The following is a 52,872-nucleotide window of genomic DNA, read 5'->3' on the forward strand; positions in this document are numbered from 1 at the left end:
CTTCATGAATGCTAACATACTCCCATATTACTAGATTTAAAAAAAAAACCTAGAATACCAAAAGTTTGAAATTTTAACAGATGGGCAAGTGCCTTAGAAAAATAGAACTATTTCAGAATTTTAGAACAGCAGAGGGATCCTACTGATAATCTAGTTAAAGTCCTTCCCCAGTTTTCTATCTAATGAGGCATCTGAGGCCTTCACTCACAGACTAAATGACTCACAAGGACAAAACTTTCCTCAAGCCTCTTTGTATATATCACATATTTGGGCTGAGCTCCTGAAAGAACTCATTTGTTTTAGCTAGAAAAAGACTCTGCATATCTATTATCTACACTAATCTTTTAAAAGTATGTAATACAAAATCAATTATGTTAATCCTTGATTTAAAATGTCATACCAACAAACTTATGATATATTGCAACCATTTTATTAATATGAAGCAACGAGATAAATCCTTTAACAGGAATACTGATTGACTACCATGACTGTAGATTGATACTTTGATGCAGTATCAGACTTGCTTGAAATTATGTGTGAATTACTTTCACTTCCACATGTATAAAACATATATATTTCACTGTTTGAAAGAACAGCACACAGCCATGCACCTCCTCTTTCTGGTTTAAAATGCATGTGAATACCTTCATGTACGTTGGAATTTTCATGGCTCAAGGACTTCATAATACATGAACAACTTTTCAGTACACTATTTCTGCTCCGTCATTTCTTCATTTCTTTTTTTTTTAACTGAACGGGGTGGGGAAAGCGATACTGTGGTAGAAAAGACCTTTTTACAAGGTCTCTTCTGGAAAAATGTTTGAGAATACAGTTTTAGTCCTATAATGACTGTAATCAAGATCATCCTACAAGGACATGAAGGTAGATTCACTCTCCTGGAGAGTTTCTGATCTTATTAAGAATATCACAAGGGGAAAAAATAGTATAAACACATCCTGGCAGCAGACTCTCCTAGAGAGATATTTTGAACATATTTCAATCCTAGAATGACTGTAATGAAGATGACATGACAACTGAAATCATTTTGCTAAAGAAGCTTGTGTCTGAAGACACAATGTAATTAAATGCTGTTATAATTTTTTATGTTTTGTGAAAATATTAGAGGCCATGAAAGCAGAAAAATGTAGTACTATAACAAAGAATAAGGAAACACTTATAAAGAATAAACACTTAACACGTAAAAATTTTAAATGGTATCTAATAAATTTTCATGTCAAATCTTTTAACTAAACATATAAAAATTTTAAATGGCAATGAATAAATCTTCATGTCAGATCATTTAACAAAATCCACAAATAGATTATAAAAATTGAACAATCATAAATGTCTTATGTATAAAGTTTTAAGGGAAAGTTTAAATTTCTACATTATTTTGTTTAATCAAATATTTGAGGAATTTTAAGTACTGCTGAGAAGCAGTTGATATATTTCTAAAATAATTCAGTTATGAAAATATCACAATTAAAGTTTGGCATATTAGCATTCTGCAATCCTCAATCATCCACAAATGTTAACCGTCCAGGCCCTTCATTCTTCATCCATCTCCTGTATCTCTTCCATCTGGGATCATTTGCCAATTTTTTCTTTAGTTCTTCCTCTTGTTCCTGTTTATAAACCTGTAAGTATAAATCACATTAAATGACTTTGCCACCCAAAAGGAAATATTTGTTATTACCTTTATGGCATATTTACATTTTTCAAATATAACTTTAGTAAAAGTTTCCTATGAATGTAGTGGTTTGTCCTCTGAAGACCATACATCTAAGGATACTAAGCAGTTAAGCACTTTAACACTTGGTGTTAAATTAAAAAAACAAAAACCAAAAAATCATGTACAAGAATTTAGTTAATTTTTGTCACTGATTTCTATACTTGGGAATACATTCTTTTCCTCACTGAAATCATATATCAGCTGAGTTTCAAGGGTTTTAACATTCTCTCTCTACAACTAATGTCCAATCTTAAAGAATCACACTTCATTTCTTTAATATGGTACTCTGAAAATTTAACTGATGACTTGCAGTATTTGTTGATCCTAACCAAGGAACAAAATGACCCTATATATAATATGTCTCCAAATTCAAAGATAATTATCAGTTTTTCAAAATATTTCATCAAGGTTCCTGAAGAGAGTTAAACAATGTAGGTTAAGGACAAAGAAAATTCTCTCTGTAACATCTTAAAATTTCAGGTGAAGCTAAATTGACAAGTTTTCATAACCAGTTTCATCAAATTTTAGGCAGAAATGACCTTACTTCCAAATTTTAGGAAGTAACGACAAAGATCACCTCATATAATAACAGACAATTCAGTCCAGGTTAGCCCATGAAAGATACAGTTTTGTGAGCTGGGCTGCTTACCCTACTTAAAAAAGAAAACTTTTCAAGTAATTTAGAAGCAAAATAGTATGTTACCTTAAATGTTTATGTTATTTACAAGCAGGCTAACTATATCTACTTGTAAAAATATTCTTGCAATTCATAGTAAGTTACTTAAATATAATTCAGACTGGAACTCTACTTTCAGTAAAATCTATTTAGGTATCCTAAATATATAAACCTATATATACCACCATATATAAAAAGGAATGTCTATGAAACTAAAAAAATAAATATATTAAGATTCCTTAAGATTTTACTGTGCTATATTCTTTTTGTTTTGTTTCTTTAAAATAAACTCTACCCTGATGTGGGGCTCAAACTCATGACCCCCGAGATCAAGAGTCATATGCTCTACCGACTGAGCCAGCCAGATACCCCATCACTGTATTTTATTCTTATATTTAATATATTCGCCTATTAATTTTACCTCAAACCTGAAATAATACTATTATGATGAGATTAATGGTTCCTTTAAGTTAGCTAAGCAGCTGATCACCTCAAGGTAACTAGTGTAGCTGACAATTACAGAATATAACATTTATTAAACTGCCCAAAATTTAGAGACATTAAAAAACAAAGTAACTTTTCATACATATGTTATTATACAGAAGATTCTATCCTCATATATTTTGAAATGAAGTTATTTCAACAAAATTTCCATGTCTTATTCCCTCCCTGTTTTGTTTTTTTAATCTCTGTAGCTAAGTTTACATGACTGAAAGAAAATTCGGAGAACAAATCTTACTTAAAGCAATTAACAGAAAGTTGTTGACACCCCTGCAAACATATATACTATCCCACTGCAGTTTAACACAACAAATTAGACCAATCTTAAGATTTTCAACATGAGTCAACGTATTTGAAGTTTATCTTTTAAGAGAAATTACAGGTTAAAAACCCACTGTCCCACTACCAAATACAGTCACACTTTCAGTAAAAATAGTATCTTTACTCATTACTTAAATCTTGGATTTCAGAAACTGGAGTGCACTTCTGTGATCTGATCCCTTCTCATACACCAAATTTTAACTTCATAGGTAAGATGACACAAAAATCCCAGTAATTACTCACCTCATAATTCTCCTTTATCCAGAGCTCTCGTTTAAGAAAAGTTTCTTTTTGATGGTCTTCTAGACTATCAAACTGAGACTTCGACATCTTCATGGATTTACGTATGATATATAGTCTTTCTTCTTCCCCATATTCTTTGCCTTTGATGTTAAAATTATAAATCCACCGGCAATACCAGACTATATATGAGCACAGGTGAAAAGGTGCTAAGAGAATTTGAAATAGGAGAAGATCACATATCTGGGGTTTCTGATAGCCTCCTTTTATATCTATTTTACTTTTTATAATGTTTTTTATGATGTTCTCCTCCTCGTCACGAATTTCCTCTTTGGACTTTTTGTTTCTGCCCTTCTCTTTGGCTTTTCTGAGTAACCCCTGCTGCTTGGCAATCTCCATGGCTTGGATGCGGTATTTGGGCACTGTGGCTAGGTAGCTGATTGCCTTGTCATAGCTGTTCCACCAGCTGAAAAACTGAAATATTTAACAAAGAAAAATAGATCATTTTCACTATCAAAATGCGTCTTGATGAACAGCATCCCCCCACCGCACCCAAAATCATTCTGATTAAAAATAGGGACCTCAGGGGTACCTGGCTGACTCAGTCAGTAGAGCATGCAACTCTTGATCTTGGGGTCATGAATTTAAGTGCCATATTCAGCACAGAGCTTACTTTAAAAAAATAAATAAAATAGGTATCTTAATCATTCTCTGTAAGTAAAAGATAAAGTTAAACAATACCCACATGTACATGGGACCTAAGGCTGGATGGATAAATCAGGTAAGCCCTGAGCTGCTCCAGAAAGCCATTAATTCAGACAGGAGATACCCAAGATTAAGGGATAAATGGAATCATACCATACCTGTGAATTCACAGCTACCATTTGGCTTTCCCTAGATCACTATTAAGAAATCTCTTCCTCTTTTTTTTTTTTTTTTTAAGACTGTGAGACTGTGATCTACATTCTGGGGGAAGAGCTAAATGGCAAAACTAGCCAGTGAGAAACTTGTTTAAAAAAAGAAAAATCTGGGGATCCCTGGGTGGCTCAGCAGTTTAGTGCCTGCCTTCAGCCCAGGCATGATCTTGGAGTCCCAGGATCGGATCCCACAAAGGGCTCCCTGCATGGGGCCTGCTTCTCCCTCTGCCTGTGTCTCTGCCTCTCTCTCTGCCTGTGTCTCTGCCTCTCTCTCTGTGTCTCTCCTAAATAAATAAATAAAATCTTAAAAAAAAAGAAAAAAGAAAAATCGGGCAGCCTGGGTGGCTCAGCCGTTTAGCGCTGCCTTTGGCCCAGGGCCTGATCCTGGAGACCCGGGATTGAGTCCCATATCAGGCTCCCTGTATGGGGCCTCCTTCTCCCTCTGCACAGGCTCTCTCTGTCTTTCATGAATAAATAAATAAAATCTTAAAAAAAAAAAAAAAAATTACAGGATACAGACTCAGGCAATTATATTCATTCCATCTCTTTCTTAAACAGTCTCAATATATCACAGTAATGCTCAATCATCTTCTGAAGTAAAAGATTCCAATATATTTGACTCTTATTTGACTAGAAAACACATAACTTATTTCACAAATATACAGTTTTGCTAATTGTCAGAAAAAAGTCCTATTCCTTACATTTCCACACATTTCATTTGCTATTTTACTGAATGAATATTGCAGTTACACAATAATATTATGAAATATTATAGTAGCAATCTATTACAACTAGGGGAGAGAATGTTACCAGGGTATTACATTATCTAAAACAGAAAGGTAAAATTATCCTTGCTTTCCCCTTTGAAAGGAAAATACTTCTGCAAAAGCAAATTCCTTTAAAGTCCACAACCTTAGTTTTCAATAATAATTTTTTTGGCCTTATAAAGTAAATGTCATTTCTGGGAATTAAACTGAAGAAGCACTTTTCATTCTAGCAAATTGCTTCATTCTAGTCACTTGACATGTTCTTTTCCTCTAAAAAAAAAGACATGAGGGCGGCCCCGTCAGCGGTTTAGCGCTGCCGTCAGCCCAGGGTGGGATCCTAGAGACCCGGGATCGAGTCCCACGTCGGGTTCCCTGCATGGAACCTGCTTCTCCCTTGCCTCTGTCTCTGCCACGCTCTCTCTCTCTCTCTGTGTCTCTGCCATGCTCTGTGTGTGTGTGTGTGTGTGTGTGTGTGTGTCTCATTAATGAATAAATAAAATCTTAAAAAAAAAAAAAAAAAGTTCAGGTTTTCCCCAAATTTAATGGGAAATCATTGAAAAGTCCTGCAAAAGTAATGATAATATCTGGTTAGAAGAGAAATACTCTAATAGGAGCAATGAGAAAAATATCTGTTGTTGGGTTTTCTTATTATATAATGACATTTATCATCAATTTCTTGGATTTCCCACTAAGATTCCAATGTTAATGAAGTTGGTTGAATATTTTTCTACTCTAAAAAAATTAGTCTCAACTACAGGTAAAATTTTATAAAAAGGTACTTCTAATTCAGTTTTAGTGACCAGCACTAGGCAATGTGCACTTAAGCACACACATGTAGACAGACACACACCTCCATCAATACACACCTGAAACACTGAAATAGCACATACACTGACCAAAATCACAATTCTAACATCCACTTTAGGGGCTAAGCGCCTGCTGTAGTAATGGTAGTAATGGCTATAGTACTCTTCTGGGTGATCCAGCATGTAGTCATAATCTTTTCGTGTTTCTTCATCCTGTAAAATAAGATACCCAATTTCATAGGATAGTTCATAAAATGGCCTTAGTTTATAACTTAAGTCAAACAATTTTATAACCATGTAAGATTAATGTGAATAAAAGAAATGAAACTATCAAAATAAAAAAATTCCCCACCACTCTTCAAAAGCACACATAAATTTGTTTCTAGAACTTTAATATAAGGTATAAGCATAATAAAAGTAATCTCCCCAAATTCTTAAGTGTGTTAGTCCTCCTGGAAAAAGAAAAACATTTTAATAACAACCAGGCCATTTTAGCCAGTGTTATGGTGCTAATGAGGATACTGTGTTCTTGTAACTTCAGAACATGTTATACCTTCTCTTGATAATTGTTGAAAGAACAAATGTTTATCTCTATTACAGATATTCACAATCATTTTCCAGCCTTGTGCAGAAAGTTTTCTGTTGAAAGCAATGATTAAGACAATAAAAAGCAGACGAAGCCAGTCTGTGTCTATAAAACTGAATTATGCTTATCTCAAAAAACTACTGATGCAGTATAACAAAGAAAGTTTACTCTGTGACTTCAAGTGATATTTTTAGCCTCTCTGAGCCTCATTCTTCCTCTTTTGTAAAACGAGATAATATCTGCTCTAATTTTACAGTGTTTTGACTATCAAATGACATTATACAAAAACATATTACAAATATATAATACATATTATAAAACTATTATAACATACTGTTACAGCCCAGTTCATAAATAATGTAACATACACATCTTTCTTAATCATACAAACATGTTGAAGAAAAATCTCGGCATTTTGAAAAACTGCTCTGAGCCTAAAGTTGCAAATTCTTAACTAAAGGCATTTCAAAATCTACAGCTAGTGCTTTCCTACTGCACAAGGAGACTCTGGGGCCTATTCAGGACCCCCGGAGTCCTCCAATATGCAGTTTCTTAGATTTAAAATAGGTTTGTTAATGATAAAATTTCCTCTGTACCCATTAAATCATATATTTTCTATTAAGAAATCTGAATTTGTGGGGTGGCGCAGTCGGTTAAGCACCTGACTCGGTTTCGGCTCAAGTCATGATCTCAGGGACCTAATATGGAGCTCTACGTCAGGCTCCGCACTCAGCATGGAGTCTGCTTGTTCCTCTCTTTCTGTTCCTTCCCCTGCGTGCTTACTCTCTCATAAATAAATAATCTTAAAAAAAAATAATTCTGAATCTGAGCACACTCTCAGTGACAAATTCTCTTAGATTTAGTACATTCAAAATATTTTTAAACTCTAACTAGAATTTGAAACTAGATAAACTAGTATCTAGTAGAATTAGATGTAAATATATTTAAAGTCTATTCCATAGCACTATATGGAGGGCCACTATGAGAACTGTTATAAAGGAGGGCCGAGTTCAGGCTCTCATCATTTTCAAATTTACTCCCTGAATGTCTTTTTCTGTCAAAAAAAATTTTCTTGGGGCAATTGCCAAACACCTCAATTGCCAATCCATTATTCTTTCTATAAGCCATTATCATATTTTAGAGCTCTAACCTAAAGATGGTAAAACTTTATAGGTCATATAGAGTTCTGAAGACTTGAAGACTAAAGCTCCATCTTTTGCTGTATCTCATTTTGGGTACTTCAAGACATCTTTTAAGATTTTTTTCTATTCCCCCTCCAGTTTTTGCCTTTTGGACTAATTTTATTTTATTTTTTTAAAGATTTTATTTATTTATTCATGAGAGACACAGAGAGAGAGGGAGGCAGAGACACAGGCAGAGGGAGAAGCAGGCTCCATGCAGGGATGCAGGGAGCCTGACGTGGGACTCGATCCTGGGTCTCCAGGATCACGGCCTGGACCCACGGCAGCGCTACACCACTGAACCACCAGGCTGCCCTGGACTAATTTTATAGAAATGTTCTGCCTTTGGCCTGAAATCTCTGACTTTTAATTTGGCCTCCCAATCTTGCAGATGCCCTTTGAAATGTATTTCTTCAAATATGATTCTTCTCCTTGCTCCAACTAGATTACAGGTAATTTTGAAGCTAACTGCCATACTGAGATCAGATTCCTAAAACCTCCAGCATCATTATGTATACAGAGCCCTGTGCCAGCCTGACTGTACTCCTGGTTAAAGTATACAGCAAAATCTTTGAGTGTCATTGAAATCTGCTATGTGAATGTCATGGATCCAATAGCTATTATCCTTCCTTCTTTTTCTCTTCTCTAAGTGAAGGTCACAGTCCATAGAATCCAGATATCCCTATTCAAACATTTCACCCAGATCTTCCACCAGGGTCACCATCTTCTCACTGGTCCCTACAGGTGTGACTTACTTCATTGAGTCTTAAGCTCCTCTAACAGGATGGTCAACTATGTTGACCATAGTGGCAGATGTTCCAGCAACCAGCCACTCCAAAATCTGTACCTTGTGTCTGGCCTCTCTACTGCAACCAGGGTCCTCTAAGGAGTCCTCAAATTAAATAATTCTCACAGAAGGTTTCAGGATCAAGTCTGACTTCTCTTAGGGTGGTTTTCTTTTCCTTGGGGTCACAATAAATTTAAGTTCCTGTCATGATTAAAGACAAGAAAGTATGGCCACCTCCTGTTATAGCATTTAATCTTTACTCAGGTATACAGCTTTCTCTACAGAATGAAGAAAATTATTTTAAGTTGAGGCATGCATAATACTCTTTGGAAGGTGTTCAGGGTTGGTACAAATTGGAGAGTTAGTTCTCAACAGTCTAAATCAAAATCATACTCTCTGGTAACATACAAAATTAAGAATTAACCTAGTAAGAACACAAGGATACCAGGAATATTAGCAAAAAAGAAAAGACCAGAGAACTGGACCCAATTGAGAGCTACAGGTATATACTTATTTGAAAACCATTATACTTATTTTTTCTTCTACCCATCTTGAACTCAGGTACTCCCACAATTTTTTCTTCATCTTCAATGCTTCCCCATGGCTAATACAGGAAGTTAAAATTTCTTTGGCATGAAACAAGACCTTCATAACTAGTCCACTCTTAACTAGCAACATCTCATTACTTTCCCCTCTTTTGCCCCATAGCAAACATCAGATAGTAATTTTTGCAATTTGGTGTGTTCTTCTGGTACAGCACACTCTTTCATACCTATGTCTGAACATATAATTAATTCTCTCTACCTCAAATACCCATCCCTTTCTTCCAAACCCACAATTCATCCTTTAGGACACAAATATTACTGCTCCAGAGTTAGACCACTCTTACTACACATGTACCTATTTATTATAGCACTTATCACATTGTAATCATGTTTTTTCATTTCCTTGAATGAGAACTTCTGGAAGTAGGTAGGGTAACTGACACATTAATCTCTGTATATCCAAGGCCTACCACAGTGCCTGGCATTCAGTAAATGTCATTTTAAAAATGAGTAAAATTTTGTAAAGGTTCTCCCTTGCTATAAACATCCCTTGTGCCCTACGGGTCTCTAATCTCATCAGGAAGGCTGGATGGGTGATTAGTTTACAAAACCTTCGGTTTAGCAGAAATGACTATTTGATTTCATGGCTTATGAAAACATGCTACTGTGGCTAAAACGGCTTAAACCTTAAAACAGTTTAATGTCTTACCTTTCAATAAGGTAGTACTTTTTCTTTCAGCAATTTTGTGGATCTTAAGGTCCCAGGGTCAGGAGATTCCAACTTCTTTCCAAAACCAAAACCTTTATACTTGTTTCTTCCTCCTCTCTGTCCTGAGCCTTGACAAGCAGGGCAATAAGCTCCTTGTTTCTAATCTCTACAGGAAAAAATGGTGCTTCTGCTGGTGTCCATTCCATTCCCAATCCTCTTGGGCACATGCAGGAGGACTGGAACATAACCACCAATATCTAGATCAAAAGTGAACAAGAGGAAACCCACAAGCAAAGAAAGCACTGAATCCTTCCTTCTCTTATGAAAATGATCATTCTCCCCCCTCCCCAGAGGCAAAAATATATTCTGTTCTTGCCCTTGAAAGAAATAATGAATTGTTTGATCTCAATATACATAAGTTGCAATAATTTGATATTGCAGCCACTTTTACATTAAAAATTTTTAGTTACACAGATAGTAGAAACCAACGGTTTTAGGATGTTAAAAGCCAGGAATCAATAATATATGAAAACGTAATAATATTTTGTTCATTTTCTTTTTTAAATTCTTTATTTAAATTCAATTTAGTTAGCATATACTGTATTATTAGTTTCAGGGGTAGAATTTAGTGATTCATCAGTTGCATATAACACCCAGTGCTCATTATATCTAGTGCCTTCCTTAATGCCCATCATCCAATTACCTCATCCCCCCCCCCCCACCTCTCCTTTAGCAACCCTAGAGGGTTTGTTTCCTATACTTAAGAGTCTCTTATGGTTTGCCTCCCTCTCTGTTTTTATATTATTTTATTTTTCCTTCCCTTCCCCTATGTTCCTCTGTTTTGTTTTTTTAATTCTACATACAAGTGAAATCACATGGTATTTGTCTTTCTCGGACTTATTCCGCTTAGCACAATACCCTCTAGTTCCATCACTGCGAATGGCAAGATTTCATTCTTTTTGATGGTTAAGTAATATTCCATTGTGTGTGTATGTGTGTTTGTATGTGTGTGTACACACACGTTTTCTTTATCCATTCATTTGTTGATGAACATCTGGGCTTTTTCCATATTTTGGCTATTGTGGACAATTGATACTATAAACATTGAGGTGCAGGTGCCCCTTCAAATCACTATATCCTTTGGATAAATACCTAGTAGTGCAATGGCTGGGCTGTAACGTAGCTCTATATTGAACTTTTTGAAGAACCTATGTACTGTTTTCCAAAGTGGTTATACCAGTTTGCATTCTCACCAATAGCATGAGGGTTGTACCCCTTTGCATCCTCACCAACATCTGTTGTTTCCTAAGTTGTTAATTTTAGCCATGCTGACTGGTATGAGTGGTATCTCATTGTGGTTTTGATTTGTATTTCTCAGATGCTGAGTGATGTTGAGCATGTTTTTCATGTGTCTATTGTCCATTTGTATGTTTCCTTTGGAAAAATGTCTGCTCATTTCTTCTGCCCATTTCTTGACTGGATTTTTTTGTTTTTTGGGGTATTGAGTTTGACAAGTTCTTTATAGATTTTGGATACTAGCCCTTTATCGGGTAAGACATTTGCAAGTATCTTCTCCCATTCCAAAGGATGCCTTTTAGTTTTGTTGACAAATTCCTTTGCTGTACAAAAGCTTTTTATCTTGATAAAGTCTCAATAGTTCATTTTCCTTTTGTTTCTCTTGCCTTTGGAGATGTGTCTAGTAATAAGCTGCTGTGGCCAAGGTCAAAGAGGTCACTGCCTGCATTCTCCTCTAGGATTCTAATGGATTCCTATCTCATATTTAGGTCTTTCATCCATTTTGAGTCTATTTTTGTGTAAGAAAATGGCCCATTTGTCCCAAAACCATTTGTTAAACTTTTTTCCATTGGATATTTTTTTCCTGCTTTGTCAAAGATTAGTTGACCATAGAGCTGAGGGTTCTCTATTCTATTGATCTATGTATCTGTTTTTATGCCAGTACCATACTGTCTTGATGATTACAGCTTTGTAATACACCTTGAAGTCCAGAATGTGATGCCTCCTGCTTTGCTTTTCTTTCTCAGCATTACTTTGGCTATTTGGGGTCTTTTCTGGTTCCCTAAATATTTTAGGATTGTTTGTTCCAGTTCTGTGAAAAATGTTGATGGTGTTTTGATGGGGATTGCACTGAATGTATAGACTGTTCTGGATAGCACAGACATTTTAACAATATTTGTCTTTCCAATCCATGAGTGTGGAAAGGTTTTCCATTTCTCTGTGTTCTCTTCAATTTCTTTCATGAGTATTTTTTTTTAAAGACTTTATCCATTTATTCATGAGAGACACACACACACAGAGAGGCAGAGACACAGGCAGAGGGAGAAGAAGCAGGCTCCAGGCAGGGAGCCCGATATGGGACTCGATCCCGGGACTCCAGGATCACGGCCTTGGGCTGAAGGCAGGCACTAAACTACTAAGCCACCCAGGGATCCCTCTTTCACGAGTATTCTATAGTTTTCTGAGTATAGATCCTTTGCCTCTTTGGTTAGGCTAATCCCTAGGTATCTTACGGGTTTTGGTACAATTGTAAATGGGACTGATCCCTTGATTTCTCTTTTTTTCTGCCTCAGTGTATAGAAATGCAACTGATTTCTGTACATTGATTTTTATATCCTGCAATTTTGATGAATTCCTGTATGAGTTCTAATAATTTTTGGGTGGAGTCTTGGGTTTTCCACATAGAATACCATGTCATCTATGAAGAGTGACTGTTTGACTTCCTCTTTGCTGATTTGGATGCCTTTTATTTATTTTTGTTTTCTGTACAAAAAAACAGATTTCCAGTACAATGTTGAACACCAGTGGCAAGACCGGACATCCTTGTCATGTTCCTGTGACCTTATGGGAGAAGCTCTCAGTTTTTCTCTGTTAAGGATGATATTTCGTGTTAGTTTTTTGTATATGGCTTTTATGATACTGAGATATGTTCCCTCTATCCCACTACACAGTGGAGAGTTTTTAACAAGAAAGGAAGCTGTATTTTGTCAAATGCTTCTTCTCCATCTATTGAGAGAATCATACAGTTCTTGTTCTTTATTTTATTGATGTGGTGTTATCACACTGATTGATTTGTGAACGTTGAACCACCATTGAACTTCAGGAATAAATCTCACCTGGTCATATTGAATAATCCTTTTTTTTTCTTAAAGATTTTATTTATTTATTCATAAGAGAGACTTAGAGAGAAGCAGTGAGATAGGCAGAGGGAGAAACAGGCTGCCTGGGAGAAGCCTGATATGGGACTCAATCCCAGGACCCTGGGATCATGACCTGAGCTGCAGGTAGACACTCAACCACTGAGCCACCCAGGCATCCCAAATAATCCTTTTAATGTACTGTTGGAAAAAATAATAATAATAATATACTGTTGGACCCTATTAGCTGATACCAGGGTGAGAATTTTTGCATCCATGTTCACCAGGGATATTGGTCTGTTATTCTCCTTTTCAGTGGGGTCCTTGTCTTGTTTTGGGATTAAAATAATGCTGGCCTCAACAGAATGAGTTTGGAGGTTTTCGTTCCATTTCTATTTTTTGAAAGTTTCAGAAGAACAGCTATTAAATTTTTCTTTAAATGTTTGACAGAATTCTGCTGGGAGACCATCCAGCCCTGGACTCTTACTTGTTGGGAGATTTCTGATTACTACTTCAATTTCTTTGCTGGTTATGGGTATGTTCAGATTTTCTATTTCTTCCTGATTCAGTTTTGGTAGTTTTTATGTTTCTTAGGAATGCATCCATTTTTTCCAGATTGCCTACTTTGTTAGCATACTATATGCCAACTTGCTCATAATATTCTCTGATAATTGTATTTCTTAGGTGTTGGTTATGATCTCTCCTCTTTCATTTATGATTTTATTTATTTGGGTCCTTTTTCTTTTCTTTTTGGTAAGTCTGGCTAGCGGTTTATCAATCTTATTCTTTCAGGGAACCAGGTCCTAGTTTTGTTGATCTGTTCTACTGTTCTTTTGGTTTCTATTTCTATTGATTTCTGCTCTAATCTTTATTATTTCTCTTCTGTTGGATTTAGGCTTTATTTGCTGTTCTTTTTTCTTTAAGGTTTTTTATTTTAGACAGAAAGAGAACAACCATGTGAGCAGGGGGAGGGGCACAGAAAGAAGGGGGAGAGTAGCAGACTCATCCCTGAGTGGTAAGCCTGATGTTTGACCCCAGGACCCAGATCATGACCTAAGCTGAGATCAAGAATCAGCTGCTTAGCTGATTGAGCCACCCAGTGCCTTATTTACTGTTCTTTCTTCAGCTCCTTTTTCAGGTGGTGTATTTGAGACTTTTCTTGTTTCTTAAGAAAGGCCTTTACTGTTATATATCTCCTTCTTGGACCACTTTTGCTGCATCTCAAAGGTTCTAAACTGTTTTCTCAAAGTGTTTTCACTTTAATTTGCTTCCATGTATTTTTTAAATTCTTTAATTTCCTGGTTAACCCATTCATCTTTAAGTAGGATGCTCCTTAACCTCCATGTATTTGTAGTCCTTCCAAATTTTTCTTGTGGATGACTTCTAGTTTTAAAGCATTGTGGTCTGAAAATATGCATGGTATAATCTCGATCTTTTTGTACTAGTTGAGACCTTATGTATGGCCCAGTATGTGATCTATTCTGGAGAATGTTCCATATGTACTTAAAAGGAATGTGTATTCTGTTGCTTTAGGATGGGATATTCTGAATATATCTGGTCCAGTGTGTCATATATCTGGTCCAGTGTGTCATTCAAAACCCTTGTTATTATCAACAAGTTTCTTTAATTTTGTTATTAACTGGTTTATATATTTGGCTGCTCCCAAGTTAGGGGCATACATATGTACAACTGTTAATCTTCTTGCCTGGTAGACCCCTTTATTTTAATACAGTGCCCTTCTTCATCTCTCATTAGTCTTTGGTTTAAAATCTAGTTTGTCTGAGATAATGATGATTACTCCAGCTTTCTTTTGATGTCCACTGGCATGATAAATGGTTCTTCACTTCTTCACTTTTTTTTTTTCCACTTCTTCACTTTCAATCTGGAGGTGTCTTTAGGGTATGAAATGTGTCTCTTGTAAACAGCTTATCAATGGGTCTTGTTTTTTAATCCCTTCTGATACCCTATGTCTTTTGATTGGAGCATTTAGTCTATTTACCTTCAAAATAAATATTGAAAGATATGAATTTAGTGCCATTGTATTCCCCGTAAAGTTGATGTTCCTGTAGACTGTCTCCATTCCTTTCTGGTCTTTGTTACTTTCGGGGTCTCTCTTCACTTAAAAGATCCCCTTTAATATTTCTTGTGGGGCTGGTTTAGTGTTCACAAATTCCTTTAAGTTTTTGTCTTGGAAACTCTTTATCTCTCCTTCTATTCTGAATGACAGCCTTGCTGGATAAAGTATTCTTGGCTGCACATTTTTCCCATTTAGCCTGTTGAACAGATCATGCCAGTCCTTTCTGGCCTGCCATGTCTCTGTGGACAGGTCTGCTGCCTGCCTTATGTTTCTATCCTTGCAGGGTAACAACCTCTTGTCCTGAGGTACTTTCAGAATTTTCTCTTTATCTTTGAAATTTGCAAACTTACTATTTTATGTTGAGGTGTTGACCTATTTTTATTGACTTGGTGGGGGGGGGTTCTCTGTGCCTCCTGGACTTAAGTGTGTTTCCTTACCAAGATTATGGAAGTTCTCTGCTATAATTTATTCAAATAAACCTTTGCCCTTCTCTTCCACTCTTCAAATTCTGAGATCCTATTATCCGGATATTGTTTTGCTTTACAGAATTGGTGAGTTCTCTTAAGTCTCCCTTCATGATCCAGTAGTTGTCTTTCTTTTTAGCTTCCTTATTTTCCATCATTTTACCTTCTATATCACTCACTTTCTCTTCTGCCTCATTCATCCTTTTTATAGCCTCCATTTGGGACTGCATCTCAGTAATAGCATTTTTCATTGCAGCCTGACTAGACTTTAGTTCTTTTATTTCTATAGTAAGGGATTCTCTAGTGTCTTCTATGCTTTTTCCAAGCCCACTAGTATCTTTATAATCGTTGTTTTAAATTCTAGTTCAGACATCTTACTTATATCCATATTGATTAAATCCCTAGCAGTAAGTACTACCTCCTGTCCTTTCTTTTGGGGTGAATTTCTCCATTTTATCATTTTTGTCCAGAAAAGAAAAGAAGAAAGAGAAAAAATAACAACAGAAAAAATAAATAAATAAACCAGAAAAAAACAAAAACAAAACAAGAAACAAAACACTAGATCCTAGGTGTGTTTTGGTCTGCTTGTGAAAAGAAACTAGATCCCAATATAAGAAAGAAAACATATATGTACACACACACATATATATACAAAAAAACAATGAAAAGAAATATATATATAATACATATAAAAAATGAATTAAAAAAGAAAAAATTAGAAAATAACTGAAAAAAATAATACTGGAAAAGACTAAAGAATAAAAAATAAAAAACATGAATGCTATATACTGTTTTCTCCAAGAGCTGAAGCTTTGTAGCCCTCTATGATCAGTAAACTGGGTGCAAGCCACTTGTTCCTGCTAGTCTTCTGGGGGACAGGCCTGTTGCACTGATTCTCAAGTACTCTTCCATAGTGGAAATGCATCTGTTGCCGGGGGCAGGGCTCAGTGTAAGCCACTCTGCGTCCCACTATGTGGTGGTGTTTTGCTCCCTGAAGGATTTCAGCACCAATCAGTGGAAAAAAACTGGCAATGCCCTCTCTCTAGCCCTGGAGTTTAAAGTTCGCACCAGTGAACTCTCACAGAAAAGCAGTCTAATCACTCTTTTCTCCCTTGTTTCTGTCTAAACTCTGTGTTCACCCAGGCTGTGACCAAGCGTTTTTATCTCAGGCACACCACTGAGTTTCAGAACTCAAATTTTACAGACTCCTGCTGAATAGGCCTGTGCTTTCCTCCCACCACGCTTCTGCCTTTTGCTAGACCCCTGCCAGAGGAGTGGTCACGTGACTCTGCAGCAGTTCCTAGTTTATGGCAACCCAGAGCACAAAGCTGGTGCCTAGACTCACTGTTTTCAGCCAGCTTCTCCACTCTTGTGTCTGGGAAGTCTGCCATACTTGGGCACCCCTGTTCCTTTTATGATCCCAGGGATCCCGATACCAAGCTGTCCCATCTGGGATTCCAGCCCACTTCGCCACCTGTGCACCTTTAAGCCAGAGATGTACCCCACTGTAGCAGACTTCTAGAAGTTCTGATTTTGTGCTCTGCTGCTTATAATACTTTGTGGTGGCCTCCTTAAGCAGGCTCCCTCCCCTACGCTGTATCCCGTGATATATCCCAGATTCAAGTATCTTCACCTCCTACCTTCCAAAAAGTGGTGGCTTTTCTATTTGCAGAATTGCAGCATTTCTTTTCTCAGATCTCCCAACTGATTTTGCAGATGTTCAGGATGATTTGATATCTAGCTATATTTGAGGGAGTAGACAAACTTGGGGTCCCCTAATCCTCTGCTCTCTTAATTCTATTTTGTTCATTCTTAAAAATATGTATTAATCCATTGGGGCACCTGGGTGGCACAGCCAGTTGAGTGGTTTTGGCTCAGGTCATGATCTCAGGATTGTGGGATCAGGCCCCATGTCGGGCTCAGTACAGAGTCTGCTTGGGATTCTCTTTCCCTCTCCCTATCAAAAAAAAAAATCTTTATTTTTTTTATATATATCCTATTTTAAAAGAAATATACATATACAAATAATCCTTAAAAAAAAAAAAAAACGTAGGGCAGCCCCAGTGGCGCAGCAGTTTGGCGCCACCTGCAGCCTGGGGTATGATCCTGGAGACCCGGGATCGAGTCCCACATCGGGCTCCCTGCACAGAGCCTCCTTCTCCCTCTCTCTGTGTCTCTGCCTCTCTCTCTCTGTGTCTATGAATAAATAAATAAAATCTTAAAAAAAAAAAAACATAAAATAACATTTGTTTCCCTAAATTTTTTTCTAACCCACTACATCCTACTAAAAGAGGAAGAAAATTAACTATCAGTTTTATTTCTCTTCTTGTTCCTTGCCCCCTAGTCACTAGTACAATTGTCTTCTCATATGTCTTCTGTCTACATGTGGCCTCAACAACTTCCATGATTTGCAGTGTCACCTAAATACTAGTGACACACAGATTTGCTTTTCCTGTGTCCTCCTATTTTCAAATAGGTCCTAATCATTTCCTAAATGTAACATAAACATCCCAGAGTAAACATGCTCAAAATCCAAATCTATCCATCCGTATCTCAGTTAATAGTATTGTATCACCGTCTACTCGGTTACTTGAATTTTTAGAAACCTTAGTTATTTCCAATTCAGCGAATAATTATGCAGGGCATTAAGCCTTCTGCTGGACTCAAAGGAGGATAAAAAGATGAATAAGATAATGTTCTGGTCTCAAGAACTCTCCCTTCTAGATGAATCTAGCAAGCAAGAAAAATGGAATTTGATGTGCTGGGGAAAAAGGACTAACTGCCTGAGATCAAGGTAATGGGATCCAGAGCAGAGAAGACAGGAGTACTGGATCTTAAAAAGTAGGATGTAGTAAAACTTATTCCAAGCAAAGGTAACAGCAAGTGTTAAGATACAGAAGCATCAACGAATAGGATGGATTCATTGGAACTTGAGCACTAGGGAAATTTAAGAAGACAGGTCTAAGTCAGGAAGACTGGTTTGGATAAGAACTATAGAGAGGATCTTATAAGCCTGCTAAAGTGACAGTGTTGTTGTCTGTGCTACTCAAAAACAAAATGTTTTGAAGTATGAGAACAATAACACTGAGTAAATGTGTTTATTTTTGAAAGTTAACTCTGACAATATTGTAAAGAATGGAATGACAGAGAAAGATTTTAAAGACTAAGAAGTAGAATAATTAGGAGTTTAAGAACCAATCATGTAGAGGATTAACAGTGAAGTTTCTAATTATAGTCCCTGTGTGGACCATGTACTCTGACATAAAGAATTAAGGAACAGGGCATCAAGTTTTGAGAAGATGCTGAGAGCATGGTGGAAGATTCTGAAATAGGGTGAACAAAATTACTGGAATCTTTTTAATTCTTGGAGCCTCTAAGATTGTCTATTCCTGTAGGAGGGGTGTGCCTCTCTAGAAATTGAAGTAATTTGTAGAAAACTGGAATACAAATAATTCTTGTTTACAGAAAGACAAATCGTGTCCATTGGAATACAACTGATTATTGCCTTATCATATTAGCCAGTTTTACAGGCATGTTAGTGTTCCCTGTTGGACTATGAATGTGTGACACTTTTTCTCTTTTGAATTGGTTTTAATATCTTACTGGTTCCTTCATTAATTAATTAAATAAAACCTGACAGATGTTCATTTTGTGCTTGTGCAAGAGTCATGATTATATCCTTTTTCAAAGCATATGCCTTGGGGTACCTGGGTGGCTCAGTTCATTAAGCGTCCTACTCTTGATTTTGGCTCAGGTCATGACCTAAGAGTGGTGAGGTCAGCCCCACACCATGCTCTGTGCACAACATGGAATCTGCTTCTCTCCTTCCTCACTCTCTGCCCCTTCCCCACCCCATGGGTGCACACTCTCTCTCAAGTAAATAAATAAACATTAAAAAAAAAAGTATGCTTAAAAAAAAAAAGTATGCTTTAATAAACATAGCAAGAGTGATTTCCAAAATGTTTAATTTAGGGTAACTGTGCTACAAATGAAACACAACTGAAAATATGAACCTAGGGAACACACAGATTTGAGTTGTCACAGATAGGAATTTCATCAGGAAGAGCTTAGAAAACAAAAAGAAAAGAGTACCCACCCAAAGGAGAGAACTCTAAGGAAAAGGAATGTTTAAGGTGTAGGCAGAAGAAAAGAAGATTATAAAGACTGAAAGGAAATGAGTAGAAAGATACGAGAAAAAGGAGAGAATAACACTGAGGGAGTTAAGGGAGGGCAGCTTAAACAGCTACATGATCAACAACATCAAATGCCACAAATAGTGCCAGGAGGGAGAAATAAAGAGCAGCAATTAAATCTGACCTGTCAGACTACAACAGCTTGAAAGAAAAGGAGATGAGGCGAAGACGGCCAACAGTTTAAAAAAAAAAAAAAAAAGGAAGAAAATTTTGACTATAGCCTTAAAAGAAGCAAAATTAAGCAAACTATACTGTAAAATACACCAACTAAGAGGTTTTCAAGTTACCAAAGAGGAATGATGGGATTCCAAAAAATGGCGGAAGGAAATGAATTCAGTCAAGAACCTCCCTGCCTTCCCCAAACCATTCTCAATATTGTTCCCAAAATTTTCCTTCTGAAACATCTGATTGCATTATTTCTCCACTTTAAAACATCTGGTCACTATTCAATACATAAAGTTCAAATTCCTGAACACAGATTAAAGGGTTGTTCATCATCAAATCCCAAACTATGTTCTAGTCTCCTGAAACATTCTCCCTACCATGCATCTGACAGGTTTCTAACCTAGTAGTAGATCCCCTAATATCTGTGAAGAATGTAATAGGGTGTTTGTGCTGTGAATATCTCAAAATTTTCTTTTATCTGTGATAAATCCACACAAGCTAAATTAAAATCTCAAGTGCTCCGTTTCTGGCCAGAATTATATCAACTCAGTAGTTTTTATGTTAATCAGAAGCTCTGATTGGTTGTTGATAACATCGTGTGTCAGGACATCACAGAATTAAAATTGAACACATTTAGTGTACAGCCAACCTTTGCCTTAAGTGGGGAATAACAGCTGAAATTAAGGTAAAAAAATAAGTAACACTTGTGGATTCACAGCAGAAATAGTGAATGTGGTACATAAAGTACCACACCCTTATTCTGGGCCTGTGGGAGAAATCACTATCAAACACCTCATCTTTCCCACTAAACTCAGACAAGACCTCAAAACCTGTACAAGTGTTCCAGGGAGTCATGACAATCAGAGTTGACAGTGAAATGAAAACTATCTGCCATCAAGCTTACTTAGTTTCACTATTTATTGGCATCCCATCTGTAATAAAAATTTACGTTTTTTATTCTTTTTATAAATGCCCAATTATTATGAACGACTGATTAATCTGAATAGATGCTGAAAAAGAAAAATAATACTAAGAAGCCACAGTTAATTGTTTTTCTCCAAAACAAAGAGTCCTTCAGAGAAACATAATAAAAGTGATCACTGGTGGAAAAAACACTCACTATTATAATACCTAACAAAACTACATCTCGTTCCCAGAACAAGTCTTGCCTATTCACGACTCCATGTTTTTGTTGATCAACTTTTCCCTCTACCAGAAATGTCCCTTCATTGTCAACATTTTGGCAACTGTTCTAAATCCAGATCAAAGAGTACATTCTTCTCCAAACCCAGAAAAGAAATAATTGTATCCTCTCAGTGCTGTAATATAATCTACACATATCTTTATTGTATAACTTAAATAAATAATAACCAAACAGTAAGTATCTGTCTCCTTGTTTATGTTAAAGGCAAGAACTGTGCCTTCTTCATTGTTATGGCTTCCTCCCCAGCACCTACCTCAGTACCAGTTACAAAAAGGATTGAATTGAATAGAATAAACTAGAAAAGAATAATGAACAGTAACATAAAAGGGCAGGTTATTCAGAATGCCCCCCTTATGCCAAATTCTTCATAAGTCCTAAAGCCCTGCTACACATCAATCAGACTGATGAAAAGAAACTGAAGTGTTCTTGTGACTGACTTCCCCTGCCAAGACAAGGCTAGAGTAGTAAAAGGCTCTTGCCACGTATCTCTTACCCTATCAGATAACCTTCATGCCAGTAATACTGCAAGACCTTTTGTGTTCTCCTTTTGTGATTTTGCAAAATGCTGTCAAATTCTATTTTCCCATGCTCAAATGTTCAAAGTGCATTCTTTCCACCTGCTCCCGCATCTGTTCCCTCATCTGTTTATTTCTATGCCATCCTTATTTCATCTACTTCATGCAACTCTTATCTATATTAGTATTCTCACTTAAAAAAAAAAAAAAAACAGAATTTCTCCTTAAAAAATAGAAGTGCAACTTTTCTCTCATGTGGGAATTTTTCATTGATAGCCATCCAATCTACTTTATCTGTGCCACTCTTTAAACTTACAATTAATGTAGAGTAAAATGCCAAAATAGGCTTCCCATAACGATGTCAAAATGTCAGAAATCCACTGAATCTATCTCCAGATACCAGTTTTCATTTAACAAACATTCATTATCTGATGTGCCAGACACTGGGCTAGGTGCCATGGATATACAAACAAGAAGGCAAGGAGATGGTTTAGTGGAGAGGGGAGGCCACTCAGTATTTACAGTGCAGTGTGATAAGTGCTATATCCACATAAAAAGATCCAATGTTGACACAGCAAATGAGTCCATTTATTTAACTTCCAAAGTCCATGAATTCCCTGAATCCCCAGTAGTCAAATATAATAAATACTATTTCATTGTCTTAACTTTGCTTGTATTATGAAGCCAATGTAACAGTGTGTGAAATCATAATGGTCTGAAGTCCTGCTGAGAACTGTAATTTTAAGTTATTCGAGAATATAAACTAAGCATGACTGGATGAAAGCATCTGACCATGGCCTTCGCCTTCCATTATTACCCATCCTTCTTCCTCTAGTCTTCCTCAATCTCTCAAAGCAGGTAGGCAGGTAGGATCTGTGACAGTATCTTCTAGTCTTACCAACTGTATTTAAGTCGTTAGGGTACTTATTTCTTAACAACCACCATCAACCCCCCACCCCCCCAAGAGGCATTTATTTGACCAAGACAACCTCAGACTCATAAATCTACTATATTTCACAAATATAAATTCCCATTTTGGTGATGTACATATTACCAACATTCAGAGCTCCTTGGTTATTAGAGGTTTTCATGAACACCACTATAAGGTTAATACAGCTTCTTATTCTTAATCACATACATTAAAAATATTGAGACTTAAACTAATAAGAGAAATTAAGAGGTCATCAAAAAATTATGGGGGGAGGGGGGACCTCGGTGGCACAGTCGGTTGAGCCGCTACTCTTGGTTTTGGCTCAGGCTGTGATCTCAGGGTGGTGAGATCGAGCCCCGTGTTGGGCTCTGTGCTCAGGGTGGAGTGCTGGAGATTCTTTCTCTCCCTGTCCCTCTGTCCCTCCCTACCCCACACGTGGGCACGGGCATGCTGTTATCTCCATCTCTAAAATAAATAAATAAATCTTTTTTAAAAAATTAATGAGGGAAGGAAAAAAAAGACTCCTAGCTCGGTGCACTTACAGTTAAATTATTTCAGATTTCAAAACAGGAACAATTTCCGTTAGATACACTGTTTCAGAGATGGAACCTGTGCATTTTAGGAAACAAACAAAATCAGCTACTTCTTCCATATGCCAGCAATAAGGAGGACAGTCTTCCCAAGTCCATCCCTCCTTTTTGGCTGGCTCTGTAGAGAAGTACACCTTTCTGGGACGCCTGAGTGACTCAGCGGTGGAGCGTCTGCCTTCAGCCCAGGGCGTGATCCCAGGATCTGGGGATCGAGTCCCACGTCGGGGTCCTTGCAGGAAGCCTACTTCTCCCTCTGCCTGTGTCTCTGCCTCTCTCTCTCTATGTGTGTGTCTCATGAATAAATAAATAAAACCCAGAACCTTAGAAAAAAAAAGAGAGAGAGAGAGAGAGAGAGAGAGAAGTACACCTTTCATAGGGTTTACTGTTATTCTTTATGGAGAAAGATATAGTGTGTAACAAAAATAGCAAACAAATGAAGTGGACCTATGTAGGCATCTGCTACCTCCATGAGACGGTGTGTGGAATTCTATCTAGGCTTCTGCATCTCCTCTTTATTCCAGAGCCACTGGAGCTCATCAACCTCTCCCACTATTCTATGTGACCTGCTCTCAGCCAAGGCCATGTGGGCCTCTTGCCCTCATTCCAGCCTGCAGATATAATTCAAGTAAAGCAGTGATTACATTCTCATTGCCTCAAGGGGATAATTTGGAAGGCTGAGGCTGTCCAAATTGGATGACCCCAGTTCATTAAATCTTTGCATTACCCAGAAATGAAATCTCTGGAAGCTTACTCCCAGTTTTCCATTATGACAGAAATAAAATCTGACCACCCTGTTTTTAATAACTTCCACATATAGCAAATCAAAGTCCTTTTCCTTATTCCAGGAGAATGCAATGAAGTCCAAAAAGGGAAGTTTCTGGAAGTCTTCCACCTAGAAATCCATCTCTGTAACTTTTAAATAGCGTTCATGGAGCACAGCTAGGTCTGATTTTCAAGGGTCCAAACCATCCCCGGACATCCCTTTGCTTTGACAGTTACACCGCATGGGGTGAGGAAACCACAAGCACATTCTCTTGCTCCCCCCTCCATCGGTGTAACTCCAATTCTTGTTTCCTGTTTGGAGACATTTGTAGTACCATAAACCTCTTGCTGGAATCAAAATTAAAAAATTACTTTCTCCAGGCATCCCAGTTTTTAACTGCCCAAAAGTGGACAAATTATTTTACCGAGCTTTTATTAGCTGACAAATCAGCACTAAAACTTTAGGGGCAGAAACTTTTAGAGGCAACCATTCATCAAATCAGCCTCCAAATTTGTCTCTTCAAGAAAATGGCAAGAATAGAGTCTTAGGGTTCCTCCCACCGAGAATTTCTCTATTGTCTCTCTTTCTTGGTTCATGTCTTACTAACACACTCACCACTGTCTGCCAAACCTACCCACCTCCAGCCCCAGGAGAAGGCAACAGTTGCCAAGGTTTCTTCTGCCCTCTCTTCTGGAAGTTCTCCAGCCTCCCAGGGCTTCCTTATGTGCCACCAGAGCCTTCTGGCTGCTTGTCTGGCCCACTACCTTTCCCTACTGCAGAAGAACAAAGGTTGGGACTTTAAATGCTGAGTTGCCCTGGATGGAGAAGTTCTTTCTCATTTTTCTGAAGTCTTTCCTCAATCACTCTGTATCCTAAATAATAAGCAAGTAATAAACCCTCTGGCAGCCCAGCCCCCACCCATTCTTCAGTCAGCTGCCAAGAAGAAATACAGTCTCACCAACAATAGGGAGAATACAGTGAACTTGGCATATCCATTAATAGGACTCCATGTTATATAAAGTGCTCTGAAAAAAAAAGAAAAAAATAAAATAAAGTGCTCTGGAAAGCATGGGTGAAGAGCCTTTAACTCTTTTAATTCAGTATTTTCAGCTCTGGAAAACTAATCTGGACAAACAATCCATGGTTAAATTATAGTATACCCATTCAAAGTAGTCCTTAAAAACAGATTACACAGCAACATGAAAAACTTTGCCTGGAAAAAAAAAAAAAACGGGGGGTGGTGGTGGAAAGAAACAATGACAATCGCTGTCACATTAGCATGATGGGGCCCATCAAGCAGTAACACATGAAATATGATTTGTACCTTGTGATTTCTTATACGGCTTGATTTTTGCAGTAGCCCAAGAAAACGGAACAGGCTACGTCTCCCCATCCCCAAAGAGCTCGATAAAACTTCTGTCAAATGACTACACCTATATTCACAACATTTCTTCCTGGCAGAAAGTCTGAGCCTTGAACCCCAAGTCATTAAGCACCTATTTCCAGGTCTTATATGGGGGATTTCTCACATGTATTCAATTCTCATGATAACCCTGTGAGGGGGTATCAGGGCTTTAATTCTGCATATGAAGAAACCGCTACTGTGACATATTAAGTCACTATCCAAGGTCACACTGGGGTGTAGGAGCCAAGAGTGAAACATCCGGTCTTCTGACTGCTTGTTCATTGTTCTTCTTAGTGTTTTTCCAGGTCCTTAAACCCGAGCTAAATGTCACATTTATTTTTACTTTTTAAAAAGATTTAACTTATTTATTTAGAGAGAGAGAGAAACAGGGTGAGGGGAGAGAGAGAATCCCAAGTAGACTCCCCGCTGAGCACCAGCCGGTCTCCCCACACTGACATTGAGCCCCAGGCCAAAATCAAGAGTCCGACGCCCCCCCACGCGGCCACCCAGACGCCCCTAAATGTCACACTTAATACCATCCCCAGAAATCAAGTTCTTGTCAAGTTGGCGCCACCGCGGCATTCGGTATCGGCGGCCTTGCCAATCACCCCGCTTTCCAAGCGTGAGCTGCACGTTTCTTACGCTGCTTTCGCGAAATTGTACGATGCCCAAAGCTTTGCGTAACAAAAAGTGCCGCAAAAAGGAGAGGGCCGTGGGGTCCTCCACGCCCGGAGGGGGCTCCCACCTCGGTTCCGTCGCAGGGCCACGCGGGGCGTCGCGAACATCCCAGGGGGGGCGGCGGCGGCGGCCGCGCCCGGAGCCGGGTCTCCGAGAACCTGTCCCCGCCGCCCTCCCGCGGCCCCGGACCTCACCTTCAGAGTCTCGTAGGCGGTCGCCACCAGCAGGAAGGCCTCCTCGGCGCTCTGCGGCGTCCGCCCGGGGCCCTGGTCGCCGGGCTCAGGCCGGTAGCGGTCGGGGTGGTAGCGCCGGGCCAGCTGGCGGTAGGCCCGCGCGATCTCCGCCTTGCCCGCCGCGCGGCTCACGCCCAGCACCTCGTAGCAGTCCCGCGGGCCGCAGTACAGCCCCTCCACCAGGGCGCCCGCGGGCCGCGCCAGCAGCAGCGCCAGCAGCAGCGGCGGCAGCAGCGCCAACCAGCAGCGGCCCGCAGCGCCGGCGGCCCGGCGCCGAGCGAGCGGCGCCGCCATCCCGGCCTCGGCCGCGGCTCCGGCTCCGCCGGCCCAGCCGCCCTCCCGCACTCCGCGGCGCGCCGGCCTCGGCCGCCGGGACCCAGGTCCACGTCAGCAGGCGGCGCCTCCGCGCATGCGCACCGCAACCACTTCCTTCACGACCGTTGCTAGGGGAGCGGGACGCCCCCGCCGCCGGCCGCTTCCGGCGTGGGGCTGCCTGCCTTCCGGCTGCGGCGGCCGGGGTCGGTTCTCGCGCGGGTCCGGAGCGGGGCTCAGGGCGCAGGCGCGCGGGCCGCCGTGTCCCGTCCGCCGCGGCCTCCGCAAGCGGGCTTGCCTTTCTTTCTTTTTTTTAAGATTTCACTTATTTATTCATGAGAGGCACAGAGAGAGAGAGAGAGACAGGCAGAGGGAGAAGCAGGCTCCGTGCAGGGAGCCCGACGCGGGACTCGATCCCGGGACCCCGGGGTCACGGCCTGGGCTGCAGGCAGACGCCCCACCCCTGAGCCCCCGGCGCCCCGAGCGCTCTCTTCTACGTGGTTCCTTCGCCCGCGGCATTGCGTAGTCTGGCCCTCTTGCGGTCGGATGATCCACGTGAAGATGCGTGCGCAGAATTTTAAAGCCGAGGCCCCCGCCCCGGACGCCTTCCTCTCACTGACCCGGTGCCGTCTTTCCGAAAGGAAGATGAATTCAGAGATTCCGGGAGCTGCCTGTCTGCAACCACAACCATCTAGTTGAGCGATTCTCAACCTCCGCACTGTTGACATCCTGACCCGGTGATCATTTGCCAAGGAAGGACTGTCCTGTGCATTGTAGGGTGGTTAGCAGCGTCTCTGGCCTCTGCGCACTGGGTCACGCTCCAGTCCTGACCATGCAGAACGTCTCCAGATGGCGCTAAAGGTGTTCCGCGTGCACGGTCGCCAGGACAAACGCAGGTCACGCACCTAAATTTGAATTTCTGGCACCAATAAATTATTTCTTAGTGTAATTATGCCCCAGATATTGCATAGGACTCTGCAACAGCATGAAGGATCTTGCCTCAAAAAAATGTGTCTCTAAAAAAAAAAGTGTTTCTATCATTCACTCAGTATGTATTAAGTCGCTGATATGAGCTGGGCACTGTTGTAGGCTCTGGGGATATAGTGGTGAGTAAGGTAGACAAGATTCTTGACCTCAGGGGACGTATATTCTGGTGGATGACAGACAATAAACAAGCAAATAAACTTCAAGATATAATAAATTCTCTTAAGAAAAGGAAACAAAGATATACATGACATAAAGCATACTTTCTATGTATAGAGAGAGAGAGAGAGAATTAATGCAAACACATAGGAGGATCACCCATGCTGAAGTTAACAGAGTCAGGTACAATCATTAGAGTCCATTCCAGGACATCTAAATGGACTCGAAGGGCAAATAGAAGATGACTTGAAGGATGAGTGTTAGGAGTTTTGGGATAAGAGAAGGGAAAAGAGGGACGCCCGAGTGGCTCAGTGGTTGAGCGTCTGCCTTTGGCTCAGGACGTGATCCTGCAGTCCCCAGATCAAGTCTGACATCAGGCTCCCTGCTTGGAGCCTGCTTCTCCCTCTGCCTGTGTCTCTGCCTCTCTCTCTCTCTCATATATATATATATATATATATATATATATATATATATATATATAATGAATAAATAAATAAGTAAATCTTTAAAACAAAAAAAGAAATAAAAGACAGCCATATGCCTAGGAATGGGGATGAGGGGTGGAGGCCATGAAACTGGAGGAAGCCGTGTTGAAGAAGTTGCTCTTTACCCTAAGAGCAATGGAGAGCCAGTGTGGAATTTTAAGTAGTAAAGTGACACCTTCAATTTTGCATTTCAGAACAATTACTCTGCTGAGAAAATGAGTTGGGCGATGTCAGGACCACCATTATGAGACAGTTTTAAGGGTCCAAGGAAGAGATATTACCTGTTTCAAGACAGAAGCACTGAGAATGGAGAAAAGACCAGTGAAAAGCTGAGACACTTTTATGAAGCAAAATGGGAAGTTTGGGGTCATTGGTTCTGGAGGAGTGAAGGAGAGGAATACGTCATGATAATGCCCAGGTTTCTGGATTGGGCAACCAGGTGCCATCTCTAAAATAAGGATCATAGAAGGAAAGTCGGCTTATGGTGTAAGATGATGCATCCATTTGAGACATGTTGTGTTTGAAATCATGGCCATGTCCACGTCAGCGTATGTCATGTACGTATTTGAAACACTTAATGATTCTTGTTGAACCTTGCCTCCCATGGGGCTCTTCAGATATACGGGTTTCCCAATCCACTTCCTCCACGCAAGCTCTTCTTGGAGGAGCTCACTGGTACCTGTTCAGGGCTCTCCTTCCCCGATGGAAGAAGTTCCCATGCTATCTTGAGTTAAAGGACATTTTCTACACTACAAATCTGATCATGTTACTCTCCCCCAACTTGACCCTCAGATTAGAGTTGAGATACTTCAGCAGGCTTTCAGGATTCTGTGACATTCCAGGGTCTCATATGCTTTGCTTTTGCTCATACTGGTCTCTCTGCCTAAAACATTGTTCCTCGCCCACTGCAATACCCTGCAACCCCCTATATCCTGCAGGACTTGGCCTAAGTTCTCTTCTATTTGGCCTCTTCCCTTGTCAGGTCATAGTCCCACAGCTGGTTTAGAGCTTGGTCGTCAAGATTGAACTAGCACAGATTGAAGTGAGTTCAAAGTGAGTTTGGCTCACTTCGAAGCAGACAGCACCTTGACCTGTGGCCATTATTAATAAACTGTCTCTGAGCTCCACACTTTGCATTCTTTGCCCTGGGGAGCAGTTCTCTGCAGACTGCACGTCCCCTGTTGCCAGCTGGCGGACCTAAACTCTGCCTGTAGAGGGTGCTTGAGGCACACTGCAAGGCTGGAAAAGAAAACGGGCTTGTTTTGTTTCTTGTTTTGTTTTTCCCTCTCAAACAGATGAATAGACAGGACAGTGTTCCCTGTTCAGTGCTGGTTTCCACGTCACCACATTGGTGATGGCTCCTATTGAGGATTGAATTGGGCCTCCCCAAAAAGACACATTCAAGTCCTAAACTCTGGGACCTGTGAATGTGGCTTTTTTTTTTTTTTTTTTTTTAAAGGCTTTACAGATATAATTAGTTAAAATGAAATCGCAGGGCAGCCCAGATGACTCAGCGGTTTAGCACTGCCTTCAGCCCAGGGCCTGATCCTGGAGACCTGGGATCAAGTCCCACGTCGGGCTCCCTGAATGGAGCCTGCTTCTCCCTCTGCCTGTGTCTCTGCCCCTCTCTCTCTCTCTCTCTCTCTCTCTCTCTGTTTCTCATGAATAAATAAAATATTTTTTAAAAATGAAATTGCACAGGATACAGATGAGTTCTAATCCAATGACTCATGCCCTTCTAAGAAGAGAAAACAGCCATACACACAGGGGAAATGACCATGGAAAGGCAGAGGCAGAACTTGAAGGTGTGCCGCAGCATTTCTTTTTGGGGTGATAAAAAGTTCTGGAACTAGATCGTGGAAATGACTACATGACACGGTGAAGGTACTTAATATCCTTAACGACCAGAGAATGCCAAGGATTGCCAACAACTGCCAGAAGCTAAGAGAAAGACAAGGATAGATTCTCAGGGGCCCCAGAAGGAACCAACCCTGCCAATATCTTGCTTTCAGAATTACAATTTCAAGAACTATGAGACAATAAATGTGGTTTTCAGCCAGCCAGCCCTAGAAAACTCATGCATCTCCGGTCAAGACCTTTGTCACCACAGGAGTGCCAGGTGTTAGCTTTCAGCAGAAGCCAATTTCTTCACAGCAGCAGGCAACATGCTTCGGTGACGACCACACTCTCTCCTCAGAGCAAAAGAATTAATATACAGTCAAGGCATGCGTAATGAGTACAGGATTTGGGGGCGATGAAAAATTCTGGAACTAGATCATGGTAGTGGTTGTGCAAAATGGCTAAGATGCCTGATTTTATTTAAAAAAAAAAAAAAAGTAAATGCAAAGGGCAGCTACTACCCGTAGGGCTGAGGGAAAAGTAAACAAGGAACTCAGAAACGCAGAGGAGGCTCTTGCCCCAAGTCTCAGATTAACTTTTTTTAAGATTTTATTTTATTTTATTTTATTTTATTTTATTTTATTTTATTTATTTATTTATTTATTTATTTATTTATTTATTTATTTATTTATTTATGAGAGACACAGAGAGAGGCAAAAACACAGGCAGAGGGAGAAGCAGGCTCCGTGCGGGGAGCCCGATGCGGGACTCGATCCCAGGACCCCGGGGTCATGTCCTGAGCCGAAGGCAGACGCTCAACCGCTGAACCACCCAGGGATCCCGAGATTAATTTGTTTTCTTGTGGTTAAAATATATGTAAAATTTACCATCTAAACCATTTTTAAAGTGTAGAGTTCGATGGTGTTAAGAACCTTTGCAATGTCATGCAGCCATTTCCACGATCTAGTTCCAGAACTTTTCATCACCCTAAAAAGAACTGTTGTATTGGTTAAGCAGGCATTTACTACTCCTTTTTGCTCTGTACCCCTTAGAGCTCTCTTTTGCCCCTCTCAGTCGCTAACTGTAGCCAGCACCATGAAGGAGCATGCCTAACCCAAGGGTAGAACTCCAAGGGAAGATAAGACAAACTACAGGGCCGCCAGGGAGGACCACAAAAGGCCAGGCCAGGGTCGATGCTAGACTAGTCACAGGACACTGCATCCTGGGAAGAATTACCCGGCTCAGGGAGGTGGACAAGGTGCTTGAACAGTGTGGACCCACTCACGTCTCACTTCCCCTCTCTCATTGTGGGCAACTCCATGAAACAGGATCTGGAATAAAATATTAGGAAAACTACTCTATGGATAGTAAATTGGAAAATTTGGATGAGATGCAAACAATCCTAGAAATATAGAAAATGCCAATATTGGCGATTGTGTAAGTATTAGGGAGGCAAAAAGTCCTCAGACTGTCTCTCCTGAAAAGAACAAGTTGTTACAAAACGATAGAAGACTGACTTTTGGGCACCTGGGGGGCTCAGCGGTTGAGCGTCTGCCTTCAGCTCAGGGCGTGATCCCGGGGTCCTGGGATCGAGTCCTGCATCGGGCTCCCTGTAGGGAGCCTGCCTCTCCCTCGGCCTATGTCTCTGCCTCTATCTCTGTGTCTCTTATGAATACATAAATAAAATCTTAAAAAAAAAAAAAAAAAAAGAGAAGACTGACTTTCAAAACCCACCTCCTCATTTTATGAGGTTACTAATACTGATTCCAAAACCAGATAAGAGCAATACAAGAACATAATAACAGCGCGTTGACCCCGACAGGGTATGTGGACAGTTTTGCATCTTGATCCAGCAGGGCTGGATGTACTCCTAACTGCAGCTGCAGGGCTATGTCGTTTATAATAGTCTCCTCATAATCAATCCTTGCCCTCAGAGCAGAACTTCTTCCTTCCTGGCGTTCTTTCCCTAGGCTGTAATAGGAGTAGGTGGGAGCTTATCTATCATTCACTGGTTTATCTCATGCTAGAAGCCCCTCCTTGAGGCTGTTGCCATCTATGGCTCAACTGCTTAGGTAAAAACATGTTCAATAAATCAGAACCATCTTCTGAGTAGGTTGTGTTGACCAGTATAAATTATCTGAGTAATAACATCTTAAGCCAAAACATCCTTGTTACTTAAACTCTGGTCTTTGATTCTATTTCTTCTATTACTGTTTTTAAAGATTTATTTATCTATTTGAGGTGAGGGAGGGGCAGAGGGAGAGGGAGAGTCTCAGGCAGGCTCTGCACTGAGCACGGAGCCTGATGTGGGATTCAATCCCATGACCCCCGAGATCACCACCCCAGCCAAAACCAAGAGTCAGACACTCAACTGAGAGGGCCACACAGCTGCCCTTGATTCCATTTCTTTTAGTCTGAAGTTCAAGATTAGATAACCTTGGAAGTTTGAGAGACTCTCTACATTCCATTCCAAAATTATCTGTACCCTGAATTTCTTCATAAAGTATAGGAAAGGAGGGATCCCTGGGTGGCGCAGCGGTTTAGCGCCTGCCTTTGGCTCAGGGCGCGATCCTGGAGACCCAGGATGGAATCCCACGTCGGGCTCCCGGTGCATGGAGCCTGCTTCTCCCTCTGCCTGTTCTCTGCCTCTCTTTCTCTCTCTGTGACTATCATAAATAAATAAAAATTAAAAAAAAATAAAGTATAGGAAAGGAGAAACAATAAGTCTAGTAAATAATCATTTCTTCACAGATAACTTTTCACCAAATGACTCCAATCAATGAATTAGTAGATTCACAGGCTGAGTTTGTGATTAGCAACTTGATGACAACTGTATTTAGGATTCTGGTAATTGGGATTGATCTCTACAACATTTCTAAATTGTTGGGGTTTTATTAAGATCTAATTTATTCATTTGACAGAGAGAAAGAGCACAAGCAGGGGGAGCTGCAGAGGGAGAGGGAGAAGGATGTAGGGCTGGAGCCCAGGACCCTGGGATCATGACCTGAGCCAGAGATAGATGTTTAACCAACTGAGCCATCCAGGCACCCTGAAATTACAGTTTAAAAGGTTAATTCAACTGGAATATGGTGGTGACTTTAAAGATACAATACCAAAGGCAGAATCCATGAAAGACGTAATTGATAAAGTAGACTTCATTAAAAAAAAAAAAAAAAAAAAAAACTTGGCGGATGCCTGGGTGGCTCAGAGGTTGAGCGTCTGCCTTCAGCTCAGGTCGTGATCCCGGGATCCAGGATTGAGTCCCACATTGGGCTCCTGCGAAGAGCCAGTTTCTCCCTCTACCTATGTCTTTGCCTCTCTCAATCTCTCTCTCTCTCTCTCTCTCATGAATAAATAAATCTTTTTTTAAAAAATTAAAAAATTGGGCAGCCTCAGTGGCGCAGCGGTTTAGCGCCGCCTGCAGCCCAGGGTGTGAGCCTGGAGACCGGGGATCGAGTCCCACGTCGGGCTCCCTGCATGGAGCCCGCTTCTCTCTGCCTCTCTGTCTCTCTGAATGAATAAATAAATAAATCTTAAAAAAATTTTTGAAAATTAAAATTAATTAAAAAAAAAACTTGGGAAACTTGGCTGGCTCAGTCAGTAGAGCATGTGACCCTTGTCTTGGGGTTGTGAATTTGAGCCTCATGTTGGATGTAAAGATTACATTAAGAAAATTAAAAATCTTTAAAAAAAATATTAAATCCTTCTGCTCTGTGAAAAACAACATTAAGAGAATGGACAGACAAGTCACAAACTGAGAGAAAATATTTGCACAAGACACATCTGATCAAGGACATTATCCAAAATATACAAAGAACTCTTAAAACTCAACAGTGAAAAAACAGATAACCTAATTAAAAGGTGGGCCAAAGATCTTGACACTTTGCCAGAGAAGGTGTATAGATGGAAACTTCGCATATGAAAAGATGCTCCACACGGTATGTCAGCAGGGAAATGAAAATTAAAACAACAATGAAATATCACCACGTACCTATTAGAATACCAAAAATCTGGAACACTGCCAACACCAAATGTCAGCAGAGATAGGGAGCAACAGGAGCTCTCATTCATTGTTGCTGGAAACGTAAAATGGTACAGTCCCTTTGGAAGACGTTTTGCATTTTCTTATAAAACTTAACATACTCTGGGGCGTCTGGCTGGTACAGTAGGTAGGGTGTGTGACCCTTGATCCTGTGAGTTCAAGCCCCACATTGGGTGTAGAGATTACTTAAAAAAGAAAAAAACTGGGCAGCCCAGGTGGCTCAGCAGTTTAGCACCTGCCTTCAACCCAGGGCCTGACCCTGGAGTCCCGGGATCGAGTCCCACTTCGGGCTCCCTGCATGGAGCCTGCTTCTCCCTCTGCCTGTGTCTCTGCCTCTCTCTCTCTCTCTCTGTCTCTCATGAATAAATAAATAAAATCTTTAAAAAATATATGGAAAAGAAAAAAACTCTTACCATATGATCCAGTAATTGAACTCCTTGGTATTTACCCAAAGGAGTTGGAAATGTATGTCCACACAAACACCTGCACGTAAATGTGGAGAGCAGCTTTATTCATACTTGCCAAAACCTGGAAGCACCAAGCTGTCCTTCAGCAGATGAATGGATAAACTGTGGTACGTCCAGACGATGGCGTATCACTCAGCACTATAAAGAAATGAGCTATCAAGCCATTAAAAGACTAGAGGAAGCTTAAATGCATGTCACTAAGTGAAAAAAGCCAATCTGAAAAGGCTGTATACTGTATGACTCCAACTATATGACGTTCTGGAAAAGGCAAAACTATGGAGACAGTAAAAATAGCAGCGGTTGCCAGGGATTAGAGGAAGGGATGAAAAGACAGAACAGAGAATTTTTAGGGTGGTAAAAATACTCTGTATGACATGTGACACATGACACATGTCACTATACCTTTGTCCAAACGAATACAATGTACAACACCAAGAATGACACTAATATAAACTTTGGATTTGGAGTGATTATGATGTGTCAATGTAGGTTCATTAATTGTAGCAAATGTAGCGAATTGATATAATATTGATAATAGGGGAAGTTGTGCCTGTGTGCGGCAAGGGGCATATGGGATATCTCTGTACCTTCCCCTCCGTCTTGCTGTGAACCTAAAACTGCTCTTTAAAAAGTCTGTATGTAAACAACAACAAAACAAAATACTAAGGCCATACTTTGTAACTCTTTGTTTTCTTATAGTGTCTTTATGTAATTAGCATTCAGTATTTTCCAACTGATGAACAAATTGACTCATCTACCAGATGAGTAATCTGGGTAAAATAATTTGGAGTTCGTTGGCTTTTACTACATATGCGATGGTGAAACAGTAAAGATAAGAAACTATGCTAACCGTGGGTTTTAGTCTAGTGGATCTACATTGTCCAACTAGAGCAGTGGGTGTCATAATTTCAAACACCCAGATAGCTGGCATTCACCCACAATGCTGGATGCCTACTGATCAGTCTGACCGAAAGTGAAAAGGTACCTACAATCTCCATTCGCCTGAAACTAGAGAAAACCTCATTATAATTTCTGAGTATAAGGCTTAAAAAAAGATTTTATTTATTTTAAGGTTTTATTTATTTATTCACGAGAGATGCACAGAGAGAGAGAGAGAGAGAGAGAGGCAGAGACATAGGCAGAGGGAGAAGCAGGCTCCTCATGGGGAACCTGATGTGGGACTTGATCCCAGGACCCCAGGATCATGCCCTGAGCCAAAGGCAGATGCTCAACCACTGAGCCACCCAGGCGTCCCATTATTTTATTTATTTAAGGGAGAGAGAGAGAGAGAGAGAGAGAGAGAGAGCACAGTGGCAGAGGAACAGAGGGAGAGGGAGAAGTGGACTCGCCACTGACCAGGGAGCCCAGCTCAGGTTCATCCCAGAACTCTGGGATCATGACCTGAGCTGCAGACAGCTGCTTAATGGACTGAACCACCCAGGCGCCCACTCTGAGTATAAGACTTTTAAAAGGTTGTTTCTATTCAAATTGAACATACTTTTCTTTTTTTTTTTTTTTTTTGAACATACTTTTTTCCTACTTACATTGACTTGCTGGGCTCGAAAGTTGATTTGAATTAAGTGAACAAAAGTTACACCTACATACCCACAAATCAATAAATAGTTGAGGGAGGCCTGGGTGGCTCAGCGGTTGAGCGTCTGCCTTCAGCTCAGGTGTGATCCCAGGACCCAGGATCGAGTCCCACATCAGGCTCCCCGCAGGGAACCTGCTTCTCCCTCTGCTTGTGTCTCTGCCTCTCTGTGTGTATGTGTGTGTGTCTCTCATGAAAAAATAAAAATCTTTAAAAAATAAAAATAAATGGTCGAAAAACCACCATTCCATATACAACTTGGGGTATTACGGTATTTTAAAGTTCTCTATACTTAGAAGGTAAGGAATCAGTACTACAAGATCTTTTTTTTTTTTTTTTTTAATTGAAGGATATTACAAAACTAGGAAGGAAAAAAAAAAAACAGCGAATTCAAAACCAGCATTGCTTTTGTTCTTTCTTTTGGTCAAATCTACTAGCGCAGAGGTCTCCTAGTGTGAATGAGGTGGTTTATGGAATTGGAACACCACCAATGTCATTGCCAAACAGGTTCTTTTTAGGAGGAGAGAGGGAGAGAGAGAATCTTAAGCAGCCTCCATACCTATGCAGAGCCTGACGTGTGGGGCTCCATCTCACAACCCTGAGATCCTGACCTGAGCCCACATCAAGAGTCAGACACTTAACTAAGCCACCCAGGCACCCCTGCCAAACTCATTTTTAAATTTTGTTAGACTTCTAAGATTGTAACTTCTCTTCTGCTTTTTGATATATGTCTACTCTTTTAGAGGAAGTAATATCTGTTTCTTGCCTATCTCTTCTAACAGCCATCCATTCGAAGAATGGGGGAGAGGAAGTTTCTAACTATATTTGTTCTTGTTGTCTTTCACATCCATTTGCCTTTTAACTGTTTGGCCCACTCAATCACTTCTGCCCAAGAAACTCATTTTGCAATTCTCTTCTCATCTGGCATTCTTTTTCAAGGCAAGAAGAAAAATCACAACTCACATACCCTCCTCTTCCTGGGTTTATATTCTGGACCCATTAGGTCATCAGGGAGACAGAAACCAGTTGTTTACTTGCTGGCCACTAAAGAGCCACAGGTAAAATCTTGTTGAGCAGAAATTCTGGAGACAACCCATCCCGGCCCTGTACCTCTAACTGGTTCCAGCGGGTGGGCCAGAGACTATGCCCGTTCCAAATAGTCCACCAGAGGGTATACCCATTCCTGCACAGTCTGTTACAGATGTCTGACCGCTAAATTTCACAATTTACAACAGCTTCACTTTTTCTTAGCCTCCCCAAAGAATTCTTGAATGAAGCACTTTTTAAAACCAAGGATCTAAGAAGGGAAAATAAACCTGATTGATTGCATAGACAAAAGAGGAAAGCTAAACATAGCTCCAATGCCCACTCACACTCATAACAGGATGGTAGTTACAAGGATTTTTCAACAGCCATGTAATTTAAACAGTGGCATTTGGCTCTGTTTTTAAAGGGGGGAAAAGGGGCACCTGGGAGACTCAGTCAGTCAAATGTCTGCCTTCGGCTCAGGTCATGATCCTGGGGTCCTGGAATGGAGTCCTGTGTTGGGCTCCCTGCTCAGTGGGGAGCCTGCTTCTCCCTCTACCCTTCCCCCTGCTTGTGATCTCCCTCTCTCTCTCACTCTCTCTCTCAAATAAATAAATAAAATCTTTAAAAAATAAAGGGAGGAAAGACATTTACAAAGAAAAATCTCTAATATGCAAACATAGATCTTTTTTGCCTAAATAATGTGTGTAATTAGGTAAACAGTCATTTCAGAAATATTCCCTACGATAAGGTTTTACATGAGAAGTTTAAGGACATGTGCATCTACTAATTAGCAAAATGCCCACTCAGATCTGTCTGGCTCCTGAGTGTGGGTGGAGGATATAAATTTGAGAACCTTTAGTCTGTACGTGGCTTTTGTCTTTTTATTTGTAATGGAAAACATTCTAGTTGATACAGAAGAGGCTGATTATGCAGGAGAAAAGAAATAACCCAAGTAGCCTAAGAAAGTTAGAAGAGATACACTCTGTGTTCATTAACCTTGAGTAGGAGAGAACTTCCCTCCATCATCAGGGGGAGAAAAGGGAAGATGGGTACAGAGGCAGAGAAGTTTGAAAAGACCATGAAAAGACAAGGTCTCTGACCTAATGGTTTCTATTTTCTCAATGAAGCCTAAGGTAAGATTATCTCTTGAGAGCTGAGGTTTTTTGTTTTTGGGGATTTTTTAAAGATTTATTTATTTATATATTCGTTCATGAGAGACACAGAGAGAGGCAGAGACATAGGCAGAGGGAGAAGCAGACTCCCTGCAGGGAGCCTGATGTGGGACTCAGTCCCAGGATCCCAGGACCATGACTTGAGCCCGAGTCAGATGTTCAACCACTGAGCCACCCACGTGCCCAAGAACCAAGGTTTGAGACCAGAAGTAAAAGTACAAAATTGTTATCACACTGTGTGAGAAAGCAAATTTGTTGGAGAATGACTGGGATTGCTGGGTGGGGTTGAGCATGCCAATGTGTTGTTTGTGATCATTCAGGTAAAACCAGTCAGTCTGGTTGCATGATTTTCTCCAGTAATGTTCAGCTGCTCACAGGAAGGCAGGGAAAAGGAAATAGTTGGTTTTATTCGGGGTTAGTATTACACCAAGTTGACTGATAAAGGAAGAGAGAAGCGAGGAAGATGAAGGCATTTGCCAGGCAGTAATTACAATGAAGATCTTTGGAATTTTATATAAACTAAATTGGACTAAAATTCATACCCACTATGATAATGAAATGAAAGCAGGGAAAGAAGAGCACATCAATAAAAGGTCTATAGGTTATAAAAATTGAGTTTCCTGGATGTCATTCTTGGTGGCCTGTATTTCTATCGGGAATGGGTCAGCCATCAGGATGTCAGTGGTTCTAAGTGGACTAAGGAAGTGACAGGGACAAAACTATGTGGTTGCTATGAAATTGGGTGTTTAGGTAGAAAATGCTGGGAACTGTGCATCACATGCTAGGACGCGGAGGGAGGGGTCAATTGAGATATTGGAGGGAATTCAGAAATGCCAACACACTGCAGCTCTACCTCTTGGCCAATGATCAGTGGTTTTGGACAGTGGCCAGATAGATTTAGATTCCAAAGGCCATTAATAGTATCCTTCAGACCAGGAGATAAGATGGGGACCATAACTGTGTGAGAGGGCCTAGATGGTGCCATGGTTGTGCAATAAGGTAATGATGAATTGAATCCTTTAAATATTCATTTATTTTTTTTTAAATTTTTATTTATTTATGATAGTCACAGAGAGAGAGAGAGAGGCAGAGACATAGGCAGAGGGAGAAGCAGGCTCCATGCACCGGGAGCCCGATGTGGGATTCGATCCCGGGTCTCCAGGATCGCGCCCTGGGCCAAAGGCAGGCGCCAAACGGCTGCGCCACCCAGGGATCCCCTAAATATTCATTTAAAGATAGAAGTGAAAAATGAAATTGTTTCTGAATCACTTCTGGTTACCAAATTGTGCTTCTTTATGCAGGACTGCATGCTTTTTTGTTTGTTTTTGTTTATAAATATTTTTATTTTTACTTATTCATGAGAGATACAGAGAGAGGGGCAGAGACATAGACAGACTTAAGCAGTTGAGCCATAGGTGGTAACAGCCTCAACCCTCACCCCTGGGTTCTAGCATGAAATAAACCAGTGAATGATAGATAAGCTCCCACCCACTCCTTCCCTTACAGCCTAGGGAAAGAACGCCAAGGAGGAAGAAGTTCTGCTCTGAGGGCAAGGATTATGAGGAGACTATTATAAACGACATAGCCCTGCAGCTGCAGTTAGGAGTACATCCAGCCCTGCTGGATCAAGATGCAAAACTGTCCACATACCCTGTCGGGGTCAACGCGCTGTTATTATGTTCTTGTATTGCTCTTATCTGGTTTTGGAATCAGTATTAGTAACCTCATAAAATGAGGAGGTGGGTTTTGAAAGTCAGTCCTCTTTTTTTTTTAAGATTTTATTTATGTATTCATAAGAGACACAGAGATAGAGGCAGAGACATAAGCTGAGGGAGAAGCTGGCTCCCCACAGGGAGCCTGAATTGATCCCAGGACCCCGGGATTATGACCTGAGCCTTTGAAACCCTCAACCACTGAGCCACCCAAGTGCCCCATGACTACATGCTTTTGTACTTTATAATCGTCAAGAACTGTGAAGGGGCAGAGGTTTTTATCTTCCTTTGCAAGCTAGCAAGTTAGCCTGCCACAGTTTCACAGATGCTAGCAGAAAACACAGACTCCTGGGTCAGAGACGCAGGACTTTATTATTTATGGCACAGCAAGCAGCATGAGGTTCATGTCCACTTTGGCTCCCCACCTGCACCCCCCAGCCCACAGGAGGCAACATAGGGGAGCCCAGGTGAATGTTGTGCATGGAGTGGATTTGCATCACAGCTGAGGAACTCTGAGCTTAGGGAACCCAAATCTTTTAAAATAGACACTTACACCAAAGGGGGCATTTTTACATTATTACGCTAGACAGAAAACAAACCCGCTCTCTGCTCTGGAGGGAGACCCTATGTCTTCCCAGGCTGTTTGCTGTGCAAATGCCCTGAAGAAAATAGTCCAGGACACCAGTGGTCAGTGTTCTTGCTCACAAGCATGAAGAAACAAGTAGAATTATCTCCTGACAAAAGAAATATAGCCTCACTCATAGAGTGCTTACTGTGCATTAGGAATGGTTCTAAGTGCCTTGGTGCCTTATACACATTATGCCACTTAATCCTCACAATAGTTCTATGAGGTTATCCTTACTTCACAAATGAGAAAATGGAATTTTATAATAATGCAGAATGATAGAGTGTCTATAACGATTTAGATCACTGGAGACTCTGACCTCCTAAGGTCTGAAAGGGCTGCTTGTTAGTTTATAAAGGAGGCTCCCCCTCCAGTGTGGAGCTTGAACTCATGGCCCTGACACTGGGACATGAGCTGAGAACAAGAGACTGAGCCACCCAGGTGGCCCCAACATGATGTTTAGTTTTTTTGTTTGTTTGTTTTTTTAAGATTTTATTTATTCATGAGAGACACAGAGAGAAAAAGAGAGGCAGAGACACAGGTAGAGGGAGAAGCAGGCTCCTCATGGGGAGCCTGATGCGGGACTTGATCCCAGGACCTCAGGATCATGCCCTGGGCCGAAGGCAGGCGCCAAACCACTGAGCCACCCAGGGATCCCCAGAGAATCACCAATTTAAAGCATAAGCATCACACCTGTCTGAAAGAAAGGAAACCAATTTCCAATGAAGATGTTTAGAGAAAGAATAGACTTTAAAAAGATTTGCTCAGGGGATCTCTGGGTGGCTCAGCGGTTTACTGTCTGCCTTCAGCTCAGGGCATGATCCTGGAGTCCTGGGATCGAGTCCCACATCAGGCTCCCTGCATGGAGCCTGTGTCTCTGTCTCTCTCTTCCATGAATAAATAAAATAAAATAAAATAAAATAAAATAAAATAAAATAAAATAAAATAAAATAAAAAGACTTGCTCATAAATTTAAAATACAATGTCTATTTTAAAAGAAAAGAAAATCACAAAATTGCCAACATTTCCAAGTTCTTAGTGGAAAAGCCTATTTTCTCACATGATTGCCATAGCCATAAATGTTGCTAATTCGCAAAAGATCAGCATTGAAAATATTAGGGTTGGAATTATGTTGGTAAGTGACTTACAGGAAAAAATTCAAGTTTCATTCATTTGGGGGGACTAGAAGCATGCAGGGTTAAAAAAAAGTATGTAGAGTGATGGCCGTGTTCTTTTTTTCTGTTTTCTTTTTGTTTACATTTTAGAGTGCAAAGCTTTCTCTACATGACCAAGAGGTTTGATATGCATGTGTGACCCGCAGTGGTGACAGGGCAAGGTATCATTTGCTCCCAATGACACAAGGAGTGTGTGTGTCCTTTTTCCAATTTTTATTAATTTAATCCATTTGTCTAAGATTCCTTTTAAACTTATTTTCTCTTTCAAAGTTGATGTACTTTTGTATCTTTTTTTTTTTTTTTTTAACAGTGATTACATAGGTTAACTAGACTGAGCAGTCTCCTGGCAGGAGACAAGAGGGCACACCCACCCAAGGGCAGTGTGCAGGGGAAAAGGAAATCAGTGGTGCCTGGGAAGACACCTCTTTTAACAAATCGCCAATCCAAAGTAACCCAACAGGGAGACTCAACAGCAGACCCACGGAAACCAAGCAGAAATTTGAGGAAAGGGCTGGATTTGTAAAAGCAGAGTGGAGAGTGGGTGTGCAAGGCAAGGGGAAAAACCCAAAGAGAGTTGCTCCTGTCTCTCTTTAGAAGTTGGTGTTTTCAATTGCTTGTTCCTATCACAGAGCACGTTGGCCCCCCTAGTAGTGATTGTAACCCTTACCTGTAGAGTCATCTGAGGCTGGAGATTGCTCTCAAGGTCCTTATGTCAGGCACATAAACATGCATCATCCTGTGATACAAATGGAGCAATTTAACATAAGCAAATGAAGAAGGCGAGGTGTTTGAAAAAAAAAAAAAAAACACCTCTGGTTAGGGTTAACCAAATAATAACCAACGAATTCCTGATTCACTCCCCTAGATGAGTTTTTCTTTCACAGAAAATTGCCAAGTCAGAGAGGCTGCGTCAGAGAGCACCAGGTCCCCCTACCCCCAACATGAAGGCAACAGCAGGTGCCTCCCAAGGTGAACCTACCTTCCTTTACATTCTGCAAACACCTTGTCACAAAAATACTGCACCTGCTCATATTATTTTCAGTGTTGTGATAAGAAAAAAACCCCAAATTGTCCCCACATAACTCATGAGTTCTATATCACCAGTAACTTTGACTTGAATAGCAACAATATTGTAAAAAATGATTTGCCCTCGCCCAACATTCTTTTGGTTTAAAGCAAACTAAAGAAGCTTGGAGTCAGATTTTATTCTAGATAATGAGAACTTAAAACAGACTCGAAATGTCTCTGACTCCACCCCCAGGGGTGGCTGGGTGGCTCGGTCGGTTAAGTCTCTGCCTTCTGCTCAGGTCATGATCCAGGGGTCCTGGGATGGAGCCCTAGGTCCAGCGGGGAGCCTGCTTCTCCCTCTCCTTCTGGCTCTCCCCCTGCTCATGTGTACTCTCTCTCTCCCTCAAATAAATAAATAAAATCTAAAAAAAAAAAAAAAAAAAAGAATGTGTCTGAATCCTGCCTCCTTACCTTCCAAAATGTAATTTCTTTTCTTTTTTCTTTCCTCTTTTTTGACTTCCTCCCTTTCTTCAGTTCCTTCCTTCTTTTTTTATAATAACCCTGAGGGGGACACAAGTTCTCCTATGAGCCCGGTGCATACTTTGAAAATTCTCATTAAAAAGTGTCCATAGTGATCTATATAGTAGTAGTAATCTATAACATGTATTTTCTACTTGAATGAAAATTTGAAACTTGGGTTTGCTATTGTCCTGCTGCTCTCATAATATTTTTAAAAGATTTTATTTATTTACTCAAGAGAGACACAGAGAGAGAGAGAGGCAGAGACACAGGCAGAGGGAGAAGCAGGCTCCATGCAGGGAGCTGGATGTGGGACTCAATCCTAGGACCCCAGGATCACGCCCTGAGCCGAAAGCAAGCACTAAACCGCTGAGCCACCCAGGTGTTCCTATAGGAAGAATTTTTTAAATTTCAAACTCAAAGTACTACCTGTTCTAAAAAAGGATTTGAAACATATCCACTAAACACAGTGTGAACAATCGATAATTTTTAAAAAGAGAGAAAGAGACATATAGGAAGAAGAAAAAATGTGACTAGACATCTGTTGGGCTGAGTACTTAGATCTTTAAGTTTCTCAGCTATAATATAAAGCAGGAAATTTTGCCAGGTTTTATATGCAAATATGTAACCATATATGTATTGTTTTGTTTTTCATTTTCTTATCCACCCATCTCCCCCCTAAAAGAAAAAAGAACAACAGATAACTTTGCAGAGACAAACTTTGATGGAGCCAAATAAAAAATGCACTGCTTGGGAGGACATCATTTTCAGTTAAGATCTTATGAAAGCTCCATAAAAGCCCATCAATTGGAAGATTTCATTATCAGTCCTCTGTAAATGGGTTTTAACACTTGTCATTATTTTTTATAATTTTTAACTATGATATAATTGTGAACTTTCAGAAGTTACAAGGATAGTACAAAGAACTCAGACACATTTTACTTAGATTCCCCAGTTATTAATATTTTATCCTTTGCTTATCGTTTCTCTTCTTTCTTTGTGTGTGTGTGTGTGTGTGTGTGTGCGTGCATGCATGTACACAGACATTTTTTTTCCCTCTGGGTCACTTAAAAGTAAGTTGCAATCACCCCGTCCCCATACCTCAATATTTACTAATATTCTCTCTAATAACCACTAATATTCTCCCTTATAACCACGATGTGATTAACAGAATCAGAATATTTAACACAGACATTATGCTATTTTCTGATTGAGGAGTCAGCAAATGTTTCTCTGAAGAATCAAAGAGTAAACATTTTAGGCTTTGCCAGGCGGTCTCTGACTCAACTACTTAATTTTGCCATTTTAGTTCTAAAGCAGGCATAGACAAGATGTAGATGAAAAAATGTAACTATTTCAATTAAACTTAAACTTAATGGAAATTTGAATTTAATACAATTATCACGTGTCATGAAACATTATTTTTTTTAAGATTTTATTTATTTATTATTTTTTTTTAATTTTTTTTTTAAAAAGATTTTATTTATTTATTCATGACAGAGAGAGAGAGGAGAGAGAGAGAGAGAGAGGCAGAGACACAGGCAGAGGGAGAAGCAGGCTCCATGCAGGGAGCCCGACATGGGACTTGATCCCGGGTCTCTAGGATCATAACCCAGACTGAAGGCAGTGCCAAACCACTGGGCCATCGGGGCTGCCCATGAAACATTATTCTTCTTTTGATTTTTTTTCAATCATTACAAATATAAAAATCACAAAAAAAGGAAATAACACAGTGACAAAGCAACCTATGGAATGGGAGAAACACTTGCAAATCATACATATGATAAAGGGTTAATATCCAGAATATATAAGAACTCTGACAATAAATTTTAAAGAAACAGAAACCCAATTAACAAATGGGCAAAGGACTTGAATAGACATTTCTCTGAAAAAAAAAATATATACAGATGGCCATCAAGTGTATGAATGCTCAATATCTCTATCACTGGGGAAATGCAAATCACAACTACAAAGAGATATCAGCTCACATCCATTAGGAAGACTTCTATAAAAATAAAATAAAATAAAATAAAATAAAATAAAATAAAATAAAATAAAATAAAATAAATAAAATAAAATAAAATAAAATAAAATAAAATAAAATAAAATAAAATAAAGTAAGTGTTGGTGAGGGCACGGGGATATTGGAATCCTTGTGCACCAAGAGAGTATAAAATGATGCAGCCACTATGGAAATCAGTGTGTAGTTTCCTCAAAAAATTAAAAATAGAATTACCACATGATCCAGCAATCCCACTTTTAGGTATGTATCCAAAAGAATTGAAGGCAGGATCCCAAAGAGATATTTGTTCACTCCTGTTCATTGAAGCATTATTTACAATAACCAAGAGACGGAAGGACAGCAGAAGTCAATAGATAGATGAATGGATAAAGAAAAGGTAGTATATTCATATAAATGATATATTATTCAGCCTTTTAAAAAAGGAAATTCTGTTACACGCTACAGCACAGAAAAACCTTGAGAAAATTATGCTAAGTGAAATAAACTAGTCACAAAAAGACAAATACTGTATGATTCACTTATATAAGACATCGAAAGAAGTCAAATTCATAGAAATAAAAAAATAGGATTATGATTACCAGGGGCCAGGCGGAAATGGGAATGGGGTGGCGATGTTTGATGGGTATAGAGTTTTGGTTTTCCAAAAAATGTTCCAGAGTTCTGTTGCATGATAATGTGAATACAGTTAACACTGTGGAACGGTACACTTAAAAGTGGTTGAGATGAGACGCTTCCTGGGTGGCTCAGTGGGTTGTGTCTGCCTTCAGCTGAGGTTGTGATCCCAGGGTCCTGGTATAGAGCCCCACGTCTGGCTCCGAATCTTTTAAAAAATGGTTAAGATGATAAACTTTATGTTTTGTGGCTTTTACCACAATTTTTTTAAAAGGTAAAACCCGTTCTTAGCTTGCCAGGTAAAATTGCAGGCTGGATTTGACAAGAGTTCGCCAACTCCTGGTCTAACCTACAGTCCATATCCAATCTCACCAGCTGTTTCAGTCATGCAAGTACACGGCTGTCCTCTCATCGCCAATCCTGCCCAATTTCCTGCACTGCATTTAATGGTCCTGTCTCTTAATCTACTTTAATCTAGAAAAGGAATCTCAGGCTTTCCTTGACTTCCGTGACCTGGACACTTTTGATGATTACAAGCTATTTATTTTGTAGAAAGTCTTTCCATTTGAGTTTTCTGATGTTTCCTCATCATTAAATCCAAGTATGCATTTCTCGTCCTCCATGCAGAATATCAGAAAGCAGAAGATAACATCAGATTGTCCCATTATTGGTAATGTGGCCTTTGGTCACTTGTCTGCCAGGTTTTTCAGTCGATTATTTCATAAATAACGTGTGAAGGTGCTTTTAGATGTATACGGTTCTGCATCAGACTTTCCCCTATTTATTTTAGCTTCCATGATTTTTGCCTGAACCGATTATTAATGCAATGGTGAGAGAATGGTGACATTCTAATTCTGTCCTTCCATCCACATTGATTAATTGGCATTCTGCTATAAGGAAGATCTTTATCTTTACGTTTATAAACTCATGATAACTTACTTTATGGGTGATAAAATATATTAATTCCGTTAATGTATTAGCTGCTATCGTTACTCACATGAGTACTGATCTGTTAATTTCATTACTTATTTTCCTGCTCGAGTTGTCTTAGATTTGACAATGGAAGCTCATTTAAGATGGCTTCTGGGTCCTTTGGACATGTCCCTTGTCATTTTTTGTCCCGTCCTATTTTATGTGTTTTCTTCCTTACTGGTGGTACAAAAAGTTATTTCGGGTTCATCTGATATTTTCTCTGCCCCAGTCCCAGCCACAGCCATCACGAGACAGAGAGAAGTGCTGCCACAGAATTCTATCAAACACCAGCCATGTGGCTGGGAGGGTGGAAAGAGGGGCTAAGAGGGAAACCAGGATGAGAGAGTGACATTCTAAGACATTCAGTATATTTGTATGTCCAAAATAGCATTACTAAAAGGGGTTTACAGTGATCCCATAAGTGTGGCCTTTCCTAAATTTGTCCTTCCCTACAAGGGGGAACCATCTCACCTATACCAGGAGATCAAATGGAATAGTGCAAAGTGCAGGGCTTTGGAGCAGGTTAACTGGGATTCAAATCCCAACCCTCCTTCTGACTAACTCTGTGATCTTGTCTAATGGATTTCACCTCTTGAACTGGCCCCTGAGGCTCTGAGGAAGATAATGATAATATTTTCTTCCCTGGACTGTTGGGAGGCTTAGAAATTAGATACCAAGGGCTCCTAGTTGGTGTTGTATCGGCCACATTTCATTGCGCTGTGGGAAGAGGCATAATCATTCTCTCTCCAAATGTAGTGTCTTACAGGTAGGAAGGGATTTTTTTCAATTATGAGAGTAATATTACTATCCAGTTTTATAATTCTTTCACAAGCATTATCTCGCCAAACCAATGCAATGGAAGCTGTAGAAAAGAAACGGAAGACAGATCTGTGTACTTTTAAAGTGCATTGCCATACAAAAGTTTCAGAGGTAATTTCCACCAAACAGGTAACAGTGACTTTTGCTTTTTACACCGTACACATCTGTATTACCTGAATATTTGACGAGATACATTCCCTTACTACTTGCATGATTGTACTGCGTCAAGTGAAGTGTTCCCTTCGCTCGCTAGACCAGAGCTCTTTGAAACCTAAGGTCGGAGCACTGAATTGAGTAAGATTTCTTCTTAGAGGAAAGCAAAGGAAAATCTTCTTCCTTGATCCTTTCATATTCTAACCAACTCTGTGTGATGATGCAATAGTCAAGATTGAGCTTTATCACCATGACTGCTCATTTTAGTCATTAAGCTGAGTCACAGTGATGCCTGGGAAACAGATCCTGGTTGACCCAGAGTGGTTGGCTTTTTTTTTTTAAGGTTTTGTTTATTTATTAGAGAGAGAGTGCATGCGCAGAGAAGAGAGAGAGAGAAAGAGAGAGCATGAGCAGAGGCGAGGGGCAGAGGGAGAGAGAAAAGCAGGCTCCCCACCTTGCAGGGAGTCCCAGGACCCTGAGATCATGACCTGAGTGGAAGGCAGACACTTAACCTACTGAGCCACCCCAGTGCCCCTGGAGTGGTCACATCTTATCCTGTACCTTCCATTTGAGATAAGTGAGTAAGTGTTCTAGGGAGACTTTGTTCCTGGTACTTTCTATCTATAACTCTTATTTGCTTCGCAAAGACTTTTCATATCTGTGATTTTAATAGCTCTTCCAATATTCGATCGCAGAGTATAGAGCTCATTTTTGAATTCTGATGTGCTTGAAACATGCTTTGTTCACAATAGGAGCTCAATAAGTAATTTTTTTTAATTTGAGTATATTTGACACACTATGTTACATTCGTTTCAGGTGAAAAACTTAGTGATTTGACAAGTTTCTACACTGTGTTATGTTCACAAGTGTAGCTACCATCTGCCCCATTACATCAGTATTACAGCATCACTGACTCTATTCCTTAGGCTTTTTATTCCTGTGACTTGTTCATTCCCTAACAGGAGGCCTGTATCTCCCACTGCCCTTCACCCTTTTTGCCCAACCCCACCTCCCCTCTAGTAACCATCAGTTTGTTCTCTGTATTTATAGGTCTATTTATGCTTTTTGTTTATTCATTTTTTTAAGATTCCATTTATGAGTAGAAACATATGATATTTGTCTTTCTTAGTCTGAGGAGTACTTCACTTAGTATAATACCCTCTAGGTCCATCCATGTTGTCTCAAATGGCACAATCACAATACATGACTATGTAATATTCTGGTGTGTGTGTGTGTGTGTGTGTGTGTGTGACATTTTTCCTTATACATTCGTCTATTGATGGACACTTAGGTTGCTTTTATGTCTTAGCGGTTATAAATAATGCTGCAGTAAACACAGCGATGCCTATATCTTTTCAAGCTAGTGCCTTTATTGTCATAATGCCCAGTAGTGGAATTATTGAATCATAGGGTATTTCTATTTTTAATTTTTTTGAGGACCCTCCATACTGTTTTCCACGGTAGCCGCACCAGTTTACATTCTTACCAACAGTGCACGAAGTTTCCATTTTCTCCACATCCACACTTGTTGTTTCTTGTCTTTTTTATTTCAGCCATTCTAACAGGTACCAATAAGTATTTTTTTTAAGATTTTGCTTATTTATTTGTGAGAGACACAGAGAAAGAGAGGCAGAGACATAGGCAGAGAGAGAAGCAGGCTCCATGCAGGGAGCCTGATGTGGGACTCGATCCTGGGACTCCAGGATCACGCTCTGGGCCGAAGGCAGGCGCTCAACCGCTGAGCCACCCAGGCATCCCTCAATAACTATTTTTAATTTTTTTAAACAAGATAGAGAAGAGGGAAGAGAAATGAAGATGTTTGGGGGGCTGGCTACTTGCTGGTACTTTATATACCATGTCACACTTAATCTTTACAACAATCCTGTTTAGTAGTGAACACTGCAGATGCTTCCTCTAAATCTACTCAATGGAGAAATTCTCATCCCAGAGGCAGAAGGGGCTTCTTGACCAATTGTCATGACTGTCCTCTCTTCATCTAGAAGAAAGATAGCCTTGATAAATTCTCACCAGGGAAGATGGTGGCACAGGCTTAGCCTGTTCCATTCCAAGGACGTGAGGGCTTCATTCAGTGGTTCCAGAAACCAAAATCACAATGGCTTAAAAAACATTTTTTTTTCATGTAACAAGGAATCCAAAGAAGAAAATCCAAGGTTCATGCAACTGCTCAGGAAACGAGACACCTTTTCTCTCCTCCTGCCATCTGTAGTGAAAGGCCTTCCATGGTCACAGAATGTTTATTGTACCACTGGGCAGCATCTCCACAGTGCAGACAGGAAGAAAGACAAAGGACAAAAGAGACATGTCTAGGGGTGCCCAGCTGGCTCAGGTGGTAGAGCATGTGAGTCTTGATCTTGGGGTTGTAAGTTCAAGCCCCACATTGGGCTGAGAGTTTAACAAAACAAAAAGGTGCATGTCTATTAAGTTTGCACCTTTTCATTTTAATCAGAAAAACAATAACTTTCCTAAAGGCCCTACCCATTAGATTTCTGCCTGTATCTAGAGGACCAGAACTGTGTCAAAACCCCATCTGCAGAGGAGTCTGGAAAGCAGCGTTCTTTAACTGGGCACACCGTAAAAAAACAAAAACAAAAACAAAAACAAAAAACTGGGCACACCGTTACCCTGAACAAAACTGGGATATGTGTGTAGCAAAGATGAAGCAGAAAGTAGATATTGGAAAGGCAATCAGCATGGTCTGCCTCTGGATATACCAAGCATGAAATCTTTTTCAAAATCTTTTTATAAAAAAATATTTTTATCTGGCTCTCCACCATTAATTGTACATGCTTGTTACTTTGGTTACTTTGTGATATTTCCACTGGCTAACAGAGAAAACCATAAATTCTCTATGCCCCAAATAGGAAAGGAAATGTTGCCATTGGATGTGACCATGTGGATCAAATACCTCAGATTAAAAAGAAGAGAGATATTAAGTTGTCTTGTGTCCTTGGATCTGGACCACGGCAAAAGCTTTCTGTCACCCTGCTAAAAAGAGATTGTTATAGTTTCTTCACTGTTCATATTTAATTTCAGACCTCAGGGCTAGAGAGTTGAGTTTTTCATACTCTTCGTAGTTTATGGTGTATTATAACCACTAGTCTGCCAAAAATTCTGCCAATAACTGATGTGCTGTAGGGCAACCTGGGTGGCTCAGCGTTTAGCGCCGCCTTCAGCCCAGGGCATGATCCTGGAGACCAGGGATCGAGTCCCACGTTGGGCTCCCTGCATGGAGCCTGCTTCTCTCTCTGCCTGTGTCTCTGCCTCTCTCTCTCTCTCTGTGTCTCATGAATAAATAAATAAAATCTTAAAAAAAAAAAAACCCTTATGTGCTGTAAAAAAAAAAAAAAAAAAGCCCCATTCTCTACTCTCCTCCTTCTATAGGCAACTATTATGATGTGTTTAATGTATAGTTTGCCTTTTTTGTAAATGTTCCTGCATAAAGTGCATTGGGGGGATATACGTTTATGTGTTTATGTATTTATTTATTTATTTTAAGATTTTACTTTTAAGTAATTCCTACACCTAACATGGGGCTCAAACTCACAATTCCAAGATCAAGAGTTGCATGTTTCACTGACTGAGACATTGACTGGGCATATACTTTTTTTTTTTTAATTTTTATTTATTATAGTCACAGAGAGAGAGAGAGAGAGAGAGAGGCAGGCAGAGACACAGGCAGAGGGAGAAGCAGGCTCCATGCACCAGGAGCCCGATGTGGGATTCGATCCCGGGTCTCCAGGATCGCGCCCTGGGCCAAAGGCAAGCGCCAAACCACTGCGCCACCCAGGGATCCTGGGCATATACTTTTAATTTGAGTTTAATTTGAACTGATATTGAGTTACATGCCTCATTCTGTTCTGTTCTTTTCTCAGGCAGCATTGGGTTTTTAGGATCCATCCACATTGCTTTTTTGTGCATCTAACCCAGTGCTTCTTATCACTACATTATACCTCACCGTGTGTATTCACCACTTTTCATCCATACATTCTGTGATTGGCTGAATTGTGTTCCCCTAAAATTCATAAATTCATATATTGAAGCCCAACCCCAGTACCCAAGAATGTAATCATATTTGGAGAGAGGACCTTTAAAGAGGTAATTGAAGTTAAATCTGGTCATAAATGGATGACCTCTGATTTACATGATTGTATTTGGAAATAGGACCTTCAAAGAGATGGTTAAATTCAACAGAGGCTGTTAGGTGGGGCCCTAATCCAATATGACTGGTGTCCTTACAGAAGAGAGACACACCAAGGATATGTGTGCACACAGGAAAGCCATGTGAGGACACAGAAGGAAGGTGGCAAGCCAAGAAACGTGGGCTCAGAAGAAGCTACACTTGCCAACACTTTGATCTTGGAGCTCTAGCCTCCATAACCATGAAAAAAACTGAAATTTCTTTGTTTAAGCTACCCTTAGGTATTTTGTTATGGCAGCCCTAACAAGCCAATATACACTCTCAGAGACACCCAGATTTCTTTCAACTCTTCTGTTGAAAACTCTTCAAGCCAAGAAACAAACCAGCTTTCCTGCAAAACTGACAATACTGTAGAACTAACATCTGATTATTACTTAATGCTATTTTATGTTGAAAACTGGGAAGTCTGTCTCTTGAATCTTTCACGCAGTGCCTTGTTAAGCCCAGCAGAGAGAAGGAAGCAATCCTATCCCTGGTGACACCTGAGTGGTCTAGGTAACCCAGGCTCACACTGTTCAGTCTGCAAGTGGTCTGAGGTTGGTTTAGAGACATCTCAACCAAGGAGAGGAAGACGACTCTTGCTAGGAATTTTGTAACATGGTTATTTTTCTTTCCCTTAGGTTAGTAGAGCTTCTGCAGCCATTGCGACACCAGGAGGGAAGCAAGCCTTAGGATTCTGCTGATACCACAGAAAGTAGTGTGTAAGGATGAAATATGCCAAGTCATGATTCAGACACACCCTGAAGCCCATCCTACTTCTGGACTTTCCAGTCACATGAGCCAGTAAATCTCTTATTTTTTAAGCCAATAGGAGTCA

General features: G+C 40.1%; 1 protein-coding gene across 1 annotated transcript; it reads right to left on the bottom strand.

Moving 5' to 3' along the window:
- Positions 1-414: 414 nt before the first annotated feature.
- Positions 415-26,499, bottom strand: DNAJC25 (DnaJ heat shock protein family (Hsp40) member C25). Its single transcript, XM_026002687.2, has 4 exons — positions 26,100-26,499; positions 6,021-6,173; positions 3,474-3,944; positions 415-1,637 (listed from the first exon to the last, which is right to left on the bottom strand). The coding sequence occupies exons 1-4, from the start codon at positions 26,430-26,432 to the stop codon at positions 1,515-1,517; spliced, it is 1,080 nt and encodes a 359-aa protein (XP_025858472.2). The 5' UTR covers positions 26,433-26,499; the 3' UTR covers positions 415-1,514.
- Between the last annotated feature and the right edge of the window lie 26,373 nt (positions 26,500-52,872).

This window comes from Vulpes vulpes, chromosome 12, assembly GCF_048418805.1.
Source record: "Vulpes vulpes isolate BD-2025 chromosome 12, VulVul3, whole genome shotgun sequence".
In the NCBI taxonomy this organism is placed as follows: Eukaryota; Metazoa; Chordata; class Mammalia; order Carnivora; family Canidae; genus Vulpes; species Vulpes vulpes.

Bases quoted from the DNA above. Each gene is read 5' to 3' on its own strand.
- DNAJC25 (XM_026002687.2), bottom strand. From the start codon at position 26,432: ATGGCGGCGCCGCTCGCTCGGCGCCGGGCCGCCGGCGCTGCGGGCCGC. The intron at 6,174-26,099 runs GTGAGGTCCGGG...CTTATTTTACAG, and splicing joins CCGCCTACGAGACTCTGAAG to GATGAAGAAACACGAAAAGA. The intron at 1,638-3,473 runs GTGAGTAATTAC...TTATACTTACAG, and splicing joins GGATAAAGGAGAATTATGAG to GTTTATAAACAGGAACAAGA.